A 60948-nucleotide genomic window follows, 5' to 3' on the forward strand; every position below is an offset into this window, starting at 1 on the left:
TAAGCAAACCTAAGCTCAGGAGGCCTTAAATAAAATTAATTTAGCAAAGTGTTTAAAAGAAGAAAGGATCAATGAGAGACTTCAGAGTTTAGATTCAGTTATCCTAGCCATCAGAACCTACCAAAATATGACATACTTTAGATTCAAGTTGCAGAAAGGAGAAAGAAACAAGGAAGAGGAAAAGGAAGGGGAGGTTAAAATGGTGACATAAAGAGGATGAGTGAGAATAGGAGTGTACATGAACTATGGGGGGAATGGTCAATCATATTCTAAGCTCATCCTATTGGGGCTTCTTAGGTATTCAAAGGTGTCTCAGACAGACAAGCAGTTGTGGGGTGACACCATACGTAGTTATTCAGACAACCCCAGTATAAACAGACCAGCCTAAATTTTGTGGCCAGAAGCCATCTCCAGTACAAACCAGATCTTTGCTGCTCAGCTAGGTGTGGAATCTCCAAAAGTGCTTTGGGGATGCTCATCTCTGATTTCTTGATGGGGAAACAGAACATAAAAAGGATCCAGAGATTCAGAAATTATCTTTAAAGGCAAAAATCTCTTTCCTATACATAGCCATATGACTTCTCAAAGTCTACACCCTCTAGTTCAGCCTATATCAGAGAAAGCATGGCTTTCAAAGGAAGTATCTTAAAAAAACTGCAGAGCAGCCCCCCTGGATCCCCCAGTCTGGGGCTCCCCACACAAATATCATCAATGCCAAAGGATTTCCTGAGAAGAACTACCAGATTTCTTGACCCAGGAAGTAGCTTCAGAAAATGTACAAAGTAAATCAGTGCAAGACTTCCCTACTCCATTCACCCTGTAACAGTATCCAGGATTTGAACCTTACTCTGTAAAAGTGAATTTACCTCACTTGACCTTTTCTTGAATCACTCTTAAAGCAGCTCTCAATGGTGGAGTTTCAGTGCATGCCTGACCTACAGACACTCATAATACCTCCTCTGTATTATTTCAAGACATCCAGGACTCTTGCTACCAAACAACTTGCTTCTCAGTAGCATTCAAAAAGGTGTCAAAGTACAACATGACACAGGATTCAGAGTACAGATTTACAAGCTCCCAGAGCTCATAGCGTTATGAGGGGCCAAGGCCAGGGTCAAGTCCTGTCGGTCACAGAGGGACTGTACAGGGACAGCACAAGGTTGTATTGTAGCCAAAGGGTAGAACTCCCTTGTAACCTTTTTAACCATGCAGATGGTGTCAGTAGTCTCTTAAATATTTCCATCAGAAATAGAGGTTCAGGTGAGAACCAGCACAGTATGAGCTATTGAGCCAGACCCTAGTGGGATGAATATTTTGAAGTCTCAGAACCTGGAACCCAAGGGGCATTTGTCAGCAGGCTCAGAAGACGGCCCAAGGACTAAATGCCCGGTGAAGCTTGCATATGGCCTAAAACACAATCTCTCTAGGGTGGGGGTAAGCCATGCTGGTGGGATGGCACAGAGAAAAGTGTGTTGCTTGCTAGCATAAACAAGCCATAATAGCATTCATTGCCTTTCTATTCAGACAAACTGCATTTAATTACCCTGCGTCCAAGTTGCAGTAATCTGGATGCAGATAGATCTGAAGTAAATTGAAAGGAAATGGATTTTACGTGATGATATAGAAAGGAAAAGCACATTAAGATAAAGATGATTAGGTGGATTGGAAGAACCTTGTAAAAGATAATTGCATTCAAAACAATAGCATCTTCAGCAGGGGAATTTCTGTCAAGTGAAAGTTATACCACCGTCACACTCAGAGAAGTGTCCACTTTGCATGGTGGCTCCTTGAGTTTCTCTAAGAGTTGCAGCTTCTGGCTTGACTAACACCAGCAAAGCCATTTCTCTGAATCTCTGAATCTCACAGCCAGTCTGGTATTTCTCCGAGTCTCACATCCTCCTGGGAGACAACATATGCTTCCCTTTTCCACCCTTTACGTGTTTAGACTGCAAATGCTCTGTCAGCAGTATAAAGACCTGACCCACCCAGAGGGGGAGTTCGCAGCCTGCTCAGTCCCACCTTGTCTCTGAAGCTGACCAGTCCCACCTAGCTCCATCCCACCATGGGAGGTATATAAACCCATGGCTAACACAGGTGCTTGCTCAGTCCCATGAGGTGACTGAGCTACTCTGGTATGGGCCTCTGGAGAAACAAGAACTGGCTCTTACTGTTTGAGAGTAGGCACATGGGGATCTAATCATTGTTTGTAGCAGTGACATCTGAAACGGAGAAAGGGAGCGAGCAGGACTGTTTGCCCATCAGTAGTCAGCCAGCTTGTTAAGGCATTATTAGATCCATCCACCAAAGTAGGAGCCAGCTTTCAAGCAGTTCAACATCCCAAGCTGTTTGGATCCAGAGCTGTGGGTTAGCCTCTGCTTTATTGCTGGCCACTGTGTTATAAGAGCAGAAACTCTCTCTAATTACTGAGGGCAAGTAAAAGGTTGCACCCTTCAGCAAGTGCACCCTCAGAAGCAAGGAGGTCACCATCATCCACTCCTGAAGCGGATAGTACAGTATGACATGAGTCTCCACATGTGCTACACCACAGCTGTTCTTGCCTGCTTGTCCCAAAAGCCAGTTACTGACACAGTTCACCATACAACAGGATCCCTGCTTGAAACCCCTGCAGCACAGAACTTTGAATAAATACCTACAAAAAGTAGAAACATCCAGTTAGTCTCTGGATTAGCTGGTCCAACAATGCTGAGCCTACTATGTCTTAATATCCCCTTGGAGAGAGCAACAGCACGGGGCAAGCAGCAGTAAGTCTGTTTCTTATGGTCATGTTAACGTCAACTGTCTCATCACGGTTCTGCTGTCTTTATCTGAGGCCCTTCCAAAAAAGATGACTGCCTCACTCCAGCTTCATTTTTACTGGTGTTGTGAGAAGGTGCTCCTTATTTCTTCACTGTATGCATCTAGCTGACAAGCCTACTTGGGAACAGTCGTCCATAGGGGTAGGGACAATCCCACCATTTGCAACTTTGCCTCTTATTGTAAGGATGCATAATAGGCACTCCTGGATGCCTGAATCACATATTATTTGTTTTATCTTGTCTTTTTGTATGTTAGAATCCCCAGGGACTCTGATTCCCAGAGTTTTTGTCAAAGTTTTTCTTGTTCTTCAGTTTCCTACTGACCATGTGACAACCCACACTGTTGTGGTACCACTCTGAACTGTAACGGTGCTGAGCATACGTCCGAATCTGGGTCTGTGTCTCTCTTCAGTAAGTGCTTTAGTAGCCAGACCAATAGATTGGGGAGCACAGATATTTTGGTATCAGGTATATTGCATACAGGAAGAATTGCTTCCATGTGTATGGAATCCTCTTGATTGCTGACAACTAGCTGTTTTTGGAATGGGTCCTTTATACCTTTTCAGAGTCAGTAGTATTTACGGGATGAGTTTTTGCTTCGGGAAGAGTGTTGTTCACTTCAGCCTCCATAAACCTTAGGCACGGGTGGTGCCCAGCACCTCTGATTTCTCATTTTGGGCATTGCGTGTTTTTTTGCCTGCGTTCTTTTTGCGATAACAGGAAGACCAACCGCACATTCAATGTGCTGTAACCTTGTTGCCATCCTCCTGTTTATCAGAACCCATATCTGCTGAGGAGATATCTGTGCTGGGGCCCTGTTGAAGTCCAGGCCTGACATGAACTTCGCTGGGTAAAGAACGGGCTGGACGGCCGAGCCCAGAGAGTCGTGGTGAATGGCGTTAAATCCGGCTGGTGGCCGGTCACAAGCAGTGTTCCCCAGGGCTCGGTTCTGGGGCCAGTCTTGTTCAATATCTTTATTGATGATCTGGATGAGGGGATCGAGTGCTCCCTCAGTAAGTTTGCAGATGACACCAAGTTGGGTGGGAGTGTTGATCTGCTGGAGGGTAGGAGGGCTCTGCAGAGGGATCTGGATAGGCTGGATCGATGGGCTGAGGTCAACTGTGTGAGGCTTAATAAGGCACTTCGGCCACAACAACCCCATGCAACGCTACAGGCTTGGGGAGGAGTGGCTGGAGAGCTGCCTGGCGGAAAGGGACCTGGGGGTGCTGGTTGACAGCCGGCTGAACATGAGCCGGCAGTGTGCCCGGGTGGCCAAGAAGGCCAATAGCATCCTGGCCTGTATCAGAAATAGTGTGGCCAGCAGGAGTAGGGAAGTGATTGTGCCCCTGTACTCAGCACTGGTGAGGCTGCACCTTGAATACTGTGTTCAGTTTTGGGCCCCTCACGACAAGAAGGACATTGAGGTGCTTGAGCATGTCCAAAGAAGGGCAACAAAGCTGGTGAGGGGTCTGGAGCACAAGTCTTATGAGGAGCGGCTGAGGGAACTGGGGTTGTTCAGTCTGGAGAAGAGGAGGCTGAGGGGAGACCTTATCGCTCTACAACTACCTGAAAGGAGGTTGTGGCAACGTGGGTGTTGGTCTCTTCTCCCAAGTAACTAGCAATAGGATGAGAGGAAATGGCCTCAAGTTGCGCCAGGGGAGGTTTAGATTGGATAGTAGGAAAAATTTCTTCACTGAGAGAGTGGTTAAGCATTGGAACAGGCTGCCCAGGGAGATGATGGAGTCACCATCTCTGGAAGTGCTCAAAAAACGTGTGGATGTGGTGCTTCTGGACATGATTTAGGGCACATGGTGATGCTGGATTAATGGTTGGACTTGATGATCTTGAAGGTCCTTTCCAACCTTTGTGATTCTGTGATTCTGTGAAACAGCATCTTCCTCAATGTCTACAAGTTTGACTACTGTCAGTCATATCCTTGATGCTCAATACAGACCAGACACTGAACCCTTGCTCTGTTTTTTCTCCTTATGGTTTCACAGAGACCTGTATTTCTGTTCATATTTCATGCGTCGTAATCTTATTATTTCACTCATGGTAACCCTACTATTTCTATTACTTATCTCTAGATATTTGACAAGCTTCATCAGCTTCCTTGCCTTCTGATGCCAGCATGAAACACCTTCGGCTCTTGTCTTTGATTTTTTCAGTTCCTGAATACTTTTGATGTATCCATTTGAACATATTTTTCTTGCCTACCTGGCTGTGTTAACTTCTCTTTCAGGCACATCATTTCCATCATAAGAAATATATAGTTTTGCGTGTTTAGCTGGAAACTTCAGCTTTTTCCAAAGTTGCTTGAAGCCATCAGTCATGCTATTCATCTGTACTTTCCCGTATCCAAATATCACCTCTGAAGACCTAAGTATCTTTATACCACCAGCCTTGCTGCTATTTTCCTGGGAGGGGGCTAAGATGTGAAACACAGCCTGAATGACCGTCAAAGGAAGGGATGTTTCCCAGAAAGAGTGTTGAACATGTGCCAACAAGCACTCTGTTTTTCTAAAGCCTTGTGCTGGAAACCTGCTGATACATCACATTCAGGTAATACATTTGGGGATCACAAAAAATGTCTCTGATGGCCTGCAGTGAAATATATTCCCTTTTGTTTATTGTGTCACATCAGGAACTAAAGGAAGAACTTTATCTATTTATTTCACCTATGACAGCAAATATCTACTTAATTGACTTTTCTCCTTGCTCAGTGATTCCTGATGCTGTAAGTCTACCCAGCTACACTTTTGGCCATTGGTGAAATGCAAAAGAAACTTTCCTTTCCTGTGTGTGCGTTTCAGCTGTATTTCCACGATCTGCACTTCAAGCTCTGTCTTGTGGCACCCGGCACCACAGCAGCCCCACATGGGTTAAGCACATTGCAAGGAAAACACAGCGCAGGGCTGCACGCTCCTTGCTCCGTGGGGATGGGTCACGCACAGCGGTCATGCCTGCCAAGGATGGACAGACAGTTTGGCTTTTAAGCTCTGACAAAACTCTACTGGGCACCTGCAAGTGAGATTTACTCTGGTTTTCTTTGGAGGCTCACGATCTGGCCAAACTGGGACAGCTTTTCAGGATACGACAGAAGTCATATCCCCCACAGTGGAGGCCCTTTCAATTTTCTATTCTCTGCTCCACAGAAGCTTTAGATCTTCTCAAAGAAAGGCACTGCAAGTCAATGTTAAACTACAAATTCATCTGTTCCTTTTTCTCTAGCCTCATTCCAAGAAACTGCTTTTGAACTGCTTCTGATTAAACTCAGATCCCCCCATCCAAACCACCAGAGACATCCACCACGGCGGATCTCACCCTCAAGGGTTACATTTGGCTAGGTTGTAAGACACTGGGAACAGATTCTTATAATGCAACCAGCCTGGTAGAAAGCTTTGTCACAAACTGCGTTTTCTTGTTTTCTACAAATAGCTGTTGCAGAAAGCGAACAGAGGAGCTGAAAGCAACAACCGATTGATCTGTACACATCTGCAATGCTAAGGGCCCTATTTCTGCCACATTCGTTTTTCTGTCTTTTCAGTAAACCAGCTACGACCGTGATCCCTTCTCCTTTCAACCTCTGCATACACCCACCAGCGCATTAATCCCTAGAAATCACCTCTTGCGGTTGCTTGATGGATGAATTCAGCAGAGGCACGTCCCGCTAATATATCAATAGCGCACCGTTAGGCCAGGCTCAAGGGGTCCGCTTTCAAATGATAGACAAGAGAGCGGCCATAGCGTGCACTCTACACGTGAGATGGATCCCCTGTGAGAAGAGGTGTAGAGAGGAGAGGGGATGTGCCGCTCATGCAAATTTTCTAGATTAGATTAGCCCCTGGCATTGACGCACAGAAGCAGGTTGCTCCCGATTGCTAGGATTCAAAAGGAAAGGGACACAAAGGAGCAGTGCTGGCTGGTCCTGCGATCCCCACACCTCATTTAATCCCATCCTGGAGAAGAATAACTGATGGCCGCTGGAACCAAACAACTCCTTTCTGAAAGGAGCCTGTACCTGCCTGGCTGGGACTGGGAGATGCCAACCAAGGGAGGATTTCATCCATGAGGAAGCAGCTCCACCTGTGTGACTGAAACGAGATGCGAGACACTTGGAAAGATTTCTAAAGCTTACATGAGCATAAGCACTGCATGTACTCATTGCTTTTTAAACATATTTATTTGCATTTCTATTGGTGTGAACAGTCCCACTTCAGCTTGTTCACTGTTTTTGATCTGTTTCAGTATTTCTGGCTCCCTCTCTTTGAGCCAGTGGGAGTCAGGCACCCTGCAGTTAGGTACCTGCATGCATGTCGATAAGCTTGCTGGATTGGTAGGGGACGATGGGCAGATTCGGTGGGATCTGTTGTGTGCCACTTCTGAAAAGGAGGCAGAGCCACTAACACGGCACTAGAAATCCCACTTGAAATGCCTGTTCCTGAAAATCTTGGCCAGGGTCAGATCTCGTGTTTTGCAAAACTCTCTCTCCTCCTCCCCAAGACTGATTCTGTCACTTTGGTGTGTTTATTGCAACCTGGGTGCAATCGGTTCTCCTGGTGAATATCCCTTTAACAGTCCTACACTGATCACTCATGTGCTACCTGCTCAATGGAAAAGAATCAGTGAATCCCATTTCTTTACTCGCCAAAGATTCCCCTGCCTCCCTTTCCATCGTTACATTTCTGGAAGCTCTTTTTCCTCCTTTTTATTTTAGTCCCGGGTGTCCCCTGAGCTTCATGATTGCATTTAAAACAGACACAACGACATTATGAAGCATTAAACTAATGGCATTTGGGACCATTTTTCTCCCGTAAACCATTACAACGTCCCTGGAATGGCTGGTAAAGGGTTGAGCACCAGCACTGCCATCCAGGGCTGCATCCCTCTCTGCCGCTCGGTACCCGCTTTGGGATTCGAGGTGCCATCTCTTGTGCTGCTCTCGCTGTAACAGTCCCCGAGAAAGCTGTTTTGATCTTCAGATGAGTTGTTTGGCATGACCATAATGACAAATATGTGAATGGGGGGTTAACCATGAATTGCAAAGTACCCATCAAATCCCCAAGGTGGAGAGGAATATATCTTCCTTCACACCCTTTTGATGTATAGTTAATTACATGAATCTGGAACTGTTACCATGTGCAAACACAGTGAAAATTGACTTTCTAAGCCATCCCTGGCCCCACTGCATATGTCGCTCGCTCTAGCCCAATACCGTGCTCTGTCTGTCCACACACAAATACAAAATCAGTGCTGTCTTAGACTCTTTTTTGACAATCCAGCTTTATAAAACGTTAGAGGGATAGAACAGAATGTAGCATCCTTCAGGCCTGATGCATCTTTTTTAAAAGAAGAAAACCTTATTTTATATTGGTTGTTCTTTCTCTTGCCTGAATAAAAGCTTTAGCACAGCTTGAAAGGGTTGCATGTGCTGAAATGTAGCCCAAGGATATGTGTTATTATCCATCCCCTCTTGACCAGCAGGGTCTCGGCTCTCTCTCCCTTTCAGCCTTTTGTTTGAACAGATGGGATTGGGGAACGAAGGGAAAGAAAGGCAGTCTGTTCTCATTAACTCTCCCAGTACACAAACACAAACCTGAGCACAGGGGACCTACAGAACAGGACTGCTTCCACTCCATACACATCCACTGAGACCATATGTACCCGCACACAAAGGCAGACAGAAGACCCACATCGAGCCAGCTACTAGGCATTTACCAAGGATGACTCCTCACCAACTAATTAAAAATATTTCTTTTTTTCCAAAGCCCTCATAGGTCATTTCCTTTTTATTCAGCTGCTCAATTTAAAAAATAACCTTCAACCGATGTGGTGTTGAGGCTGTTTTAAAAGTTTGTCATCAAATCAAGCTAAAACCTGAGCTGGAGCATTTGTTGTATCTTGGTCTGCTGTGAGCTATGTAAAGAGGTTTCAGGCTGAACTTGCCAAACCAGGGTCTAGGTTCATCCAGCCCAGCCTCCTGGGCAAGGGTCAAGGCTGCTGCTTCTGGAAAAGGTGCTCAAAAACCTGCTGTCAGCCATGATGGATTACCTGTCCTTCGAGAACATCTCACAAACTCTATGGCCAGGGTAGGCTGTAACATTTCAAAGCTGACTTCTGTTTCCATCATAGCTCTTGCATATTTTTCCGTATTTACTGCTAGAGCTCTTGGAAGCACCATTTAAACAAATATTGGATGTTTTTTTTGAATTGTGCATGGTCATTGGCCTCAGTGATCTCCTGTGGCAGTGAATGCCTGCATGGGCAGCATGTGGGGAAACATCTTCCCAGCAAAGCTCGACTCCTCAGTTTGGAAAAGAACAAGTAGCTCCAAGCTCTGCAGCCCGGTGGCTCACCACCCCGCAGCAGCTGTGCGGGGGTGACCGCCCGCAGCCTGTGGCAAACCCAAAGCCACTTCGAACTAGCTTGGCTTGCGAAGATGGGGAGGCGAGGCAGGTTCCTCAGCACCCCACCGCTCACCACGCATGCATCACAGATGTGGGGCTCACACAGACGGCTACCGTGGCACGGCTGACACATGGCAACTCACTAAGCCACTGTACCGCAGCTGCACACCGGGCTCAGGCAACATTCAGAGCCACGGCAGAGTGGTTCTCTGCCCGAGCACAGCAAGGTCCTCCAGATACAGACCTTCTCCTGCTTCCCTTCCGGGGTGGCGACCCTCACCGCAGCGCTGAACGGGTTTTTGCACAGCTCGGGTCTTGCCGCCTCCTCCTTCCTCTCCAGGTCAGTGCTGGCTCCGTTTGTGCTCGCCTGCCCTCCCCAGCTCTTAACGGGGTCAGGCCTGAAGGGAAGACCTTCCCGATGCCCGCAGCTGCCTAACGAGAATCCCCCAGATCAGAAGCACGACGGGCCCTTGGCGGCTCTGAAACAAGCACCGGCGAAAACGAGTCGAGTCAGGAACCAGTTCCCCAAATAGGCTCCTTGGATATAGCCCCCAACCGATCTTCGTATTTGATCATATTTCCCCAGGAGCCTTGCTATACCCTAACGAATATCATGTCGTTATTTAGCTGTCGGGTAACGAGGTGAATGAAACTCGAGAGTGTCTCTCCTCCAGCCGCGGTAGGTTGCTGTGAGCTGGAGACGTGGAAGGCTCTTTCCTCAAGTGTATAAGGAAACACCCGTGTATTATGTCCAGCATCAGGTAGATCTATATTTCATTACAGCCCCAGGCATTTGACATACAGTCTCAAGAAAAGAGAGCTGTCATTTTTTACCCAGGTATTGTGAGCGTAGGGAACACAGACCAGAAAATGAAGTGGTTCTCCCCGCAGGGCTGTTTGCAGAAAGATCACAGGGGGGCCAAGGTGGAGAAGCGTTAGTACCTCTGCTCGCAAGCCCTCACATGCGCTCTGGGCATGCAGGGGCAGGTTTCCGCAGCCGCACGCCTCCTTTGAACATCATCGCACCGACACGGACACTTCAGGTTATTGCCAGCAGACGAGCAGCTGACAAGGCACCCTCTCACCGACTTTTTTGCCATGCACGGTTGCCCAGTTTCCACAATTAAGAGCAGCAGGGGCAGAGCCCAAACGCAGCCCCCCTGCTGCCCAACTTCCACCGAGCGAGCTAAAGGCTCGCAGGCGGTTCTGCGGGCGGCGGGTCCAGGTTGCACGTGGGCTATACCACATGTCCTGGAGTAGCACAGTCACTTCAGCGCGGTGCAGAGCGCAGCTAACGAGCCCCGATGGGCCCGAACCGGCGGCACGCGGGCGCAGCACAGCCCTCCCGGGATCGCTGTTGGTGAAGGCAGCGCAAGTCGCGCGGCGAGAGGAGCCGCGGCCGGGACCCCTCGCTGGGTACAACATCCAGGAGAAACCCCTGCCTGACCCTGCAGCCCACCTCCCAGTGCTCCCAGCCCAGGATCAGGGCGGCAGCACACCAGCACCTGCAGTTATCCACGTTCCCCCACGGTCTGCCCGCTCCGCACAGGCAAGGAACATCAGCCTCAGCTGTGTAGCACTTTCGACAGGCAACGGTTCGCAGAAGACAGCAAACCACCAACCACCGTTTTCAGCAGCCCGTAAGAACATCATCGTTATCATCCGGCTGACGCTTTGCCCTTTAGCGATCTGCATGGCACCAGGAAGAGAAAATAGATCCTGCTCTTAAAACCCCAGTCAGACAACCAAGGAACACAGGCCCCCAAGCTTTCTGAAGCAAAATGATTGAAGTTTGGGCTCAGCAAACATGATAGGGCTCAGCAGCGTTCACTCTTTCCAGCGAGGAATGGCAATACTTTCAGCCAGACCATTACAACCTGTTTACAAGGGAAGAAAATTTTAAAACCTGAATCATCCAGAAAATCAAAACTTAACAGTCAGAGGGTGACCAAAGGTCAGCTGGGGTCTAGGAGTATCGAGGTTCCTTAGTTTTCCTCTGTCTTTTTGGCAGAGGCAGTTTTACCTGTTCAACCTTTGCTTTCACCCCACACCAGAAAAGCAGCCTGGAATTTTAAGTTTCACATCTAACAAAAACCCTTTGCAAAGAAACAAGTTTCAGGTCAATGAAAATATTTTGCTTTGTCTCAAAAAAAAAAAAAAAAAAAAAGCCTATGTGACAAGCTGCTTGAAAATGAAATCTCGAAACACAGCATTTCCATAACTTGGAGATGTTCCACCTTTAAATTACCTGTGGGGGGAACAGTGCCTGTATACAATCAAAAGGAGCTCACAGTGCAGCTGCAAAGACAGCAAACAGCTTGGGCTGTGAGTCGTCCTGCTTCAGTTATGCTGTGTCGTTGGAAGATTGATCAAACTCCTCTCGGGGGGTATTTTCAAGACGTCCCAAAAGCTTGTAAAGGTGAGCCTGACAAGTACAAAGCGATGCTGCTCCTGGTACCTATACCTTTTCCCTATGCAGCTGCTACTAGCCAAGCTTGGAAACAGGATGCTGAAGGGCAGCTCTTTGGTCCAATAAAGTTGTCACGGAATTGCATATGATGTTTTGCTCCGTCTTGTACAAGAGAGCCTCTTTCAGACCATCTGTGCCTCAGCGTGCAGGATAGCACTCTGCTACCCGAGCTTGCAATGCCACGGGAGAGATCAGCCTGTGCCAGGCTGTCTCCTGGTGCCACCAGACAACTGCTGCTTGAGCTCCGCCCCTTGACACTGGCTTGGGTCAGCGGCTTGTCAGCGGCTGGATGAGCCCTGCCATATCCCAGCTCTCACATAATTTCAGATGCCCTGAACAGAAAACGGACGAGCACCCAGCACTGGTACTGCAACCAGTGGGGCTCAGGGGGCCAAATCCCAAATGCCAGCTAGTATTGGGGGGCCCACCAATGCCACTAGGAGCGCTCCTTGGCCCTGTATGATCTGTCGGTGTAGATATAACTATTTATACCCAGCTGAAAAGGACCAAGGGGTTACACGTGCAGGCCAAGCAGAGTGCCCTCATTGCAAAGAATGCCATCCACATTCTGGACTGCATTAGGAGGAAGACAGCCAGCAGATCAAGAGAAGTTATTGTCCCAATCTGCTCAGCGCTGGTGAGGCTGTGCCTAGATATTTTGTCCTGTTTGGAGCCCTCCAGTTCCAGAGGGATGTCAAAAAACTTGGAAGTGTCAACTGAGACGATGAGGGGCCTGGAGAACATAATCTATGAGAAAAAGTCACAGGAGATGGGCTTGTACTCTGGTGAAATCAGATACTGCTAGGCAGTATAACAGTAGCCTACACTTGTTTCAAAGGGAGCTCCAAAGATGGTGGAGACAAACTCTTGTGCAGCCCTAGTCACCCACAGGCTGGGGAGAGGATGTGGAGAGGCTGGAGGGAGAGTTCAGTGCGACAGCTCCTAAAAATGGGCAGAGCCATTCAGGAGCCAGAGCCTCTGCAGGCAGAATGCGACTGCCCTCTCCTAAGTTTTCCTGGGATCAATAGCTACAGGTCTCAGCTCAAGCCAAGGGTCAAGTGTTTTCACTGAGCTTCAGAAGTTGAGATAACTCCTCTGTGCGGCAGAGGCTGCTCCAGAAATGCCTCAGCTGTGCGGGGATGCTTTAAACTTGTCCTGGCTCTAGTTTTGCATTATTTCCCTCCATCTACCTGCATAATTGCCCTCCAAACAAATGTGGCACCATGACCATTCTAATCCATCTACAGTGTTTAAACTTGGATCACAGCTAACACAAAGGGGCTGGAGACAGCAAGTAAAGTACCATATGTTAATTAGCTTTGAAAATTGCACAAGTGCAAAGCCAAAACTTCCTTTCATCTGAACTCTGAAGAGCTGCTGATATGGATGGAGATCTGAATCTTGTGTCTGGCTGATCCAAGTGCTCCTACGTGGCAGTCCCCTATTGATAGGGGCGGATAAGCTGGCTGCTGGACTGTAACTGCTAGCTGCTGCCAGTTCCCAGTGCTTCAACTGTGCCCAGCCTGCCACTCGCTCAGTTGTCACTGGAATAGCTGAAGCTGGGATGTTCAACTTGAATGGACCTTCAGCTTTGCTGCTTGAACCCATTTCTACCCGACAGCTCACTCTTGCTCCTGGTTACCTGGAAAACCAAGGCACCCAGCGTAGCTCTGACACCGACCGGCACAGACTGAGGCTTAGGTGCCAAGCTGTGAAAGAAAGGGGAAACTGGGGTGGGTAAGGAAGGCCAGATGAAGATGGGCTCTATCTCACTCCTTGCTTCAGAGCCCAACTCCATGTCATCAGTAGTCACAAGGGCTCAGCTCCCCAGCAGCTGCCTCTACAGCTGCGTGTTCAAGTCTGGCATGTGAATGTGATTTAGGGTCCTAAAACTTGGTATTTGTATCAAGAAAAATCTTTTGGTCTCAGATGGTAGCTGCACAGGGAGGACAGCAGAGGGAACAAGCAGCCCGTCTGGCAATCCAGAATGAAATAAGAGGGCTCGGCAGTGGCAGGAGGAGCAGCAGCCCCTCGGTGCTGTCTGAACTATTTCCCAGAAGGGACGGCAAGGCCTGTGTAATCAGGCTCAGCTGGTAATCAGGCAAAGTCCAAACTAGCATAAAGACTAAATTATCCCTTAGTCCTTCCAGCTCAGGGGAAAGGATATTGATAGGGGTGGCGAGGATGGCTGCTGGACTGCAGCTGCCAGCAGCAGCCCGCCCAGGCGGAGAAACATTTTTCCACCTAACCTGCCACTCGTCCCATTGTCATTCAAATATCTGGCGCCTGGCGTGCAAAGGGCACATGCAAATCCCCAGCGCCCTGCTCAGCCGCACACCAGCATAGCTGCGGGCACCCTGCGGCCCTCGGGGGCAAATCCCGCCATCTGTGCCTGCCAGCGCTCATGGAGAGCTGCCCGAATTCCCCGCCGCACCCACGCCCCTGCGGTTCACCCCAACTTCCTCCCCTCCCCGGCCTACAAAGACAAGGATCAACGCCAGGCTGCCTGGGTCGGCATGAAACGTGGGTCCAGCAGACTAGGCTAAACCTGGGTCCAACTGGCCGAGTCGCCTTGTTTCCATCACTGCTGGAAGAGTGTGCAGGATCCCACCCATGGGTCTGCCTCGCTGCTGGATTCAGCCTTGGCAGAAGGGTTTATCACACCTTTAAAGCCCAGTAGACCCATCCCCACCGTTTAAAAATCATAGTCCTTGAAGTTACATGATCATCTTTAAACGACAAGATTTAAATTAAAAAAATAGATTTGTCTGTGTGGTTTTGGTTGGAAGGGGGCAAGCGTTTTCACACTCTGGTTTCTGAACCTTTAAAACCCTGCCGTGGATCATGACTTAAGCTGCCTTCTGCAACTACTGGGACTGGGAGGAACCTTAGGTTTTAAAAATGGAAAGCCAAGACCCAAATTTCACACCAGCGGTCATCCCTGAGGTCCTCTGACTCCCAGTCACTCCTTCCCACATTGCAAACACTGCTTGTGGGACCACACTGGAGCCCAGACCTCTGCAAAGGTCCTGGTTAAAACACTAGCCAAGAAAACAAAGAGAAGGTCCTTACTGAACTGGACCCTTTCTCCGATCCGGACTGTGGTTTATCCCCGTGAAAGGCTGCCAGCACAGCTGAGGGAGCAGCTGTCGGACAAACGGCGTTAGGGCTCAGGCAGCTCCGAGCTGGCACGGCAGGTGAGGAAGAAAACGGCCTTGCCGCCATCATGCGACATGACCACCGCTTTTCCCCGGCACGGGTTTACCTGTTGGCTCTGGAAGCACCGAAACGCAGGGCGGGGCGATTTTACCCAGCAGGCAAGGCGGGCAGCGCGCGGGCGGCAGGCAGCGCCACGCGCGGAGCGGCGGCGCCACCTGGCGGCTTGCGCCGGCGCCTCCCCTGCCCGGAATGGCCGGTCCCGCGGGCGTGGGGCGTCTTGCGGGGACACCGGGGGCACGGGAGCGGCGGGTCACGGCGCCCACGCTGCCGGGAAGGAGGGAGGGGGAAAAATAGATAGATAGATAGATAGATAGATAGATAGATAGATAGAAAGAAAGAAAGAAAGAAAGAAAGAAAGAAAGAAAGAAAGAAAGAAAGAAAGAAAGAAAGAAAGAAAGAAAGAAAGAAAGAAAGAAAGAAAGAAAGAAAGAAAGAAAGAAAGAAAGAAAGAAAGAAAGAAATAATAATAATAATAATAATAATAAATCGATGGCGCCTCTTCATTTAGCAGCAAGTTTCTGAGAGGAGGCGTATTTGTGTTGCTGCGTGGGCAACAGCTCCCTGCGTGGATGTCCCAATACGTTCTGAACCGGTTGGGCAATTATCTAAAAACTGATGAAAAGGTGAGGGTCTCAAAAATGTGAAATAAGGCCTACAGGCTTTGTGAGGAAAGGTGGCCAGGCAGAGGCAGGAGCTGGGTTCCTGAGCTGCTCTGCAAGCTCAGCCCTTACTTGAGGTGATGTAGTCCACTCAGAAATGTGAAAATGGGCAGACGCCTTCAGAAAGCAGGGGTTTGTCTACGTTGCCCCGCGAGAAATCACGGTGTATGTCTATGCTGACCAGGAACACCGCTCCTGCGTCCTCACGTCTGTCCCTCAACTAGGTATTGTGGCAATGAAGGCAGCAACTCTCCCTGTTCCGTGCTTGTGCAGCACCTAGCGCCGCAGATGTCTGCTCTCTGACCCGGGCTCCTCGGTGCTCTGGGACTTGCAGGTGAGAGATACTTGCTTGCTGTTTTCCTCCTTAAGGAAGAAAACCCTATGGGTGACCTTAGGAACAGGCCAATGACAAGAGAAGTCAAGGACAGCAGGCTCCAAGCTCACTGGGAGGACGTGGTCATCCCATCACCTACTTTGCCTGTGTCAGAGGAGATGGACAGATCAGTCCCTGTCTTCTGCAGTGGCAGGCCCACCACCATGCAGGTGACACAGGGGGCTATGTCCCACCACATAGGAGGCTGAGGAGCCACCAGCTTCTGACAACTGAAACAGAGTCACTTTTGAGCTTCAGAGTTTGGGTCCTAATTTAGACCTCTGTGCGTGGGCACTGGGGCTGTGAGAAGGTAGAGCGCCGACCAGCTACAAAAAGGCACCCTGGAAGAGACTTCATTAATTAGAAATCGCCAAGGTGTATATAGCTGACAGTTTGGGAAAAACTGTCGATGACTGGATGTATACCTCTGACCAGCCCAGCCCATCCGTCACGAATCAGCCACTAATAGGAAAAAGAGCAGAATCCCGTTATATTAATTGCACTCTATCATTTGACAAGCTCTATCTAAGCCAAATCTTGAAGGACCTGCAGGGGTTGGGCTCTGACCCAGGAAAGCTGTGACCCACATGTTGAACTTCTAGCGCAAAGGCAGACCTTATGGGATGCAAAATTAAGCACAGGCCTAAGTGTTTTCGGTGGGTTCAGGGCTATATAGGCTAACACGTCAGCGAAGGTCAACATTTCACAGCGCATCAGCAGTGAGACAGATGGAGTGCTGCTTCCTAATTTTATTTATGCTAAGAAAGCCCTCACCTGTGTCCAGTAATTTACAAGCCAAAAAAGCAACCTACTGTCACTGGGTAGCTATAGATAGCAGCTGGTCCTTGTGTTTGGTTCACCTGGGTTTCATACGTGAAGTCTCTCAGGGCCTGAGGACTTGTGGGCAGGTTTGGATGCTCCTGCACCCTGTCCCTGGGTACCAGGCTCACTGGGTTCCCTTCGCAATGTTCCCAGTGAATGGGGGGTGTTTAGGGCCTGATACTCAAGCAGTGGTCTCCCAGCCCTCATGTGAGACACAGAGTAAGCACAGAAAGGAAATTCTGGGTAAAAATAAAAATATTGCAATTAAAAATGTCGAAAGAAATATTTTCACTGTCTTATCTGAACAGTTCTGTCAAGTTAAAAGATAATTGTAAAGAAGTCCTTTATGTTTCAGATTCTGTGCTTTCTGCCACTGGAGAGTTTTAGCTGGATGTTTTTCAATTAGCACTTCAATTAATGTCATTGATGGTCTGCCTGAGATGATTCTTCGGTAGTCTCCCCCTTTTTGGCATGTGCAGTTAGTTGGGTTCCCGCTGTCAGTGTAAATGATGCTGTTCAGCCACATACTTCTGTGTATGTTCACAACACATGGAAGTCAAGAGGACTTTAAGTCTTAAGTACTTGGGGTCTTCAGGAGATTTGAAAAATGTTAAATGACTCACTGAATCAGGCCCCATCCTGAGTCATTTGGCTGCGTAAATCTCTGCTTTGTGGGTCTAACCTGGACAAGCAGTAGTCGGAATGAACTGTGGGAGCAACAAAAAAATAAAAGTTTCTCATGCTTACAAGACTAACCTTAAATATCTAATTGCCTGTTTAAACCCCAAAAATCTGCTACTTGCAAATGAGATACTGATCTAGAAATGACTGCAGCCCGAAATTGGTCTTTCAAAGGGCATTGTGTTCATAAATCTGCAGGCTTTAACTCAGACAAAATGGTAATATAAGTAGTCCAGAAAATGTCACTTTATGGCAAGGCAGGCATTTGTATCTTTGTGAAAACATCCCAGGTAGCACAAGGAAAGCTCCATAATCCTCCTGGGAATCTTTCCCTCTGTACTAGATTGAAATGGAAATTAAAAAACCCAAAACAACCAACCAAAGACCAAAAAAAAGTCTTGACCAAGAAAGAATACTTATATTTTCTAATTTAAAGCTACCTTTGTTTCCTGCTACTGGCTGGTAAGAACTGAGCACAAACTGCTGTGCTCATTTTAGATCCTCTTTTCATGTGTGACATTTGCCTAATCGCACTAACTAACAGTAACTCCAGCTCAAATTACTCCGTCCCTGCCCTGTACGTCCACACCTGTGAATCTGGGCAGCTTTGTAGGAGCTCAGTCGCAGCCTCCAGCACGCGGATGCTACACGCAACCCTGGTGAGCGGCTCCTGAGAGGTGGAAGAGCCGAGTTTGCAGTGCTGGTTCCTGACACCATGCATGTGCTTTGAGACAGAAGAGGACACGGAACACCATCAACATACAACCCTGCTTTTTACCTAAAACTCGTCACATCCTCCGAGCTGACTTGTATCTCCTGCCCACCAAAATACCCTCCCCGTCCAGGGATCTCCAGCCTTCACTAGAGCCACAGCGCTCAGTAAGGGACCTGTTGAGGGCAACGTCATAGTTTGCTCTCCCTGTCAAACCATGAGGAATATCCTCATATCAACGTTGGCCACAGGCTGGCATCTGGTGGTCCAGTCTTCTCTTTGGTACAGCTCCGCTTGGAGTGTTGTTCGCTCTGTTGGCAGCTGAACAAGTAAGTCCGAAGTCATCTTTGATGAACTTAGAGGAGAAGCTACATCTGGTGCAGGAGCCACACCCCAGTTTTTGAGATCCTCCTTACCAGCAGTGACAACTAAAATGCACCTGAAGGAGAAAATTCCTCACCTGCCTGGAGACAGCCTGTCTCCCACGGGGTTGCAGTGGCTCACACTTTCCCTGCACCACTAGAGAAAGCCACACACCTCCCAGAGTTTACGCTAGAAACCAGGCACCGTACCTCCTGCACACCCTTTTTGCCCCATTCCCTTTTCCCCACCGGACTGTTCTTGCTTTGCCGCCCCATCCTGCCACCTCCAGGTCCCATCTGCCAGGAGGTGGGAGGCCCCTTGGCACCTGGGGATGGAAACAGGAGCACACCCTGTGGAATGACTCCCCATGCCCCGGGGAGAGCTGACCGCTGCGAGCTGGCACGTCGCAGTGGGGGCAAGTGTTATAAATACGAGCGAACCCAGCAGCCCTGTATGGAAGCCACGGCCCAGGCTGCAGCCCCGGGGTGCTGCCACGTTGTGCTTGGCTAGAAACCTCTGCTTGGAAAGGAAAGCAAAGCCGTGCTCTGGCACAACACCCTGCTGGCCCTGGGCTTGGAGAGACACGGCTACTGCTTTTTCTCCAGGAAAGCGCTGGCTGCATGTTTTCGGCTGTGTTGGGCTTCTGGTTTTTTTTGTCCCAGGAGAGACTGTCCTCTGAGCATTCAGCCTCACCAGGTGGAGCCTCGGCCTCCACTTCCCAACCTCCCACCATGAGACTCAGAATTGCTCTGTCCCAAGATGAGGAGACTCTCCAAGCAGCATGGGCCGGTGGCTCTTCAAGCATGGGTGACAATTTCTAAGGAGAGATGCAAAAAGACTCAAAAGGAGCTGTGAGATGTTTCCTCTGCCCAAAAAGCTCCTAGCCACCCTTAGTTGCCAGTAGCAGCCCATTTTCAGTAAGGCAGAGACATGCTTTTTCCCACCATCAGCTGCAACAGCAGTTTTCAGCCATCCCTAAGGGGCAAGACGACATCTCTACCTTTTTTGCTAACTTCCACCATATCATCATATTGTTTGTGATTTTCAGGTCCTTCCATGGCTCTTGACGGCAGGACTCATGCCATTACTCAAGTATTTCAGCTTCCATTTTCAAACAGAAAAGCTTTAATAGAGAAGCTTTTCCCTTTTTTGTGGCTGCAGGTAAAAGGTTGAGCACAGGCACACGGAAGCTGCCATGCTGGGGAAAAATACCACACACAAGACACTTCTCAGATCGCCTGGTTTCTAGGCTGACTTAATGATCTGAGGGAAGGGGATACCTGAGTCATTACTTCTGAATGCTTGGGAATGCTGTGTAACTGTACCCCAGCTACATAAAAATATCCGTGGTGGGTCTGCTGCCAGTAGGGCTTGTTCACATAGAAGAATTTGAATTAAAAAATTGCCTGACATTAAAAAAAAAAAAAAAAAAAAAAAGAGGCATGCCCAGAGCATGCATAAGGGACTGCCTGTAAGACATTGGTGCTACCTGGAAAGCTATTCACCCTAGAAATGCACATGCCTTATGGGTGCCAACAGACTTTTTAGAGAGGTTCAAGGCTGTCCCAGACTGTACAAAGTCCTGCTAGAGAAGAGGGAGGTCAAAACGGAGCAGAAATTCAAGAGCAGCAAATCCTTTCTGTCCCCTTACAAAATTAAGGAGCACGCTAAGCTTGTCCAGCTCATCACCCAAAAGGAATGAGGCTCCCGGTGGCACAGTGAGCTCACCCCAGCGCTTCCCGTCCCTGCCAGCTGTGCCCCGGCAGGCGTCACGGTCCGGGCAGAGGAGGGGGAAAAGTTTTGAGGGGCAGCGCAGGAGGGACGGGAGCGAAGGAGAGCTGAGCTGCCACTCCAGTGCAACAGGTGTAAATCTGCTGGGCACAGCGCTGTCAGCAGCAGCCAGCGCCACGCCGCTAAATTAAACACCCCTCCAATCAGCAAGATGTTATTAAATACTCCAGTGCTCTCATGGCTCGAAGAAACCTGAGGTGCAAGTGGCACCCCAGATCTGGCCACCCCAACCCTGCCTGGTACAGGATCCTCAGTTTAGACCCTGGCCCCAGAGGTCTGGGTGGTTAATGCGTTCATGGGTGCGCGCAGGCAGAGACGCGGACATAGGCTCAGACATACCAATCATGGCCAAAGCTAGGCAGGATCCCACCTCCTCCAAGAAAAAGGCAGAGGACCGATGGAAATGGCCAGACTAGGCTGTATGTGCCCTAAGGGTTTCCAGAAGGGAACGCGCAGTGTCAGACAACGTGGTTTATTTCTTTTACTTTATTATTAGTAATTACGTTATTACTATATTATTAGTAATCACATTATTACTATATTATTAGTAATTGCTGAGGCCCCTAGGCCAGAGCTCAGCCTGCACCCATTCACACCCCAGCTCTCCGGGGACCAGCCGTGGGCCACACTTTTGCACCGGCTCAGGGCTTGGCTCTGGATCACTGGGTTTTCATGGAGATCTCCCAGAGCTCAGCTCTCATGGGAACATGCCTGGCCACATCTCTGAACCAGGTCTGCTGAAATCATGGCCAGCAGCAGTTGTGTCCCCTTCTCCATCTCTCCAGCAAGCCACAATCTTCAGGAGCCCGGACCTGCCCCAGGCTCCCTACTCACCTGAAGCAAGTCTAGTGTCTAATCACCCCCATCAGTCTAGTGTCTAAGCACCTTGCAACATCATACTGTCCCCGGGCCCCGCCAGCATGGTTCGAGTGGAGAGCTGAGACAGAGCGGGATTTCTCCAAAGCCCCATGGGAAGCCTGTGGAGTGGAAAATTTGAACGTCCCTCCTGAAGCACCCGTCCGCACCTTTCACCCTGGGGGCAGATTATGCCCCTGTCTTGGGGGCAACTGCTTTAACTCCTCAGTTGTGACATCACAGCACAGGAAGGTGACATAGAACGGGGCGGGGTGGCAGTGACATGCCATCGGATTTGTCCTACAGGAGAGTTTTTCAGGATGTGGCACTAGAGTTTTTCTGAAGTAGGGTGCTTCAGAGGTATCTGGGAAAAAAAGGACCTCTCGTCAGTCAGCTTAAAATTGCAGGGATCTGCATTGACATCAGAATGATTTTTGGAGTTCAGACATCAAAAAAAATGCTGAAAGCCCCATCACCAAATGCATGTCAGACCCTTCCTTTCTCCCAGGTCCTGCAGGAGAGAAGGTGGGCAAGAGGCCATTGCAGGCAGCAGCGTGGCCGGGCCTCTGCTAGGGCTGCTTTGAGCACGTGATTGACAGAGCTCTGGGCCACGTCTGTAGGACCAGAGTTTGTTGTGGTTACTGGCAAGGCAAAGATTTTACTAACCAGGCTATGGCTCCCCATTTTCAGGTTAGATAGAGCCAGAAGGCCAGATAATGTGCCCCTGTACTCAGCGCTGGTGAGGCTGCACCTCGAATACTGTGCTCAGTTTTGGGCCCCTCACTACAAGAAGGACATTGAGGTGCTTGAGCATGTCCAGAGAAGGGCAACAAAGCTGGTGAGGGGTCTGGAGCACAAGTCTTATGAGGAGCAGCTGAGGGAACTGGGGTTGTTCAGTCTGGAGAAGAGGAGGCTGAGGGGAGACCTTATCGCTCTCTACAACTACCTGAAAGGGGGTTGTGGCGACGAGGGTGTTGGCCTCTTCTCCCAAATAACTAGTGATAGGATGAGAGGAAATGGCCTCAAGTTGCGCCAGGGGAGGTTTAGACTAGATATTAGGAAAAACTTCTTCACTGAGAGGGTGGTCAAGCATTGGAACAGGCTGCCCAGGGAGGTGGTGGAGTCACCATCACTGGAAGTGTTCAAAAAACATGTGGATGTGGCACTTCAGGACATGGTTTAGTGGGCATGGTGGTATTGGTTTGATGGTTGGACTTGATGATCTTAAAGGTCTTTTCCAACCTTAATGATTCTGTGATTCTGTGATAATTGCTCAAAAGTCTCTTCCAAACACTGATTATTTGCCGAAAGAAGGCTGCCTTCCTGTGGCTCCGGGAAGGCATTGCCTATCAGACCCCAACAGCCACAGACAGAGCTCCCTGTTGCCCAACCCCACAGAGGCAACGTCCTGCAAACCGCAGGCATGGGCTCCCGTGAGAGGCTCAGTGAATAAATCTGGATCTGGCTTCTTTAGGCAGGGTGCCAGTTACTCCATCCTCAGAAAGAGGAGTTTTTGCAAAAAGCACGTGGAGGGGTAGGACACCTAAGTGTAGCCCTGCACACTTATCAAATACGATTGGGGCCTGCAGCTTATGAAATGGTCTTGGAACATTTTCAGCTCAGGGTTTCGTTTTACCATCTCTCTGCCCCCTCATTAGTAGGATTCAGGCTTTTTCTGACATGTCTAACGCAATGCCGGTACGGCCAGCCGCAAATCTGTCGCCCCAGCTAAGATTGATATAATGCCAAGTTTAAGCTCTTCTTTCTTTGAAACCACCTGGGTGTACTAGGGGTGGCATCAGTTGGCTGGCTCCTGTATAGAAACAATGCAGAAAGTGCTCCCATCCCAGTGCTACCCGCAGGAAGCACCCCAGGGAGCCCCTCCACCCTTTCCGGAGGGAGGCGGGGGTTGCCTGTGGGCAAGTCGTACCCCGCTCCCAGAGGCTGGCAGAGCTCCCAGCCCTGCTGGGTTGCTGCCTCTGTGTCCTGCTGCGGGCTGTCACTTGCAGCCTTTTCTAGTCCACCTGATGGGTCCCACAGCCACCACAGCAGGCTGCCTTCAGATGTCCCTTGTCAGACCTCTGCGTGAAGAAGCAGCCTTGCCTGCTTCCAGCATTTCTCCTTATGCTTTTCATTTTCACTTTGTTACTCTCCTTCCCAGCCATTTCCATCCATGCCGATGGGCCCATTTCCACTTGGCCCTGAGTGCTGAGTTAAATCCCTTCTTGCTGTGTAGGGATTATAAACCCATTAGGAGGTAACTATCCTAATCCTTCTGGGACAGTCCCGGTTCTGCCCTTCTAAACTACTTTCTGACCTGTATAAGGCCCAGGTGCCAGACCAGCTCCCAAAGACACAGAGGTGCAATGATCCCCATAAGGTGGCACAGAGCAACTCTGCTCTGGGGGACACAATGTCTAAAGAGACAAGACTTCTTTGAAATGTTAATGAGCAGAGACCCTACGTGGCTCAGAGTGAATCAGGACTTCCAAGACATCTCGTCGACCTTCCCTTTACAACTTCTATAGAATCTTGTATAAGCGCATTTGTTTGTGCTGTGTTTTATTTTCCTCATCAAAAACAGTATCTGTGTGTCAGAAAACAGGAGGGTTTATAGCTTCTTCTTATCACACCTCAGCCAAAATATAAAAAGACCGCCGGCAATTTCAGACAGGGAAAAAAGGGAGGGGGTGCAAATGCTATAACTTCTCTGCCTTGTATTTGCCATCACTGACGTGACTGCATTAGAGTACAGGCAATGTAAAGCACCATGAAGGACTTGTCACCTTTCAGGGCCGAAGGGAAGGGAGAGAGAACTAGGTTTTCTCGCACTGCAGAGCTTTCCTCGAGGTGATAGTGATCCCCTCAGTCTCCTTAGAAAGATTCAGTGCGTCTCTGAGGCTTCCACCCTAATGACAGCAGTACACTCAAAGCTATTACCAGCTGTGACCTTGCTTGGCTAGCTGGTGGCAAAAGGCATATTTTCTGAATACTCCTATCTTGCAAAACATACAAGGTCTTAGAAGCTTGAAAAGAGATTAGCTAAAGCAGAATCTTAAATCCTGAAGCCCTGGAAAAAAGGCTCACCGGAGCATTTGGATCAGCAGTGGCTGGGGACCTCTTTTACTGCGTGAGCTAGAAAGGACAAGGAAGGTGAGAATGACAGCGTGGAGTGCAGCTGCAGCGGCCAGGAGGGAGAAGCAGCAAGTAGATATCCCTAATTTCTAATACAAGTAGGAAAAAAATTTAACAAGAAGGAGATTTTTATTTATCCTACATCCGCACCCCGCATTTCTGCAGGCCTGAAGTGAAAGGCTGAGATGATTGTACTGTTTTGAGAGCTTTCTGTTGTATTTCTGTCACTGGCTACCTATCCTCACAAAATTCAAAGAAACAAGGTAAAATCCTACTTCAATGCATGTCAGGGGTGGTTTTGCAACCTGATTCCCTGGAGCCAGGATTTTGCTTAATGAATACCCCAAAGAGCCTAGAACAGTAGATAAACCAACAGCAAGCTTTTCCTTTAATTTTCTCTTGTCTTTCCCTGAAGTTTGGGGGCCAGTTCCGAAGGTTGTCTGAACGATGTGGGCACCTGCCCAGGTGGACGGGCATTGAGCTCTATCAGCTCATTTCTCAGAGAGTTCTCAAGTGGACGGTGGGATGGTTCACCAGGGAAGAGCATCATGCTGATTCCTAGAGGCAGGACTAAAAGATGGTAAAGGAATCAGAGTTGGGAGTTTGAGCCTTGCAGTCAATTTATATCAGAGACTAACAGATGCCAGCTTTGCCAGGGAATGAACTGAAGGGCAGATGTCCCAGGACACAGTGCTGACCATATCATGCCCTCGTACGGTGCTGGCCACAGAAACAGATGTGTTGCAACCATGGGCAGCTGGAAGACCTTGGACTATGCAAAAAGATAGCACTAAGTATTTGTAGTGAACCTGTGAATGCAAAATCCAGGATTTCACAGAAAAGCTCTCTGTCACCCTCATCCTCCCCTCCTGTGGGGAAGTGCTATTGCTCCTACACTACAGAGGAGGATCTGGCACACAGAGAAACCTTTCATCAGTGTCCTGTAGAAATGGGCTGTCAATAAAACTTAGGTTCCCCAAATCCATGAAGTCTATACACTGTCCTTTTCTGGACAGTGAGCCTGCCCCAAAATGTCCACTGGATTTAGCACAAGCAGTCCCACTGAGGTTTTGAGTGGAGAGACAAAGAGATGGACTCTCCGGTGACCATAACATCCAGTGTTGGCCTGCTGGAGGAATTATCTTTGGAGCAGAGGTGAAGCCTAATGGTAACAGATCTTTGCTACTTGTGCTGGTGGCAGATAAAATAGATGTGTCTGGGCTGACAAGGGAACACTTTTTGTGAATAAAAAGCCTTTTTATTCCTTTTTTTTTTGATAGCAAAAGGAGAAGAAAATGAGAATTAGATTGTGTCTATTTTTAGGCAGATTAAAAAGTTATTCAGACTAGAGAGAAAGTGCCTCAAAAATAGCTTGAGCAATATGAAAGTGGAGCAATGCTGAAGATCTACAAGAATAAAAGGAGGGCAGGAGCCCAGGAAACCAGTTTTGAAGTAGTTGTGAACGTTTCGTTTTTACAGCCCTGTCTGATATGTGCCTGCTCTGATGCCAGTGGAAGCCTGCTCCTGCACCCCAAATCCATGGGGTCCTTCAAAGGCAACCAGCCAGCCTGGTGTGTGCCTGCTCATCCCACAAGCTCAGTTGTGCATTTTACAGCCTAAGCATTCAGCAAAAGCCTAGCCAGCCATTGCCACCCACTCTGACACGTGTCTTGCGTCTCTCACTAAAAGCCATCGGACGTATCCAGGTTTGTCACATCTCCTTCTAGAAGTGACCATTCCTGAAGGGTGCCTCTTTAGGGAGGGTATTTCTGAGGCTATCTTGCTCTGGCTCCTACCCACGTTCCTCAGGCTTCATCGTTAGGGCTTCAAGTTGCAGGCAAACGTTGAACTTCTGAAAAGGCATGAGCAGAATCTAAGGGGAGACTTTGGAAATAAGACAGACTTGGAAACTGTTGCCCACAGAGTTTCAGTCAGTATGTCACGGGCTGTTCAGGTTGGAAGTGAAAGCCGAAGGGGATGTGCGCTCGTAAGTCACCCAGGAAATTACTATAATCTGCCCAGGGAAGTGGTTGAGTCACCATCCCTGGAGGTATTTAAAAGACATGTAGATATGGCGCTTAGGGACATGATTTAGTGGTGTACTTGGCCGTGTTAGGTTTACAGTTGGACTTGATGATCTTAAAGGTCTTTTCAACCTAAATGATTCTATGATTTTATGACTCTGTAATTGCTAAGTAATGCTCGCCTTTCGCCCCAGATATCGAAATAATCCCAGCCACACAATTAAATGGGAGCAGATGGTTGGGGCGAGAGTTGCATGCCCCAAGAAGGGACATCATCTCCTCGCTGGTGTGGACAGGGCAAGGCTGTGATGGAGCAACACGCAAGGAGAAGGCCTGATAAGGCCACTTGTCTGCACATCACTTTGGCGGGGGGGGTGGGCAGGGGGGCGGGGAGACCCATGCCCCTTGCCAAGCTCCTCTCTGCCGGATCCGCAGCAGCCCCGGTGCTGGCGTGTGGCCAGCTGGCCTGCCTGGACCTGCCTGTCGCTGCCAGTCATGGGGCAGCGGTGACATCCCAGCCAGAGGAGGGGAAGGGGTGAAAGACTGTGCCGCCGAACCGCTCTCCCCCAGCGGGGTGGTGCGGGTGATGCAGAAAAGCAGCAGCCGGCGCTGAGCTCCTGGGGAAGGGGCAGCCGGTCACTGTTCCCAGGAAATGGAGAAGAAGGAGTATGCAGGACCGCTTGCTGGGAAATGCAATGGGCTCGTGGGAAAAGCCCCCTCCGGGCCAACAGGAAGGGAGGCCAGCAGCAATGGTGGCCTCTGTCCATCATCTTGAGGAGAGCTCTGACTCCTACCCCAAGACGCTGGCCTGGGCACATGCCTCCTGCCCTTCATCCCCCTTAGAACGATAAGTTTTTAACCTCTCGCCAGCAATGTATGGGGCTTGGTAACTGCTGTGGGCATGGGAGGTTGCAACATAAGCTTCCCTCTACTTTGGGGTTACAGGTCCAAGGGCCAGCAATTCTCCTGGTACCCTGCAAGCAGAGAAGGTGCTTCAGAGCAGAGCTTGAATGTCAGCCAGCAGCTCCGGATGGTGCCCAAGGCAGGAGGAGGAGGAGGAGGGAGTCCCACGAGTGCTCACCTCCTTTGCTGCTGAGGATACGGGACTTCTCCTCTAGCAGTGCAGATGAGGCTCTGAAACTGAGATCTGTTATCCAAAGCCTAATCACTGTGATTCCCAAGGGGATACAAAGAGAGATACCCTTATTAAAAATTGCAGTAAATACCTTCTATTTTTGTTAAGCCCTAGTAGGACAGGCTGTGCCTTGGTTCCCTGTACAAATGAAGTCTGTCCCTTCACAAACCCTGCCTGCGTACTCCCAGCATCGACACCTTCTACTCCCTCCCTCTTGCTCGCTCCCTCTCTCTCAGATGATGCAGAGTGCCAGCAAGTCCCTCAATGGTGTCATATCTGTCCTTTTTATTCATTGCAGGGTTTATTTTTAGCCTGAAACAACTGCTTCCTAAAAATGGAGTTCCTAATGACACGGGAGCTGGACACAGCTATGTAAGGTATCCAGGGCTTGGCCTGACAGCTTCTCCTGTCTGTCTCTTTGTTGTGAGCCCAGGACAGCAAAGTTTGCTGCTCCCCACCAGCCTTGCAGCGTTTGGGCTGATCGCTAGGAAGGCAGCAGAAAGAGAAACTCAGTTCGAACTTCACCTGGAGCCTTTGGTCTCCCTCTCTTCCCAAATTAAGAAGGAGGGGGACTTTTACGCACCCTCCACTGCACTCCAAGGGCTCCCCTATGAAGGTGACTTGCTGGATCCTGGCAGGTTTTTACCTGCTTTTCTGCTGCAAGGCAGAAGAGGGACTGAACTTCCCCACTTACGATGGGAAAGACCGAGTGATCGACCTGAATGAGAAGAACTACAAGCAGGCCCTGAAGAAGTACGACATGCTCTGCCTGCTCTTCCATGAGCCTGTGAGCTCTGACAAGGTCTCCCAGAAGCAGTTCCAGATGACAGAGATGGTCCTGGAGGTAAGCGCCGCTGCATGTCCCAGCTGGGGTCAATACCACAGCATTGTTTGGAGCTGTGGAGAGGAGCCACGGGACAGGACAGTCAAAGGGTCTTGTGCAGGCTGGGGTTGAGCACCCAAAAGTTGGGGCTTGTTTACTTGGATTTGGGTCAGCCCCTGAGTTCTGCAAAGCCCAGGAAAAAGCCTCTTTTGTGCTCTTCTGAGTTGTTTGCTGGGAAATAGTCGTTCTGGATTGTGCCTCAGAAACCCAGGCACTAGCGAATAATCTTGCAAACCTCAGCAACGTGAACCCAGCTCAGCTGAGCTTTCCCTAATCTCAGCACAGACCTGAGTCTGTAGCTTGAAATTTTTAGATCCTTTCACATTCTGTGCCAGCAAGTATCCCCTTTGTATTCTGGATTCAGTCCCATTTTCTACCCCACTAGAAGCAATCAGCCAAGAAGCCTTACCAAACTGTGCTGCAAAAATAGGCGTCCTAGCTCCCTACCTCAAAAGCTCCCTGTTGGTGCAGCATTAAATCCCTTTTTGTTTTTCTGACACTTGATTGCCTGCTTGGAATCAGTATGTAGCCGCTTGTTAATGGAACCGTTCACTTCTGTGCTGGAAAAAGAGTGTTGTTAATTCTTTGGTGAAAGAATGATTAATTAATCCTCAGTAAAATAAACCACCGTAAAAATTACAAAGTAGATTCATAGCATTCTTTCTTGTAGTGTAGCTGTAATCTAGGGAATCACACAGCAGCAAGCCTGGATTGTTAGGTGCTTGTTTCCTACCAGGGCCTTACAGATATTCCCTCTTAGCTAAAAGACACATTTGGAAAGAAAGTGAGAATTGCAGAAGAAACACATAAGCTTTAGGTATCAGATCCAGAGAGAAAATGCATTGCACCTCTAGGGGTATAGCAAATGTGAATTAGAAAATACGCTTCCTGAGGGCTAGGACCTGAAAAAGTCCAATGTCAAGTTCAAAGTCTACTGACCTCAGCAAGCCTGACAACAAGAAAGATTCAAAAACTAACCAGATTTTACTCACCTGTTAGGCAACAGTTATTTGCTCCATGTGAGCGATCAAATAGCATTTGGCAAAGAAAAGAAAAAATAATGCTGGAACTCCAGTTGAAATGTTTATGGTTGGTAGTATAATTGCATTGTTATTTAATAGGATAGCTATTTCGTGCTCGATAGATGGCAAGTAGTTACAGATACATATTTATAGAAACTTGACAGAAGCAGGTATCTGTTTTGTACTATCAATTTTAGTCCCCACGACACCTATACCCATGTTAACAATCAATCAGCCATGTCAAGGGCGCGATGGCTACAATACAATCTTGCTTAAAACTTTTATTTTGCAGGATTGGATTCAGCAGCGAGTACATTAGCTTATGACTCTGGTGATTTGGTTTCCAGTTGCCTCTCTGCCATGGACTTCTTATGTGACCTTGGGCAAGAGACTGAGGATTAGATCCACAGCAAATTTTACGTAATTGTAGTGCTCCAGTCCACGAATGCTCAGTTACCAGCCAACTGTGCCACACATCAACCGGCACTTGTGGCTTTGACCTCAAAATTTCCCAAGCACTTGTAATGCTGATTCAGTGCATGTCTCGAAGTTTCACAGCCCCCCCCCACCCCGGGACTGGGAACCGCAGCAGCAGCAGTCTGACAGCCCCAGCACAAGAGCAACCTGCAGACCGAGCACTTCTGTGCCTCTGTCACCCGAGGGAATCAGATGGGGACAGGGTCTCAGAAGGCAACAGAGAAGACAGTATGTGTCCTATCCTGCACAGAACACAGCCCAGAAAGATGCTAGTGCTCCCGATTTCTGTACTAACTCACGGGAGCACTCGTGAAGAGAGTGGGCAAGTCAGGTTGTAATCTGCTCCCTCTTGTGACAGCATTCACCTCCCTCACCTCAAACCACAACGTGTTGTGCTGTGGGGGTCACTCTCAATCTCCCCTGCTAGGGCTCATCCGGCTGTGGGACTTCACCGCATGTTCACCAGGACAGGGAGAGGGAAAGAAATGGCCACAGTGGCTCCGTGGCTGAGGTGTGGAGTCATTCACCTGGGAGACGAACTGTCTGGGATTGGTCTTCCTGGAGGCAGTCAGCAGCTGAACCCTGCTCTCCTGTAATTTGAGCAAGTTCTCAGAGTAGTGAGCTGCTGGGTAGGCACAGGAGCAGTGACCGAGCCTCTCCTTCCAGCCAAACCTGGGAAAAGTTCACTCAGGAAGGCTTTACGTATCTAATTTCAGTAGAGGGTTCAGTGCTCTGAGCGCTGAAGGCCCTTTACACCTGAAATGAGGTATCTAAGAGGCAAACACTCCAGCCCTCGCTGTTCCCTGCCAGCCAGCTTGGGGGGGATCCCAGCGTAGAGTGCTGCCTGTGGTAGGATGCTCCTTTCTGTACTTGTACTACTTCCTGTACTGACAATTTACCTGCTGAATCACAATGAGACATGCTGCTTCCACAGACTGGAAAACATCATGTTCGTAGTCCCGCTTCCGTACAGTGGCACTGGTCTCCATCATTAGGAATAATAGGGAGCCTTCTTCCCAAAACTGCTTCCAAAACCAAATAAGCAATGATATGAGCTGAGTGATTAAGGGTTGTTACGTCCTATTGCCTGATGAAATGAGTGTGTGTACATGTGGGAGGGAACGGGCTTAATGGATATTAAGTCCAGAAAACCTCCAAAGAGTCCACCCTTTCTGTTTCTCCCACATGTACCTTTTAAGAAATATATAATTTCAAAGACCAAAGACCTGAAGAAATATCTTAGACACCAAGAAAAGGACAGGAGAGTTCCAGCATGGTTTCCTTGAAACATGTAGTTCACGGTTAGTAACAAGCTCTGACTGGGGCTTCTCCCATGAGTAGAGAGCACGTGAGGCTTGCTCTTAACTGCGTTCTTTGGTGTCTTACAGGGGTTGAGCACATGTGGCAATATTTCCTTCTTTCAGGGCACTTCAGTCTCTTCCCCTCCAAGTCCCTGCTTTTCATGAAACTTGCAATAGCTTTCTTATGCTTAAGAACCCTACCTCTGGAAAAGTTGGCTGAAAAGGGCCCATAGCTAGAAAAATAATCAGGGGAGGCAGTTGACAGACAGACCTTGGGGGAGAGACAAGAAGGTCACAAGGGTCTCATATCCTTAGGAAATCATGCTGAAAACCTGACAGTACATGGGTAAAGTTAAGCACATATTTAAGGACTTTGCCAAACTCTAACTATGAACAGCAGGCTGAGAAGAAAGTGATATGACAGGAAAAATTTCCTTCCCAGGACAAAAGCCCAGCATGCAGGACTGACTGACACTGTCAAAAGCTCAGGGTGCGCACCAGCTATCACCAGAAAAGGGATGCCATCGTCAAGCTGATATTACAGTGGGACTGTAATATCCATTACAGCAGATATTAGACGGGGTCTTCAGCTTCCCGCACCCAGGCGTACTGGGAACTGTCACCAGATTCCCACTCAGCCCAGGGTCCCTTTTCCAGTTTAGATAGGGAATGAAGGTGAAGAACATCCTAAAGCAGTCCTGACAGCTCCTGCCACCTACACTGCTGGGACCTACCTGCTGAGGACAGGGTCCAGGGACAACTGAACCCCTCTGGGAGCAAAAGCAGCTTCTTTGGACCACCCTTTGTAGATGACAGCAGCTCCAAGGACAGCAGCGCCAGCCCCTCAGGTTGGGGTGGGAAAGCTGGGGGCTGTTGGGTTAGTCCGTCAGGACAAATAATCAAAACAATGTTTGGAGATGCAGCTGCCTACTGCTTTCTGCCTCGGATGGAAAAGGGCTGGGGAAGGATTGCGATAAGACAACCCAGGGCAGAGACAGCATGAGCACCGGCTGCTTCACAGCTCAGATTAAAGGGTTCTTCTCTTTTGCCTGCCTTTCTCCTATGACTCCCCTCTGCACCTCTGACTACTGAAAGGCACCTGCAGCTTGAGTGGGGAAAAGCCTCCCTACAGGGCAGTGCCAGAGCTGGAAGCAGGCAGACCCGGAGCTAACAGTAGCTATTCCTACTCTGTGGCCATGTTTGCAAGAGCCCTGCATGCCTCGGGAGGTGAGAACAGTGAAGAAGCAGATCAAACAGCCAAACACAAGGCTTCACAATAAGTACTTAACAGACAAGTAAGAAAAAAAGCTACTTGTCCTGAAAGGTTTCGGCTTAAGTGAAGAAGGGGTGAAAAGACCAAAGCAGTGAAGCTGAGAGGTAATGGTTCTGCTTTTGGTCTCCTCCGTGGCTCCCTTGCCATATTTCATCCTGTCTCATACCACCACTTCTCAGACCTTGTCCCCTCTCCCTCTCATCTCTGATAATCTCCTAAATATTGGGGTAGTTTCACCTTCCAGTGGGCCAACCCTCTGTCTCTAGGGATCCTGTAGCAAGAATAATGAGCAGTGGGGTTAGGGGGCTTTCCTTTAGCACTTGAGAACCTCTCTCCAGCAACTGAAGTTTTCTCACCACTATAGCAGGCTGCCTGCAATGCAGACCACTGACTCCATTACCCTCTCCTCTGCTGAAGCTCACGCCGTCCTGGCTCCCCTGTCATTCTTCCCCTGTCATCTGCGTGCATGCGTAATATCCTTTAAAAAAAAGCCATTGGTCAAGCTCAGATATTTTAGACCCATTAATTCAACAGTGTCCCTGGGCTGTAAATTCATGGAGAACTGCCCTAGCACAAACCAGTCTGATTAGAGGCAAGAGAAGGGGGACATGGTGGTCCCCTTTCCAGATCAGTTCTAGGATCAGCCTGGCCTCTAGCAATAAATGGCAGAACAAAGTGAAACTTCTTAACTTATTTGGCCTGTTCTGTAACACAAGGGAAAAATTATACGAACCTGGGGGCATAAGTCCATGAGATCACATTGCATGAGATCTCCCTTCCAGTGCCCAACCACAGTCAGAAGTTACCTGTGGTGTGAGAGGGAAGGATAGATTTTGAATCCAGTAAAAGGTCAGGGTTAAACCGTGTGTAAGGTCTTGCTTGTCCCAGTTCACTTGCAAGCAAGTGTTTATTTTCAAGTGTTGAAATTACCACCGCTTCCAGTTCAGGATGGAAAAACCGCTGCAAGATCAGCTGGTTTTGGGGTAGTTTGACCCACATGGTCTTGAAATCTCTTGGGAGCAGATGGTTCCCATGAGAGTTCAGAGCCGTGTAATATATAGCAAAAAGGCCTTCCCTGCTTCTGAAGCAACGCAGAAAAAAAGTTTACAAGTTTAGGTCTGTGCAGTTTATCCCAGGAATTCATAGGAACCAGGAGACAAGATTCTAGTTTATCCCCATCTCTAGATAGAGTATAAATATAAATATAAATATAAATATAAATATAAATAATATAAATATAAAACCAAGCCCTTTCTTTAAGCATCCTTCTCTATCTGTTTCACAGACTCAGATTTCAGCCTTTTTCTTTGAAAATGGACATGCTCATGAGACAATTTCCTGGGCTGGGTAGGCACATTACACAAGACATGTTCACTGAGTGCCACAGAAACTGTCAGGTTTCTGGGTCCCTACAGAGCAAGTCCTCATGGTGAGAGATGAGGTGCACCTGGCTGGATAGGTATGTGCAGAAGCCTACAGTGTAAGTGCCTTGTACACACCTGTAATAAAAGAGGTGTTTTGGTTTCCATGGCTACTGAAGTAGTGCCTTCCACCACAGCTAAGTTAATGCAAAAATAAGAAAGGGAAAGAAAAGGAAAGGTGTGATTTGTAATCAGTAGTCACTCATTACTTTGCCCTTTGACACCATGTAAGTAGGTCTCAATTCTCCAACAGTCATCAGAGAAAGAGCACTGATTTTTAGCAGTAGCACCTAGGAGAATGTCACTCACTGACGTGCCAGTCACAAAAACAAGTTACAGAGAGGTCCCCATTTCACAGATGGGCACACTGACATCCAGGGGCAAGTATGTGGTTTCGTCTTTCTGTGTAACAGAGGCAGAAATAATTTCCAAGGCTGCTTTACCTGTTATTGCCCAGTTTCTTCCCTTGAAGACCCTCCATCAGTTCCCAGCAGTGAGTTTGGACTGGCTGCATGAGCAGCATCTCTCATAAGACCCCTCTTTCAATGCCATACTGGTCTTTGAGAGGCACCTTTCTCAGCTGCTAAAGTATGATCGGAGAGAGGTGTACTGACAGTTGTTCTCAGCTGCAATCCCGGAATCTAAAGAAAATCAAGTTGATTTCATTCAGAGACCCAACTTAAATGCAAATATCACCTGGAGACATGGCAGACACCTGTGGGCTTGGGTTTGCTTGCTGACACAGTGCGAGGCCAAGCCTGCTTGGGCTTTGCAGGCTTTCTCAGCCCTGGCACAAGGAGCTCTTCTCCCTGTCCAGCTGGAGAGCAGGCAACCTCTGTAGGTGCCATGCAAGACCTTAAGCCGCATGGAGACTCCTTCTGTCTTGACCCTTCCTTCAGAAATGCAGTTGAGGAAAAATGTTGAAAAGCCCATCGTCTTAGGTCTTGGTCATCCTGCCACACTAGCCAGCTTCCCAAAAAAGTGCCAGTGAGGGTTTCTCGTGCTTTCCTGCTGGGCTGGTTCCTGGGAGGCAGGGTTTCACTCTTGTACAACGAGATGCCTTTGCCCTGTCCTGAGTGGGGTGCCTCAAAAGGCCTAGCTTGAGCTCAACTAGCCTGCTCAGTGCACGTGTGTGATGTTCATAGTTATCATTTCATGTTCTCTGCCCCGGACCTCGACATTTCTCAGGAGCCTGCCCACGGGCTGGGCAGCTGTTGCTCTGCCAGGTGGAGCGGGTACGGTGGGCCATGCTGTGCTCGCCCACCGTGACATTACTCCAGAGCTTGATCTGCCAGTGCCCTTCATCTAAAACCAAACTAATCAAAGCCCATGACTGCCCTTCCTTCATGCCTGAGTTTCAGTTGTGGGGAGAGTGGAAAGGGGATACGATAATTCTCTTTAAACACCCAAGAGAGAGACGAACTATTTAAGCACAACGCCTAAGGACAAATGGGCTATGAATAAACTGAGTCTCTAAACTAGGAAGTCCCTAATCACCAGAGGAGGAAGGCATCAAGGGGAGAACAGTGCAACGAGTTTTAAATGGACATTGACCAGTTTGTGACAGAGATTGAATGACACAGTCCTGGGTTTGATGACCAAAGATGTCCTTTTGCAGCTTCTGCCCCTAAATAACAGGCACCCAGGCAAGGAATCCATGGCCTAGGAAATAGCAAGGTCCAAGTTCTCTTTTTTTTTTTTTTTTTGGTCTCCTTTACACACTGGGATTTACCTACATACTTGAGACAACACCTTGCCTGAGGAAATAGAACAAGCAGTGACGGCAAAGAAATCAATTCCTGGCGGGGCCACAGAGCAGGCGTTCGTTCTTCCCCTCCCCGGTGCCCCGGGACGGCCAGCACTCCCTCCTAAGCGTTGCTGATGGTGCTCATTCCTGCGCGCTCCCCGGCGCAGCTTTGGCGGAGATCAGCTGCCATACAAGATACGTCCTTTTTCTGGGAACCCTGTCCGGCCCTGGCAGGAGGCGGACTGCTGTCAACTAGCAGACCTCTGACACCTCGAACCCTGCGCAAAGGGGGATGCCTGTTTTTTAAAGCTTTCCCCAGTTCTTGCGTCTCAGTCCTTTGGGTGAAAGACCTTTCTTGTCTCAAGGACCCCTCCGTTCCCCCTGGGCTCCCCTCGCTGATCCTTCCTGCAGATGCAGGGTGGGAGCTCCTGGCTCCCACCTGCAGCGTCCTGGACTCCCCGGGGTTTCAGAGGCGCTGGCTCACACCCACCCGGTCAGAAACTCAAGAAACCTGGCTTGCTCCTGGGATCTGGAGGTGTAGGAATGACATGGGCAATGGCCTGTGAAAGGGAATGGGCTGAATATCAAACATGCTTCCCTCCTCCAGGACCTCCTACTGAAAGAAACCAGTTTGCATGGGTTTCATGGCGGCATCCAGCCTTCAGTTTCAAAGTGGCCTCCCTGAGGCCAGAAAAACAACAAGGCAGCAGTGGCCTCGCTTTTGTCGAGGACAGCCCCCGGACTGCACCTCCGGTCTCTGTTTTGTCAAAGGGGAGCTTAGCAGGGTGGCCCCTGGGCACCGTCCCAGAACCCACAACCTGGATCGGCAGATGCGGGCACGCACGCCCACGTGCGTGCCCCGGCTGTCCTGAGCGTGCAAGCTGCCCAGCTGAGTTGGCAAAACATCTGTGGTGCAGTGCCAGCGAGGACTGGCCGGCAGCAGCAGCAGGTGGCCCCTGCACCCATGGGTGCCCGGTGGCAGGGGCATCAGCCCCAGTTAGCTCACGGATGGGCAGGCTGTGCTTTAGCTTACAGCTCGCTAAAATTAGGGATGCCCAGTGCAGATAAAAATACAGCCCTAACTATGCGAAACCTTTAGGGGGGCAGCCAAAGAGCACATCATATGTCTGACCGGGCTGAGCAGCTACGCGGCGATTGAAGCCCCTGGGCGGGCTTCTTGGAGCGTTATCTGTGAAAGCCACCTCCGCGGGAGTGACCTTTGGGTGTTCCATGTTTGGGTACTTGCCTTTTAGTATGAGGAGCAGCAACCCCCTGGGAGGGCAGGTTCAGCAATAAACAGCCTCTCCCAGCAGCTCAGGTGGTGGAAAAGGGCAGGAAGGTGGGACCAGCATGATCTCCCCCGGTCCTGCTGCCAGTAGGGTGGCTCCTTCAGTGGCAGTGAAGGAGCAGGCTTCTGCCCTTTCCCTTTGGTCACCATGACACCTCAGGACCTGTAATTCGCCAGCCTGAATTATGCAAGAACCCAAAACATTGCTGGTGGGGTATATGAGGAGACACTAGAGATGACCACACAGCATTAGGAAGGAGACATATCCCCCTCTGCTCTCCAACAAACTGCCCACCAGCTCGAACACCAGAGAAGCCAACAGTAGCATGAAGACATGAGTCCTGCATAAGGATTCAAAGCTTTAGGGGAAATAATACCCTAGACTCTTGCCATCTCCTCCTGCTATTTCTGAAAATAAAAAACTAACATTTTGGTATGTAAAATCATCATCATTACATCAACCAGGTTCTGACCATCAACATAAACTGCAGCTTTAAAGATAGTAGGAGAGAAACAGCAGAGAAGTGTAGATTGCTTGAAGGACATTCCCTCATCATCTGTTGCTCTCCTCCTTGCATTTCTTGAGTTTCGTTCTTCCACTGCTGCCAGATAGGGAAACAGAAAGCTCCCCATGCTTAGGAGAAGTTTACGCATGACAACTCTCACAGACACCCAAATGTCCCCAGCGCCCTGCTTCCCAGCCTGAGCAGCTGGGGGAGGTGAACCTTACTGCCTGTGGGAGCTCCAGGCAGGTGCTAGAGAAGTGGGACGAAAATCCAGGCCACAAAGCCATAATGTCTCTTCACAACGAAAAACTGACCGTGCTGAGACAGCGACCTCTCCCACTCCCATTTGTAACCCTTTCTGATGGATTTTGTCTACCATTTAGCAGCAAAACTGACACCAAATGCAAACTTTGACATAATCGGTGCTGTCTGCAGCTGGAATAGGTGTATGGTCAGGCGGCCAGTGACGCTTCTGCTGCTCAATAGCCTAGGATTTCAGAATGACCCCATGGGTCTTCTTAAATCTGAAACTTCCCAGCATCACACCTAGGTTCAGGCGGGTATAGTAGGTGTGAAGCTAAGATGTTCTGGCAGGGAGTTGTTTCTTTCCATCCCCATTATTCAGGTTGCCTGTAACTATTGACACTACCCAAGGTGCAGTGGTGCTTGCTTACTTGGTGGTATTCAAGCTTCACTTTGGGCTGGCACCTCTCACACATCCTAGAGGGCCTTGCACTGCCTCATGCTTACCCAAATTCAAGTATGGTTATTACCTGAGGGAAGTGGGAGAAAGGAGGAGTGCTCCCAAACTCACTCCTCCTTTTACCAAGGCTGCACAGGACATAGCTTGTGAACCTGTGGCTAGAAAGTGTGCATTGCAAAGTCTTCAGGCACATGAGAGAGAGGAAAGCTGCAAAATGTGCATGGGATATAAGCTTATGAGCTACTGGGATCTTTGCTCACACCTTCAGCCAACTCTGCCTGCCCAAAGCTACTGCTATACCTCAGGGACTGCATGCCCAGTTAGGTCCAGTTCTTCCAGGGCAGTTTGTCCCCTCCATCTCCCCATGCAGCTGTTGAAGCTAAATTACTCATTATAGAGGCTGACACAAAGGCAAGGGCTGTGGCTGGCCAAGACTTCAAGCGATATGAATTTAAAGGGAGGAGGAGGAGGGGGAGAAGGACGGGCTGTGTTCTTACGTTACAGCCGCTTCTGTCCCAAGGTCCTGAGCCAAGAGGATTGTCAAGATTAGAAACATTATCTGCATTCAAATCCCACTAGCATTATGGAATCAGAAAATACTGTAAGGGGATATATAAATGCTTGATACTGTAATAAGCGGGGGGCAACTAGCCAAGCTGCTGTTGCCTCTGGCGTACTCTATATTTTGTTGCCTTATGGGGTTCAAATATATGTGTGGGAAAACGTCCTCACTTAAGCACTGTTCAGATTCACCTGCTGCAGTGGGAAGCAGGGAAAACATGGTCAGGAGCAATGTCTGTCCCCCGCATAGCTGGCACTAGAAAAAGCCACCATAGGTACTGACACCCTGCAAAGGTCTCCCGCCTCCGGGCGCTGCCACAGTGGAAAGAGCTCCCGAGAGTCTCATGTTGCATAAGAAGGTCCCTGGTGCAGGACTCCAGCACCTTGCAAATGGGCACAGGCTGTGCTGCTCTCCTCGTTATCTCGCTAGCGTGGAAGTCGCGCACTGTCGCACGTCGTCTCTTGGGATGAGCCTCTTCAGAGCAAGACCTCCAAACGCTTGTACCTGTGGTACATGCACCTCCTAGAGACAGTCACGCTAGGCGCAGCCACGCAAGCCCAGCCACACCAGCAGGCACACCTCCAGCATTGCTGTGACCTTTTTTGCCTCCCGAGCCCTAACGAAGCGCGCACTCCCGCAGTCTCTCACAAAGAGGCTTTCATCCCATCACTCGCATTTTCTAGACACGTTTGCTCTTTCCCAGCAAGCTCCCATGCTCACAGCTACACAGCTGTGCCTGCACCCCTCCAAAGAGCTACCCTGCCTACGCTGCGGGCTGGCACGGATTTCCCCCCATTAACACTTCTCTTGCAAACGTCCCTGCTCACGCCCAGCGAGTTGCCTGTAGCAGGCGTTGCAACCTCACACGGTGAAGGCACATTTCTGAGCTTCTTCAAACACCCCCGAGAAACCCTAACTGTCTCCTGTGTGCAGGAGTCAAGAACTACTGGGCTTAAATTGCCCTGAATTTGCCTGGCCCATGGCTAACGTAGCTGTAAGTAGCTACATCAAGTATGAACTGGACTGGACAAGACTGGACAGTTCTTCCCCTGGGCTTTCTGTGTTTTACCTCAGGTCACAGCGCGACCAGAGCCTCAAGTGTTAACTCTGAGGAACCTCTTGCTGGTCTACACAACTGCCTCAGCGCAGGGACTTGCTGACAACGTCCCCTAAAGATAAGGATCCCACGAGGCTCCATCCTTTTGTCCAGTAAAAAGCAGATTTTTTTCCCCATAATGGGGAACAGAAAACATCTTCTCCCACTGCTGCCTGCTTGCAGATGTCTGGGGAGCTCAGGAGAGGTGTCTGTCTCTCCCTGCATTATCAGGGACCAGCTTCTCTCAAGGTGCTCTAACGTGGACGGCTGTGGCCTGAGCCGGGAGGTGGGACGCCAGACAGGTGCTCAGGTGCCTCACCAACGGGTGTGCAAACAGGGGCGTGTGCTCTGCCCCGTCCGGGAGGTGTCCCCCGTAAGCACGAGCCCCAGGCATGCACACTCACCTTTATTTCAAAGCACTGGCAGGGAGTAAGGGAATGGCGGTAGGAACGTGTGCTTCCCGCGCGGCGCGGGGTGCCCCTTCGGACTCACACGGTGGCAATTTCCCCCTGAAGACAACAGGCCAGGTAGCCACGGGGGGACTAAGGTTGCGGTGGTGCCGTGATGTTGTGATGGTTGGTGGAGAATATGTCCTTCTGTAGGGCGTCGGGACAGGCCTGGGGGCACGTATTTGGTGGGAGGGAGAAGACAACCATGTTCTTCGTCACTCCCCTTTGCCCAAGCAAGGTCCCTGAGAGCTGACTGCCAGGGTGCCCGCCATCTCCCCCGGGATTTTGGGGAAAGGCTGGACGCTGCCACCCCACGGTGCCCTGGGGTGCAGGTGAGGGAGCTGCCCCACCGCTTCTGCTCCCCGACGCCTTTAATTGCCGCTCGCTCTCGCAGCGGCCGGGCGCAGGCGGAGGCTATTTATAGCAGGGGAGCCAAGGGGCCACGCGGCCATGGGGGCAGCGCCGCTGGGTGACATTCAAACCGGCTTTGAGGCCAGGGGGTGGGCCAAAACGGGTCCTGCGGGAGGGTGTTCCTCATAAATCAGCCTGCCGTCCCTCTGGCCACTTTTCTTCTTGCCCCTCTCCAGCCTCCCACCACTGAGCTGTGCCCTAATAGGGACATTCCCGTCCTGGAGACCCCCGACCCCTCGTCCCCATCGCACTCCCCCCCGTCTGGCAGGGCTGGGAGAAGGGACAGCAAAAAGACCATCAGCATCAGAGGCATTCATGGAGCAGGGAGGGAGCAGGAAGAGGAAGGGGCTCTTACAGCTGGTCTCAGAGCATCATTACCACCTTGTAGGGTCTCTGGCATGCTTGTGGTGGGGCTAAGTCAGTCCTCTGGTGAGTAAGGGGGCCCATTTCCCAGGCTTGCTGCATCGCTAAGGAGCCCGTCTGGAATTCACAGGGTCTCAGCTGGGGCCGCTCCCACCGCAGGGCACTTGCAGAGCATCTCTCCTTTCCTCACATATCTATTTTCATGAAACAGGCAGGAACTCGATATCTTCAAGAGGCCTCTTCGTCAAAAATGGTGGGAACGGGGGGCAGTGGTTTCCAAAGCTGTGAGGAGGCAAATGCGAGCGTGGCTGGGATTAGACTCATTTCTTTAGGGAAAAGAGGGGACCAGGAACTGGGGGATGTCTGAAGCCTGGACAGGAGACATGATGTAAAGCATTTCATAGGAGAAGGGACGGCTTTTGCAAAGCCAGGAGTCCCTCTGCTTTATTTTGCTGGGAGTCTGCTTTGGCCACCCCATCACACATATGAAGGAAACACGGTGCTGCAGTGCCCTGCATTCCCTCCAATTTGCAGCCACTGCTGCCTGGCACCAAGCACTTCCAGGGTTAAAATGTCCACGGTGCCCACATGTCACGGTCCCCCGTGGGAGGCCACCAAGGACCAACAGAGGAGACAGCTTTTGCTTTCTGTTGGTGGCACAGGTCTTCCTCCCAGCCATGCCCACTGCTTTGGTCTCCCCGATTCGGCCGGGAGCCCCGTCCCGATGCCCGCGTGCCAAACAGCGGTTAGCAGCACGTGGTATTGCCAGCAAACTTGGTGCTGCAACACAGTGGGAAGAAACCCAACCCTTGTGACCTCTGGGCAGCGTTATCTCAGCAGGGAGGCAGCATGTGACGCATCCCACCCATTGGTGCTGTCCAAGAGCAGAATATGGGTCACTTCTGTCTGTCGTGCCATGCTAGCAGGGCATGATGCCCTTTAGTTACCCTGTGGTGTCAATGCCACTAACGTTGGGCTTTCTGCTTCCTCCCACAGCTGGCGGCTCAGGTCCTGGAGCCCAGGAGCATCGGCTTCGGGATGGTGGACTCCAAGAAGGATGCCAAACTTGCTAAAAAGCTAGGTGAGTCCCAGATCTGATATCCCTGGAATAGCTTGGAGAGGGTGTTGGCGTGATGACCAACAGCCAGCCCCACAGAGGACAGCCAAATCCTTGTCACCAGGATGGGGAGGCTGATGGTGGCAATTGACCACCTGACACGACAACATGGGCAGGATCAAGTGGGGAAGGGAGAATGAGAGGGATGAGGTGATACCCTTCCAGCAAAAAGCTTCCTGGCTGAGAGTGCCAAAATCACACCAAGCCAAGTGAAAAAGAAAGCCAATTCATGCCATAGCGATGGCAGGGTGGAAGCTCACAGCTCGCTGAGCAGAAACTGTAGATAGATGTCATGGAGTAACTCCATGCTCTTCCTGCACAGAGACAGGTCTGACACAGCGGTGCAGAACCAAAACATACACGGACATTACACAGCCCCTCAAATGTCACCAGCCCCATGGCAGAGTGACCCCCAGACACTAATGGGGGAGCCACAGCCTTGCAATGGTTTGGCAGCCAGGTGCCAACCCTTCCTGACCTGCTCCCCAGAGCAGAAGAGGAAAACTCCTGTAAAGGTGGAAGTCTGCTGCATTGCCCACGCCTGGAAATAGCTGCCTTCCAGGGGCTGGTAATTCCTTCATATTTTAGCCCACAAAGCAATATGGAAATACCATGGCACATAAATACAACAGCACATAAATATACCACTAGACTGTTTAAGCATACTGGACTGTATACTGGACTGTAATTTTCTTTCCTAAATTAGAGGCTAAGTGTGGTGGTGAATGCTAAACTAAAGCTGAGAGCTTCTGTCTCTCCAAGAAGGAACAAACTACCAACTACCTTGACCTGTGGTACCCTGCCATGATGTATCGCAGGAGCTTAGTGCTGCTGATTTTGGAGCCTCCACTGAGACGCTGTGGCAAGCTGTCATCAGTCCAGTGATATTCCATTCAAATCTGCCAGCCTGCCATTTGTGGCATCTCTACCACAGGTTTCTAACCCTTTTGCCAAGCCTAGCTAAGCCGCAAGGAGTTTGAAGCTCGCTTTGGCTTCCAGCTCACTATGTTCACATAGTTCAGCCTTATCCAGGAAGAGAGCACAGCCCACATCAAAATCCATTTTCCATCTAGTGCTAGGGTGTTCAAATTTGGGATGTCAGCTAGAGCCCAGTACTATTTACTGCAATATAGATAGCCAAGCTAAAACAAGCTCCTGGTACAGAATTTTTCCAGCTGTGACCTGGACAAAAAAGTTCAACATCTGGGAAGAAGCTAGCGCAAGTTCTGGCTGAGGTGTGTCCTTCGTGCCATGAATCATCAGTCAGGAGATTGCTCAGGTTGTTTCCAACTGGAGCAACACGGCAAATTGGCAATTGCCTTTTCCCAGGAGGCGTTGCTAGAATAACAAGCAAGAATCTCTGTAGTAAAAATGCTTTTAGTGACATGTTGACTACATTATGTTTCCTGTCTGCTTCTTTCAGGCTTGGTTGAAGAGGGAAGTCTCTATGTCTTTAAGGAAGAGCGGTTGATTGAATTTGATGGGGAACTGGCCACAGATGTCTTGGTGGAATTCCTCTTGGATGTAAGCACAGATAAGCTCAGAGCTAGATAAAGCCTCTCAGAGAAGACCTTGCAAATACTCACTTTGCTAAAAACCATGGGTTTATCTTTATTTGAAATTCCATCCCTGTTTGCTACACACCGGTAGAGATTACATTTGCCAGCTTTCCAAATACTTGTCTGACTGTGAGTTCCCAGGAAAGCTGGCACCTTTATATGCCACCAACCACTTATATCTTAAAGATGTTCTGTTCTCTTTCCTGTTCATGGAGTGTTTGATTGGAAGCAAGCAACAATCCCGCGTACCTAACTGCTCATCACCCACCTCAGTTAGCAAGCTGGCATGCAAATACTTTGACATTTGCAAAATCTTTCACTCTTTTTTTTAAAAGAAGAGCTATTTAAAAAAAAATATCCAGGAGTTAGCATTCTTACAGAGCAACTAAAAAGAGCTCAATTCATTGAAAAAGGTATATGCTGCAAACTATTTGCCTATTTCCAGACACAACAACACAAACAACATAGTGTACTACTGCCTCTTCAGTGACCTTACCGAATTGCACTGCCATGAATTAGAGAAGATCAAGGCCCTAGGACTTAGTGCTCTCGGGTCATTTTGTGCACAGGCACAACTATGTACTCGCCTTTGTGCCTAAATGCAAAAGAGATGCTGTCTCCCTCATCAACATGTTGCACTTCACTTCCTTTACATTTTATTCCTAGGAGAGGCAACAGCCCAAAAACATGGTCTTTGCTTTGTAGTGAAAACCTTTTGCAGCAGCTTGGCTTTCCTTGGAAATGAGGGTCCCTTTATGAGCAGCCGTACAATAATGCAGATAAGGGAGGTAAGGTGAGCAGTGGAGCCGGCAGGGTTTATTTCCCAGGGCGGCAGGTTGCCCAAACAGTTACCTGCGATGCAGGAGTGCTGGCGGGGAGAGGCATGGCTGGGGAAGAGAAGACAGCTCCCTAAGTCCTTAGCTCTCCTATGGCAATGTCTGTGGCTGCATGCATCGGGTATTGTGGCCAAAACACATGCAAGCGGCTTCAGGGACAGAAGTGGGCATCTGCCCCACACAGGATGGCCACAAACAGGGCAGGGCTTTGCTGCAACCCCAGGAACGGTGGGATCTCTGGTCCCCATGGCTCAGGCTGCTATGGCAGCAGGGAGCTGCACACACTGCTCTGGATGCAGCAGAGGCACAGCCACACACTAGAGCATCACTCGCAAGGGCTGCAGCGAAAGGCGTTTTGTGAGGCTTTGTGGCGTGCTGCTGAAAAATCGTGTTCTAGGAACAAAGGAAGAGCGCAAGGATTTCTGTTTGTGTGTTTTCCACTCAAGAGGGAAAATAGCCAGCAAACCAGGGAAATAAAACCAAACATATCTGTGGTGCCTCAGCAGCCTGATCTCAAAGGAAAAGAAACCCAGAGGTCCTCTGCTCCTCTGTAAGCTGTACAGTGGCCTGCCTGCATTTTTTTTTTTCTAGTGAAACCACACCTGATTTACACCAGTATTGCTGGGCAAAAATGTTTTCACCAGCGGTGGCTAGTTAAGAAAAGAGAAACAAAATTTGGACTAACAACAGGCTGAAGTGGCAGATAGGTCTTCCAAATCCCTCATCAACACTGTGACATGTCTGGGGCCAAAGCATGGCTTTAACCCATTCTGCATAGGGAGGATCAGCCAGGAAAATTCACATCCAGAATTTCCACTGCTCCAAAACACTGTTTGGCCACCCTCTAGTCCACCGGCTTTAATGTTTTCCAAAAGCAAGTTCTTTGCAATGACCTCTTCCAGCAAATAACACATGGAAACAAATACATCCATCATTCACAGAAGTTCAGTCTCCATACCAGTTCCTTTCAATTGCTCTCCTTTTTTCTCAGCCTCACTAGAGCCAGCTAGGACCACAGCAGGTCCCTCAGCATCCATTTGGGTTACCCAGACCTCTTTCAGCTTCCCTCTTGATGCTTCAACCTATGCAGTGAACCTACTAACGGCTCCCTCTGAAGGTGACCTGCATCTCTTTGTTCCTCACATTAAGGCAAAGAGCACTAAGTAGCGTTTCCAACAGCAGAGAAATTGGGTGACCTCTTTCTCCCCACTTAGCCTGCTAGCGACACACCCTGCCAGGCATAGGTTGGTGCTGCAAATCGTTGCATTATCGAATGCATTTGTCATGGCAGCTGCTAGAAGACCCCGTGGAGATCATAAACAGCAAGCTAGAACTTCAGGCATTTGACCAAATCGACGAGGAAATCAAACTCATCGGCTACTTCAAGGGAGAAGACTCTGAACGTAAGATGACTATGTTCCTCATGGGGCTTGGAGCCTGGCTGGGGGTGCTGGGGTCAGGGATTGTTCTTCTGCATGAATATTAAAGGTGTTAGGGGTGTATGGCAGGCTGTGACAGTGCCAAAGTTGCCAAAGGATGAGGTGGGGTTGCAGGCATGTTTCTGCTGTTGCTATGCATGATGAGCTTGTTCCGACACCAACAGCAACGACCCTTCTGCAAGGTGTCTGCTGTCAGGAGAAGGGGGTGATAATCCAGGATCTCCTGAAGTGAAGAAAGTCCACCTCATCCAAAACCAGCTGAGGTTACAGTTACAGTGGGTGAGCCTCTAAAGGGAGCAAAACTCCCCCTCTTATGAACAGTGAGCCCAAAATGTTAAACAAACTAAGAGGGAGGGAGGAATAAAGGGAAAGAGAGAGACACACATTAAATACTATCTTGGAAAATACAAAGCAGCAGTAAGCAGGATGCCTTAGGGCAGCCCAGTAGAGGCACTGACCTATTTCTCCTTGCTGGACCCCAAGACTGAGAAGAAGCTGGTCCCATGCCGTGAGGGATGTGCAACTTGGGACCATCAGCTTTCGCGCGCCTTGAGAAACCCTCACCCAAGTCTCTCCCCGGCAAGCCCCAGCAGTCTCCTCTGCCAGGCCCGAGCGCTCCCCCACCAAGTGGTGCTGGCAGCATGCCCCCCACACGTGCAAAGGCTTGCCTTTAGCAAAAAGATGGGTATTCCTACCTGAACGAGTGACGTATCACCGGGTCTGCTGCACCACAACAGCCACCCACCTCTCCCTTCAGTTTTCTCATCAGCTCAAAACGGGCTGCAGGGCAGCTCGGGCAGGGCTGTGCCCCTAATTCACAGTTCAGTGAATTACCCCTAGTTCAGTAACAAGGTGGGAAATACCTGTTGCAAACAGCTCCCTCCAGGCTGACAGCATCCTTCCTGACCGCAGCTGAGGACCTGATACCAGTAACAGTAAAAACCTACCTCCTTCATGCCCCTTTCTCCTGCAGCCGGTGGAGCGTGCCTAACGATGCTTGGTGAATGTGTAGGGAATGGCAGCAAGCGTTAACGTTGGAGCAACTCTCTGTATTTCCCAGGCTGAACTACTGCTTGTGCAACAGGGCAGATGCAAACACCCTTACCTTGTAACTGGACTTGTAACCCCTGGCCCTGCTTTGCAGGGCTGCTGATTTTGGCTCCAGTTAAGCGTGGCATGCCGGGATCTGCAGTTTTCCTAAGGACTGTGGGTGCACAACATGTGTCCTCTTTGCTCCACTTGATATGATCCTTGTTTGTAAGCCCTGGAAAGGTGGAAGAAACATAGTGCCATCACCTGATGTATTTCGCAGTGATTTATGTTTGTTCTTCCCTAGTGCCTTCTGTGCTGATCAGAGCGTGGCCAGCTGCCTGTGAACTCTTTTCTTCATTCCCCTTTTCTCCTTCCAGATTACAAGGCATTTGAAGAAGCCGCCGAACACTTTCAGCCATACATCAAGTTCTTTGCCACCTTCGACAAAGGGGTAAGCATCCACGGACCTCACCGTGGGAGCTCACAGCCTCCACCACCTGTTTTTCAGAAGCTCAGGATGTTCCCAGATTTTATATCTGGATCCAGCTTCTCATCTTCAGTGTTCCTGTAATTTGTGATATTGGTTTCCGCATTTGGATTTGGCCCTTTTGCAAGATAAAAGGCCATTGCTGCAGCGTGGAGGCAGGTACTGGTCTAGGTTTGGAAACCAAGCCCATTAGGTTTGTGGCATCTTGACTCTGGTTTTGGCCTGCCCCAGTGCTTGAGACCGGTAGTGTGGAGACCATCAGTGTTTTTTTAACCAAGGAAAGATGCCTTCATATTTTGTTGGCCATGCCTAAGTGTGCATGCTCTGAGAAAAAGCAAGCACCTTGATCTCAGCTCTGCCACCAGGAGAGACTCTGGGTGGGCAAAGAGGCACGTCAGGCTCACTTACCTCTGACCATCTGCACTGCAACAGGTTGCCAAGAAGCTAGGTCTGAAGATGAACGAGGTGGACTTCTATGAACCTTTTATGGATGAGCCTGTTCACATCCCTGATAAGCCTTACACAGAAGAGGAGCTGGTTGAATTTGTGAAGGAGCACAAAAGGTACGTAGCATACAGGATGCTCCTGGCCATGGGAAGCGGGTAAAGGAGATTAGGGCATCTCTCTCAGTAAAAATTAGGATGACAACCACCTTTTGGTGATTTGATGACCCACGTTTGAGATTTTGGCCAGCCTTTTCCTGCTCCCAGTATCTGTGCTGCAATCGGAGCCCACCACCATGGGGCTGTGACAACACAGCTTCCCTCTTCCTCCCCAGTTATCCCTCCTTCAAAGAGCAGGGAGGCTTTCAGGCAGTTCAGAGTGGGAAGCTCGCCCAGTTTGCTCAGGCTTTTAATTTAGCTCTGTACAGAAGATGTTCTTCTCCAAGGCATCTCAAGCCAAAATCAAATTCTGTCCAGTCCCCTCCTTCCCCAAAACAGCCTCACTAGCATGTATATCCCTCTCCTGATGTCAGATACATCTGTAGGCAGGCTCTGAGCTCAGACGAAGCTTGGAGGAACCGTGAGGGACTAAAAGTCTCCTGCTGACCACAGGCACAGAGAGGAAGCCACTGCTGTTACGGCTGTGTTGGGCCTCATCTGCAAAGATGCTGAGCACCTACAGTGTTTGATCAAGTCAGTGGGAGCTGTGGCTGCTCCATGCTTTTTGCCATCAGGTTTATTGCACTGCTGTTTAGGAACCTCAACTACCAACAGTGTGGAAGCGATGGGAAAGGTTGATCCTGTGTAAATGCACGAGGTTAAATATAGGGGCGCAACTACCTGTGAGGTCCCGTATTTTTATACCCTTAAAAATACAGCACAGCATAGTGACACAGGCTATCTGCTGCTCCTGCAACTGCATTTCCCAGCAGGCATTCAAGGGACCAGAAAAGTGTTCAAGAAAAGCAGGGCCATCCATACTGTTAGGGGATCCCAAATTGAGCTGATCTGGAGGTTTGTGTTCACACGCACAGAGCGTTTTAGAGGCAGGAGATCATCTCCAGGGTCTGCAAGTCACAGGCTTGGAAACAGATCTCTGCTTTTTCTGAAATATGAAGGGGACCTCTATCTCCCATGTACTCGCAGGTCACCTTGCTGACCTCCTGGACTTCCTGACCTCAGTCCTGCCCATCTTTTTTTCCCCAAGGTCTTCCTGTCAAGCAGCAGCATCAGAAGCCAGTCAGCTAAGGCAGTCACACTACAGACAGTCAGCTAAGTGCTAGCCTAATAAGGCAAGCTCTCCACCAGCACAAAATTGCAGTGGAACCCCCCCCAAGTCTTACATATTTCAAGATGCTATGTGGTGCCTGGTTGGAGCCAGCGGGTGGGCCATTTATTTTGCAAGCACCAAGGCTCAGAAGGGAATTAAAAGGAGTCTCATGAAATTGGATGCCTGAAATCCCCAAACTTGCCACGGTGCTGCCACGGCAGGGGAAGAGCCCTGGGTGACAGTGATATGTTCCCAGCAGTTCATGGTGAGTCTCTCAGAACACAAGTGATTCTTCCTGCCTTGCCAGCAGTAAAGGACCTAAAGCCAAAGGCCTGGAAGTGGAATTAGTCAGACATGGAGATGATCAGGCCTGTGGAGAAAAACGAAGTGACCTCAGCGCTTGCCACGTTTTTGTTCCCTGTAGACAAATTGGCAGGATCTTCTCCTCTGCAGGAAGGTGCAGAGGACCGCTCACCTCCTCCCCCTCAGACAGCAGACTTTGTCACTTCACCCCACCCTGCAGGCATGGGCTATCCCTCCGCTGAGGTGCAAAGCCCCACTGCCACCTCTCCATTCCTCAGAAGGAGCCCCGTCACATCACTGGGGAAAGCTCGCGGTGCTCAGCAGTATCCAGGCTCTTTGGCACACTTCAGACAGCCCTTCCAAAAATGGCCCCCCGCTGCCATGCCCAGGCAGGCTTCACCACCTCTTCCTCCAGCCCCACACGGGAACTGGGATTTGCTGAGCTTTTTTTTGCTGCAGCCTGGAGACAGGAGCTGAGGGGCGTGCCCAGCAGGAGCCCGAACGCAGCCTGGTGCTGCAGCCCTAACGAACTCCTGAGGCTTCCCTGGGCAGCTGGAGGCGGCGGTGGGAAAGTTCATCCCCTCCCGAGCGGGTCAGGAAGCCGCTGCTTGGCACAGTGGGGTGCTTCTTCCAAGGTTGCACAGCAGATGGGTATCTGGCTGGGGATGGTGGCCAGGTGCCGTGACTCCCAGGTCTCAGCCCAGATTTTGCTCTCAGTTGCACAAATACAAATTATGTGGTAATTCCTCTGCCTGCAGCAAGAGGCATCTGGGTTTATGCCTGTTTCACGTGGACAATGCTGGGGGTGGGCCCCCCACCCCCAAATTCTCTGTGATTGTTGTGTAGCAACATGGGAGCTGAATTCTGCTCCCCGTTACTCACCTAAACCCCACTTACCCTGCTCCCTCCAGCACAGAGAAGTAACCAAAATAAATCTTGACTAACTCTACGGCAATCAGTACATGCAAGTGTGATCAAATCCTTTTGAGCTCCTTTCTCCAAGAGCTGCCCCCAGAGAATGGCTAGGGAAAGCATCTCGAAAGCCACATACAAGTACATAATATGCATACACCTGATATAATCTCCAGTTTCTGACAATCATCTGTGAGGAGAGTTTCTGGGTCAAAAATTGTATCCCTGATCTTGTGCTTAGTGGCTATTTCTTCAATTTCTATAGTTATTATTTACCTCATTTCTATTTTGATGCTGAAAGTATCCAACTGTAATGAGTTCAGTGGCTGAGTTATGCATTGCATCAAAGAGCATTCCTATTTGTTCAGTCTATACCTGCTACCTAATAATGTTGCTGTGTGCCTACTAGCTCTTGTGTTGAGGAACAATGACTAGCCATTCCCCGTTTCACTTCTTTTTTTACCATTCCTGATTTTTTAGACCCCCTGCCTTTTAGACCCCCCTCCTTCTTCAGTCACCCCTTTTACAAGATAAAGAGTTCTTACCTATTTAATCTCCACCAAACACATGTCATGCCATACCTTCATTCGCCACTGCCATGTATCCATGTCCCTTTTTTAATTGTCCCATACCATCTCTGTGATGGAATGACCAGAGCCACACATACATTCACTGTGGAGGTGCATAGTGTAGTTGTCCATTGCCGTAATGGTATGATGTGTTTTACTCCTTTATAAACTTCTTCTTGTCTTTTGACTTTGGAGCTGATGCTTTCTTAGTTTGTGACACCTGGGCCCCTTTCCTGAGAGGTAATAATTAATTATAACTAGTTTAGAACCCATTGTTGCACCTGCATAATTAGGGTTGTGTTTCTGCAAGTGCATTACTTCTTGTGTCTATCATGCAGACACTCAAGTCTCAGGAAGACCCGTCTGTATCTCGTCGTAGTCAGGCCTGGTGTTGGCCATCTGAACAATTGGATATGATAAGCAAATGCTGCCATATTCTTATTTCCCATCTTTTTCAGACTATGTGAGAATATGTTATGCATATGATCATGTTAAAGCATATGTTATGAATCTTAATTGGTTAATTCCCTCTGCCATGAAAACTGACCTTCATCTCCGCCCTTCATCTTCCAGTGTCATTAATTCACACCCCTCCTCTGATCTAACTGCAGCTCAGTTTTTTGGAGAGCCTTTCGTAAGGCTTGGCAAATAGTCCTCTGAAGGCAGTTCACTGCATTGACCAGCACACCTTCACCCATTCGCTGACTTGCTCTGGAAACTCCAGCGGATCCATGGCCATGATTTTCCTCTTAAAGGCCATACATCTCTTGTGCTGTCACATCATATTCCTTCAAATGTCTGTTAACTCTACTTTTTCTGGTAGCATCGTGCCCATAAGGAAGCTGCCCTTCCAGATCTGTAGCTCCTCAGGTCCTTTAGAAACCTCCAGATGTGCTCCTTGTTTCCACTGCTCTGGTAGCAAGGCAAACCAAAAGCGACAGGTTACACATCTCATTGATGTCATCTGGACATGGCAACGTGCTGCTACTCCATTTACCAATCTGTTCTAGGACCTCATCGACCAACACTTCTCTTTGTGACAGCTCCCAGGGCTAGTCAGCCCTGTGCTGCTGGGGGAGCCTCTGTGAACACCTCATGCGAGTGAGCAGAGGTGCAAAGGGTTACTTGTGCTTGTCTGCTATGGCCTTGTGTTCCTGGGATGCCGCTTTAACACCCCAGTCACCTCTCAGCCAGCCAGGCTCTCTAACAGGCTTCCTGCTACGGATGTGTCTGGAAATAGTTACTATTATTTTTTTTTGTCCTTTATAAACTACTTCTAAAAAAAATTTGCTTTGGCCAGTCCTATGGTTTAAATTTTCTTGCCAGCAGTTATGATGATCTAAATTTCCTTGCCAGAGGTTATGCTGTCTTCTTTGCTTCAGCAGAGTTTGGAAGGGTTTTTGTGGTGGAATTATGCTGGGGTAAAACCAGGAGAAAAGGGAAACAAAGTCCAGTTGGAATGTTCCAGGGGCTGCAATACACAAGTGAATGGGTCACCTTGTGCTCTCAGCATGGACAGAACAATCTGCCATGTGTGGGACTATGTCACCAGCATATCCCAGCACAGAGACGCATCTCATCTTCCCAAGCACAAATAGCGGCTGCAGTGACTCCAGTGGGGAAAAGGGCAGGGTTTTATCACCATAAATAAAACCATAAGTTGACTTACTGTGCCCCTGTGCTTCCATTCAAAATGTGGTGGCTGACAACGCTGACTCCAGCAACCAACCAAACGTGCCGTGGTGACATTTTCCGTGACGCCAGCAGTGTCATGTGTGACGGTGCTGGACATGTCCTCAAAGAGCATTTCTGTCTTCCTTTCAGGGCCACTTTGAGGAAACTGCGCCCAGAGGACATGTTTGAGACGTGGGTAAGCATGCCTGGTGGGAAGCCATGCGTCCCTTGCTAGCTTCCAACAAGAAACCACTGCTCAAAAGCTCGAGCCTCTGGCTGCGCAAAACGTTATCTCTCCTTCCTTGCAAAGCCACTTTCTCTCCTGTGGGAAGAAGGGAAATCCTTGGCTGTGATGCTCAGTGCCTGAGTTCAAATGGTGTTTCAAATGCTTTGCCCAACAGCGGTGGACAGCTGAGCTGAGCCCTGTTTGCTCCACAGAGGAAACAGGGAAAGCTAACCAAGTGTGCCAGGCAGGTGTTGAGCCTCTGTAGCAGGCACGGTATAGCTATGGAGAGCATCCTTCTCAAGAATGCTCTATCATCTCATCTAATGGGCATCAGTGCTGGTGGTGGGCCGACTTCAGTGGCCTGCTTGCTGCGTGAGCTACGGAGATTGTGCTGAACTCATGGAAATTGTACCAGAGCAATTGTACAATTCGAAATGCAAGCAAGGGCAGGCAGTTCAGTTAATGACACAGATTACATTGATTGCACTTCTCATGGTGTGAGCAAGCTGCAAGTCAGCAATTGTGAAGAACTACCCAACAGTTTGGCACTGATCACACGCAGAGGACTCTCCTGGTCTCCAAATGTGGGGGAAAAGGGGAAGGGTGAAAATGGAAGAAAAATCATGTATAACAAATTATCCCTTTGCTGTGAATGAGTATGATGTTAATAGTCAGTCAGGGACCTTCAAGTGCCAGCTGAATTCTGGAAAACAAAGCTGAACAGGTGCTTTACAGACGCTAAGGAAAATGCAGTCATTCCTCGAAAAAGCTTGGCACATTTATAACAGCATTCAGTTGCCTCCTTGCTCGGATGGGTAACATGAAGCGCTGCGAGATGCCAAAGCACCGAAAACCTTGGGAGTCTTTAATACAACAAGGCAAGAGGTAATAAAACTGAACCAGGAGTTATGAGTCACTTAGGCATGATAGCTTTTCATTTTGTTTTGAAATGCAGATTCTGTATAGAAGATAGCTTCCTTGATCCACTAAAGTCCCTCGAAATTTTTTCATGGGGTTTCAGTGGGACCCACATTTCTCATGCAGTGGTTCTGCTTTCATACCACACATATTCATACTGAACGAGCAGGGGACTCGTACCTGCAGGAGATGATGGGCTGGATTCTGATCTTGCTGCAAGTTCAGAATATCCTCAGTGCCTTCACTGGAGTTACTCCAGGGTTTTTTGCTGTGTTGGAGGTGAGAATAGAGCTATATTATATAGCTATATACATAATTACATATCGCATTTTTTTTTTTTAATTTTGCTGTCTGACAATGCTGCTGGAAAATACGGAGAAAAAGCAACAGTGTGGATTTTGCCAGCTGTAAGTGGTCTGAATCCCAAGTAAATCTGCCTAGAATGTCCTGATGAACATGTATTCCCTGAAGATACCAGCAAAGGCCCAGCATCCACTATTGTTTTTAAAGATAATGTTTTCCACTTAATCTTTCAGGGTTTTTTTTCCTTTCAGTTTTTGATGGTGGCTTTGTCACCTCTGGGCTCAGAAGGGAAAAGAAATTAGCATTTAGATGGGAATTTTTTCTCGCATTAAAACCAATTGAAATGGAAACTGGGACCGGCAGCGGGTGTGGAAGGTGAAGCTGATCTGTGGGATAATTCAGAGATGACATTCATAGCAGGTGGATGATGAACCAGCTGGCAGATCTAGTGGCCTTTGCCAATATCATTACCCATTACTCACAGCAGTTCACCACGCTGTCCACCAGGCTGTCGTTTCTGTCCTCCACTCATTGGAGCCCAAAAATGAGGCTCCCACTCAATTCCCCTCACTGCTCATGGAGACCCTCACCTAGAGCAAGAGACCTTTCACGTCCCGAAAGGTGCCCAAGTGAGCCACCTCACCTCTCATACTGTGAGGAAACCTCCTTCGCTGGCCCCAAAGGAATGGGGTTTTGGGTCTGAGCATGGTGGCAGATATTTGTTTCCCCACAAACCATCCCCTGGCAGCTGCAAATTTATGAGGGTAGGTGGCCTTGGGCATGGAGGGTGAGCCCATATTCTCATGCTAGAGACCCCTTAGCCTTCTCTGTAGGGGCCCCACCCCGCACCATCAGAAACTCCCTTGCCTTTGCCATCACGGTGTTCACCTCATTTTTATCTAAAGGGTTTCAGCAACGCTACCAAAACTACCCACTTCAGTGCCCAATACCTCCACAACTCAGCCGCACCTCAGCTGACATTCCTTGTGTCTCGGTGGAGCTCCAGTCAAGCCTCCCTTTGCAATTGTCCTGTTCATTTGAAGGAATCCCACCTCTCCTCATCTCCAGCAACCGCCCGGGCTCTGTCCTCCCTCCTTGTCCTCCATCAGTAATAGTTTCATTGTTTCCAGGAGGACGACATGGAAGGAATCCACATCGTGGCCTTCGCTGAAGAAGATGACCCAGGTAAGAGGCTGTTTTCCTCCTTGCGTGACTCTATGCCACTCAAGAAATTGTAGTTTCATGTTCTTTCTTTGCATTGTGGGGAGCCCCACGCCCAGGCTGGGACAGGGAGCTGGGGTGCTTCTGGGTGTTTATGCTAACGGGTGTGCCAGCTAGGATTCAAATTCTGGATATAAATGGATGGCCAGCTGGGAAAGAAGAGTCATAGCCTCCACCGCAGCGCCAGGATTTTCTCCCTAACTCTGCGTCCATCTTGCTGTGTGGCTCTGGGACAGTGCTGAGGGCTGGCTGTGTGATGGGCATGCAGGAAGCCTGTGGGCATCAGCTCCTGAAAAGCTGTGGCGTCAGTACTTCTCAGTGCCATCAGCGTGCCGAAAAGCTTTGGCTTCTCAGGGGCTCAGTTCCTCCCTCGCCACAAGAAAATAGTGACATCGTTCCACTCCATGGAAGGATTACGAGACTTAATTCATGTGTAACTAATTTCAATACCCGGGGAGGATGCTCAAAATTAAAAGCCTTATTATCAGAAGAAAGAGCTGGGAGACAGCATTTTAATGAGAACTATAAACAACTCCTGTGTGCATAGAGGGGTGAGGGAAGTTGAAAAACCCACAAGCAAAGAGTGCCTGCATGTTTTCAGGAGGGAGCTGCAGTGGTTTGTGTATCATTTCAGATGGTTTTGAGTTCCTGGAAATCCTGAAGCAGGTTGCCAGGGACAACACCGATAATCCCGACCTCAGCATTGTCTGGATTGACCCCGATGACTTTCCTCTGGTGAGTGGCAGGGGCTCCTTGTCTTTCTTGGTTTAATTCATGGATTGGTGTGTGTGCACAAGCACAAGAATTGCCCATGGGAATTTGGGACAGGGAAGGAAATGAAACCAGACCACAGGCAATCCCCAAGCTGCTCCTTCAGGTCTGCCTCCCATGAAGGTGCAAGGTGTTGTCTTGGGAACATCCTCAGAGTCGGCACTTTCCTTTGCTGTGTGTGGCAGCCCATGCTTGTGTTCAGCCTCTCTTCTTTCCCGTGTACCCATCAATGCACGCTCCCTGCACCACAGCCCAGCTGGCTGAGGTAATGCGATGCAGTATTGCAAACACCCTTGCCTGAGCTTTGTTTCTCACTCCCACAGCTGATCACTTATTGGGAGAAGACCTTCAAGATCGACCTGTTCAGACCACAGATCGGGGTGGTGAACGTCACAGACGTGAGTAGAAAGTGCCCAGAAAATCCAGTGATCCCAAGATTAGGCTGCTACAAAGGTCGGGATCTGAGGTCCACTGGAATCAGTGGGATTTCTGCTGTTAAGTGCAGGTAGACCAGGCTTTTTCCCCAGGAAAGAGTGTAAAGAATTCACCATTTCCATGTGCAGCAGGGTTCATAACACCTCCGACATCAGGTTTCAGGGCTTCGATCTGAGTGTGTTTCTGCTGCCGAGTCACATGAAAACCACATCTGCTGAGGACAGGACCAGCCCCTGTGATCTGAGCTTCAGGGCTTTGCCCCATTTTGGTTTCAAGGTCTCACATTTCCTCCCTGACCCACAGTGTGCACCTTTGTCTGTGCCCTGCTCTGACTGAACCTGGGTGGGTTTGTGGAGGAAAAGTGCGTGTGTAGCGGGGAAAGCAAGCTGTGCTTAGGGGAGGAGAAGAGGAGAAAAAGGAGGGTGTTTTTGTAGCAGAAGCAGAACGGCAACAGCTTGAGTGTAGGAGGGAAAGATGGTCCCCAACAGATGACAGTGAGAAACTGCACAGCTTGACAAAAAACAAATAAATACACAGCCTTAATAAAAGTACAACATAAACTGGTAACACAGGGATCCTGCTGGGGTGAAAAGGGTATAGTGGGGTTCATGCAGGTCCTCCTCCTCCTCTTCAGCCACTGCCATGCTGGAGGGTTGTGCTGGAGGGATTTGTGTGGGAAGAAGAGATGTGTCTGCCCCATGCCTGGTGGCAGTGTAGGGCTTCCACACTGTTCCGCAGTCATCAGGGCTGCAGAGGGAGGTGCTGCTTTGGCACGGCTGCAGTGGTGGGGGTACTCACAGCATCCATAGCTGTGCTGTTGGGCCAGCTTTCTAGCAGCTACTGTTTTCACCATGGTTGCCTTAAAGCCAGCAAGCCATGGGATTGATATCCTGCACACTGTGAGCTTTCAGGGCAGGTAGGAGAGGGACCCATCCGACCCCCTCACCAGCAGAGATCTGGGGGGAGCTGCTGAGTGCAATGTAGCATGCATCACGGCCCTGACATGACTATGGAGAGAAACCCAATTTTCCTCTTTCTGACAGTAACAGTCCAGACGATCAGAGAGCATGTAATGCGGCACGCTCCAGCCTGGCTCGCTTATTGCCTTAGCTTATTTTTGATGGTTAAGTGCTGGGCGGTTTAGTCTCTTTAAAATAAACCTGTGTGGGTATGTAAGCATCTCTGGAAGCAGAAATCTCTCCACTGCAGAAGTGTTTGTAATTTGGTGCTTGACATCATGTTTGAAATGTCAGCTGCTTGGGAACGTGATGTTTCATTAGAAGAGAGCAGAGAGGAACTAAGAGCTGGGACAACTGTCTGGGTACTGGTCCTGGCCCCACCACTGACCTTAATCCCAGCCCCCACATCCTCTCTGCTGTACCTCCCAAGAAAAAAAGGGACAGCGAGGGTGTACTAGGCGATTGTGCCTCCTGTTATAACAAATGCTGCAAGACCATAAGATGGGAGATGTGGTAGGGAAGGCAAAGCAGTGGTGTTATGAAGAAAGTGGAGGCCCTGGATCTTGGCCGTCATTCCCATTGAGGGGAATGAAAGGCTGGCTTGGGAGTCACGGAGTAGATGTGGTGCTGGCTGGATGCGAGTGGTGCTCTACTGGTAATAGAGCAGCATCCGCCAGACCGTAGGACAGACATCCAGAGAGTGAGGACCCACTGGGTTAAGGCTTGTTAGCAGAATTGTTAAGGGAGAGACAAAAGGGAAGAGGGCCAAGATAGCATCTGTCACCTAAGATCATGAGAGAAATGAACAGACAAGCCAAAACCAGAGCTCAAGTCTCCCAGCCTTTTGCCCTTATTACCAGTCCGCACTACCTCCCTTCATTATATTTACTGCAGCTGGCTGTGTTTAAGTCATGTCAAAGCTACATTAAACAGCTATCAATAGAAATTCATGGAAGTAGGATTGTCAGTGGCAAGAGAATCATATAGAAAGCAGTATTAGGCAGGAACATATGCCTTATTATCCAGCAGTCATTCAGAGACCTGTAAAAATTCATGCATTATCCGTCTTTGATATAGTAAATGCTTCAGGTTGTTGATTATAGTATTTGCACTTTTTATTTCATTCCTCTTAAGTCTGTTTTCTATTCCTCAAGAGAGAGATTTAAGAAAGTTCTAGGTTGGCGAGTGATATCTAAAACAAACACTGAGCTCATTTCATTATTTCAGTGTTACATCACTGCATTCAGCCAAGTTACACAGGTACAAAGTGGGGCTTACACAACAGAGTAAAAATAAACACTGCTGTTGGCTTCGGTGGACATAACCCCTGTGACCCCACCACTTCTCTGAAAACCTGCCAATACAAACACCAGAGCTCCCAGCAGCCACCACTAGCCCTTTACATCCTAGAGGCTCAGGACTAGGGTCATGACCCTCTGCAAAATGTTGCTGTTTTATTTGCACAGCATCTTCTGTAGGTGCAATGGGCCAACTCCTTTTCCCGTTATTTAAAGGTGTCAATTTTTGCTGCACAAACAGTCCTGAGGTTGGGGACGAGATCATTTGCATGAAGCAAGAGCTGCATGCCTCTCCGTGGCTCTTTTTTATTACAGCTTTGGTATAGGAAAATATTGTAAGGGAGAAACAACTTTCCTTGAGCAGAAATCAGTCTGGCTTTTTAGCAAGCCATAAAACAGAGAATTAGGTACCACAGACAGGGAAATAATTTGTGTGCATTTGCAAAAGCCGGTAGTTATCTTCTGACATGTGAAAAGCACTCACTTCTGCAACATCAAATGCTGAATGAGATAACCTCACAGCACTTCTGCAAAACAGGAGGCTGATCCTATTTTATGGAGGGGAGACAGTGAAGGGCTTATCCAGGCATTTACCCGAGGAACCTATAGCAAAGCACAGAGAAAACCTTTCAGAAAACCTCAGAGACAACCTAAGATATGCTTCCTGTCCCTGGGTAACAGCCACAATTTAGACAGCATCTTCTCACTACATTTTAGGCACCATCTTCTTACTGAATCCACCCCATCCCCTCCAGTTTATGGTAGTAATGTAATCAGCTGGAAAGAAAGAGCAGGGAGCACTGGTAGTCCAGGGCATGGGTGTTTTTCACCATTCTTCAGCTGGAGCATGGTTAAGATGATCTGAGGAAAGGCTCTTCCGAGAGGAGAAACCACTATCACATGTGGAGAGTCCAGAGCAACTTCCTGAGGTAAAGGTGATGGTAGAAAAAGGCTGGGGAGAAGGGGTGCTAAAGGCAGGGTGTAAAGGCTCAAAGGAAGAGGTCCCAGAAGGGCTCTGGAAGGAAGGAGGGAAACATTGTGATGTCCTGTGAACCAAGGCGATGCAGGGCTTGCTGGCATAGGTCTCTTTACGTCTCTCTTTATGTAGACTTGGAGTCTACAGATCTTGCCAAACAGGGTGAGGACAATGCATCAGGTGTAGGCAGTGCAGGAGAGGAACAGGGAGTGGGCACACATCTAACCCAGGGCAAACAGTACCACACACATTGACTGGTCCCACTGCCCCTAGTCAGAAGCGACAGCACTTCAGGGGGAAGTGGTAATCCCAATGCATGAGATCCCAACGCAGAGAGAGACTGTGGCTGAACCTGCCCACAGGCTGTGGCAGAGAGGGAACTACTGCCACCACAACCCCTGCATCCCACCCATGGTCTAACCCTTACCCCCACAAAACAGCTTGAACCCAATCTCTTCCTTGTGTCTCTGAGGGTGGCTAATCCCCCATCACTTGTCCCTGCAGGCTGACAGCATCTGGATGGAGATCAGAGATGATGATGACCTGCCCACAGCCGAGGAGCTGGAAGACTGGATAGAGGATGTGCTTTCTGGGAAGATAAATACTGAAGATGATGATGACGATGATGACGATGACGACGACGATGATGATGATGATGACGACGATGATGACGATGATGATGATGATGATGATGATGATGACGACGACTAACTGTGACTCTGTGCAGTTTGACTTATGGGGGCCGAGAGGCCTCCCTCTGCGGCAGGTTCTTCCATTGGAAGACCTGTATTTGAGCGTCAGCAAGCACCGCTGCTCCTCTTTCCCCCCTGCCCCATTCCCCCTGCCCCTGCCCTTGCCGGGATCCCCCAGCCTGATTCTCAGTGATGCTGAGCCACCTGGACTGCCCTCTGCGGCAGGCGGCACCTGCGGGCACCAAGCACCACTGCAAATCATGCCTCTTCAGTAAGGACAATAGGAAGCTGCAGGGAATCTGCCCCGAGTGTCCCAGGGCAGGAGAAAAGTGCCTGCCTGCTTGCTGCCAGAGGGACACAGGGAGACAGTTTGTATTTTCTATGCTCATCAGCCCAGCACTTAGCATCCAAAGACCAAATCTCACTTCAAGACATAGGGAAGACCACTGTAAAGTTTAGTCCTTTTATTAAACACAAGGCCCTTTGCAGCAACTCTGCCAAGACCACTCAATCCTGCGAGTGCTGCTGCAGGAGTCTGTAGCTA

The 60948-nt window shown here is 49.3% G+C and overlaps 1 protein-coding gene across 1 annotated transcript; it reads left to right on the top strand.

The window, feature by feature from the left end:
• Window positions 1-28072: 28072 nt before the first annotated feature.
• CASQ2 (calsequestrin 2) lies at window positions 28073-60423 on the top strand (the record flags this gene model as incomplete). The annotated part of the gene is made up of 11 exons (XM_082005165.1): window positions 28073-28306; window positions 41961-42045; window positions 43505-43605; window positions 45768-45879; window positions 47325-47398; window positions 47867-47997; window positions 52756-52801; window positions 55183-55237; window positions 55908-56008; window positions 56368-56442; window positions 60217-60423. 11 exons carry the CDS (start codon window positions 28073-28075, stop codon window positions 60421-60423), a joined length of 1221 nt encoding a protein of 406 aa, XP_081861291.1.
• Between the last annotated feature and the right edge of the window lie 525 nt (window positions 60424-60948).

Source organism: Phaethon aethereus (assembly GCF_964289735.1).
Source record: "Phaethon aethereus genome assembly, chromosome: 1".
Lineage (NCBI taxonomy): Eukaryota > Metazoa > Chordata > Aves > Phaethontiformes > Phaethontidae > Phaethon > Phaethon aethereus.